The 71015-nt window shown below is 49.2% G+C and overlaps 3 protein-coding genes across 8 annotated transcripts in view; all 3 read right to left on the bottom strand.

The window, feature by feature from the left end:
• The window catches only part of PLPP2 (phospholipid phosphatase 2), a 7365-nt gene extending 4289 nt beyond the window's left edge, over window positions 1-3076 (bottom strand). Inside the window, exons 1-2 of one of the 2 annotated variants that reach the window (XM_090289070.1) lie at window positions 2947-3076; window positions 54-205 (exon numbers count right to left, since the gene is read on the bottom strand). In XM_090289070.1, the coding sequence (XP_090145196.1) occupies window positions 54-89 (36 nt within the window). In that variant the 5' untranslated portion in view covers window positions 90-205; window positions 2947-3076. Of the gene's footprint in view, window positions 1-53; window positions 206-2905 lie in introns of both variants that reach the window. The other variant, XM_090289071.1, reaches the window with a different exon arrangement.
• Window positions 3077-8619: 5543 nt separating this feature from the next.
• On the bottom strand, window positions 8620-43384 carry MIER2 (MIER family member 2). 5 transcript variants are annotated; one of them, XR_016513454.1, is made up of 16 exons: window positions 43329-43384; window positions 30672-30762; window positions 28955-29097; window positions 25271-25396; window positions 24531-24654; window positions 23959-24050; window positions 23457-23526; window positions 15073-15224; window positions 14110-14191; window positions 13931-14025; window positions 12998-13087; window positions 11901-12025; window positions 11653-11780; window positions 10042-10471; window positions 9482-9643; window positions 8620-9019 (listed from the first exon to the last, which is right to left on the bottom strand). XR_016513454.1 is itself a non-coding variant. In XM_090289074.1 (16 exons), exons 1-15 carry the CDS (start codon window positions 43335-43337, stop codon window positions 9870-9872), a joined length of 1761 nt encoding a protein of 586 aa, XP_090145200.1. In that variant the 5' UTR covers window positions 43338-43384; the 3' UTR covers window positions 8620-9643; window positions 9841-9869. The 5 variants fall into 5 exon arrangements, 4 of the variants coding, with proteins under 4 accessions (XP_090145200.1, XP_090145198.1, XP_090145199.1 ...); XM_090289074.1 differs by adding an exon at window positions 9841-9873 and having other exon boundaries at window positions 8620-9643; XM_090289072.1 differs by having other exon boundaries at window positions 8620-9643.
• Window positions 43385-44816: 1432 nt separating this feature from the next.
• Window positions 44817-57265, bottom strand: SPMAP2 (sperm microtubule associated protein 2). The gene is given in 9 exon segments (XM_090290172.1): window positions 44817-44896; window positions 44931-45077; window positions 48382-48541; window positions 51288-51405; window positions 54023-54092; window positions 54977-55038; window positions 55440-55511; window positions 55754-55870; window positions 56958-57265. Coding segments are annotated over 9 exon segments (1134 nt in total).
• Window positions 57266-71015: the final 13750 nt, after the last annotated feature.

Below are 71015 nucleotides of genomic sequence, written 5' to 3' on the forward strand. Positions count from 1 at the left end.
CAGGGCAGATACTTGAAGCCCCCACTCTACCCTACAGGCCCCTCCTGCCTTACAAGGATGATGGTGGCACTGATGGTGACCCCGGCCATGAGCCCATGAGTGATGCTGTCTGGACGGTAGGGGTACCGGATGGAGTCGTCACCACAGTAGAACCCTCGTTTGTACGGGGTGTTCACGAGCGTCAGGATGACGAAAGGCAGGGAGGCTGGGAGTCGGGGAGAGAAGCCAGGTAACCACATGTTTCTTCGTGGGTCACACAGACCAGTCTTCTTCTGGAGCTTGCACACCTGCTTCAGCCTCCCTCAATACCCACCATTAAAACTTTCTCGGGGTTCCCATCATCCTCAGGTGAACACCAAAGCCCTGGCCCCCCAGAGCCACTGTGTAACCCCCACCGCACATCCCTTACCCTCTCCTCTCACTCACTTTCCTCCATCCTCCTTTCTGCTCCTTGAACAAACCAAGAAAGCACCCACTCCAGGACCTTTGCAAAACATCTTTCACTTGCCTCCAGTCTCAGCTTTACCCACCCCTCCTAACTGCCCCCCGCCCAAGTAATCACTCTCCTAGAAGGAAATTTCAGTTCTTCCTGTCCCTTGTCCTTGTGTATAACTATGTAATCATTGACACTTGACTGACTCCCCACCTCCACCCATCTGTGAGCACCTAAGGAGGCTGTGGTGCTCCAGGCTGCATCCCAGGAGCTTAGGCAGGCATTTAATAAGCATCTGTTTTTCAAGCTGAGATGCCTGCATTCTCAATTGTCCCTGAGCTGGTCACATAGTGACCAAGACAGACCAGACCTGGGAGCTCAATGCAAAGACACATTCAGAAGCCACAGTCATGACCAATTATGAAAGATTAAGTAGCCCAGGCACTGAGGCCCTACTGAGCTCAAACCCCTCCCCACTTCCCACACTGGGCTCCCTACTCTATGGGGTAGATTCACAGAGACAAACTCCAGCAGATGTCCTTTGCCCCCAACAAGGCAGGTGACAAGTATAAAAGGGTGTGGCTCTTCTGGGGCCTGAATTCCTGAGGAGGGGGACAGCAGGGCCAACTGCTCCCAACAGGCCAAATTCAAGGGCCCCAGGGACCCTTTAGTGATGGTATTGAGCACCTTTGATGCTGAGTCTGAAGAAAGACTCAGCGAAGAAAACACAGAGGTTGGTTGGCCTCAGGCAGCCAAGAGGGGTTAGAAATAAAGAATAAAGACTGGAATGGGGAGGTGGCTGCAGTTCTCAATAGGAATTGCAGAGCAGGCCACAGAGGAGGTGGCTTGGAGATGAGGAAGTTCAGGGGAAATCTGGGGAAGAGTGCCAGGCACAGGGAACAGCCAGTGCAAAGGTCTGGAGGTGTGGCCATGCCTGGGGAGCTGGAGCACTGGGAAGAAGGGCTGTGCTGGGGGTTGGGGGATGGAGGACATAATAAGAATGGGTATCTTTCTGAGTGAGGCAGAAAGGCTTGAAGCAGAGGAGTGGAGCATGTTTTCACAGGCTCCCTCTGGCTGCTGTGAATGAGGACAAGGGTAGAGGCAGAGAAGCCAAAAAGGAGACTCCCAAGTTGTGTGTGTGTGTGTGAGTGGCGGGCAGGGCTAGAAGATGCTTAGAAGTCACACAGGACACCTGGAAGGGCAGGTCAGCCTCCCAGCTCCTGTCTCCTGCTCCTTCCACTGGAGACTCAGGCACCCCAATCAGAGCCAGAGCAGGACTTTGCTGGGATCTGGGAAGCAGAGCTCGATGCACCAAAATCAGGGCCTCCCTTCACTCAGCCTCCCTGACCTCACACCATCCCTCAGAGTCCTTGTTACTATTTAAGACTGAACTGTTTGTGTTGAATCTTCTAGAATGGGGAGCCCGATCTGCTTGAGCCCCCAACTCCTGGCACACAGCAGCAATACACAACTTAATCTCGGTTCCACCTCCGGTGTGACCTCTCCAACAGCTCGTCCCTCACAGGCTGTTTGGAGGAAAAGGTTCAACTATTTGCCTGTTGCTTAGCGCCTTGTATACAATCCGTGCCACACAAATGTTCAAATAAGTAATAACATAGGTGCTCAGAATATGGTGCCCAGGGGTCTTCCTGCTACCACCTAGCCCACCCCGAAAGGGGTCTCATCCTGGGGCATAGGAGGAGGGCCCGGCCTCTGCCATCCATCAGTACTAAACCCTCCATCCCTCGGTCTCTCTGTCCGCTCCCTGCTGGTCTGAAAGACAAAAACTAGGTTGGGGGGCAGGGGGGATTTTTGCCGGAGGGGCTGCTCCCCCCGCCGGGAGTAGAATTCCGAGGTCATTGCCCTCACAGCCCTAGAGCAAACACTCAGCCATTGTTCCTGGGACCCTGGGAGAGGAGGGGCCTCGGGCTACCCCCTCCGCCAGCCTGGCCCGAAAAGCCGCCCAACAGGTTAGGGCGGGCAGCCCCGAAGCCTGCGATTCACACGCAGCCTGGGGCCCAGCTTTCTCTCGGTGTTTACCCGTTTGTGCGGGTTCAAATCCCACCGACCAGCTGTACGTCCCGGGCCAGGTTTCAGCTCTCCTCCAGACCCCTGGGAGAGCCAATCCTGGACCCTGGGCGTAAAGGTCCTCCCAGCGGGAACCCGCACCGCACCACCACCCCACCTAACCCAGCCGGGGCCGCCGCCCGCGTGAATCATCGCCCTGGTAGGGCGCGGCGGGAAAGGGGGACGCGGCGGGAGTGGGGGCGTGTGCGGCCCCGGCGGCTACTTCCTGCTGACCTGGGAAGGGGTGCCAACCCCGGTGCCGTTTATGACCCACTCCTGAACCCGGAGCGAGTTAGGTAAACTGAAGCTGGAAGAGCCCACGCCAAGGAAGGTGCGCCGAGGGTCCTCCCCCGAGACACCTGAGAAGGGATCCCCCCCGCACTCCCGGGTTCCCGCGGCTCTTACCGACCAGCACGCACAGCACGTCGAGCAGCACGAAGACCCACCTCCGCTCCATGCCGCCACCGCCCCGGGCAGCGCCCGCGACCCCCGACGCCCGTCCCAGTGCGTCCGGTGGCGTCCAGGCCTGGCCGCAAAGTCACATGGCCACCGAGCCAGGCCCTGCAGGGGAGGGGAGGGGAGCGACGGGCGGGGCGGGGCAGCCACAGGGGAGGGGGCGGACTCTGCCCCTGCCCCGCCCGCGGTGCGCAGGAAGGAGCCGGGTAGGGAGTGCGTGCGCGCAGCGGCTGGGGACCCGGGGTTTGGAGGAAGAGGTGGGCTCTCTGAGTTGGTAGGGGTCATCAGCGCCCAGTCCCCTCACCAGCACCAAGCCAGGAGGCTAGAGCTCAGGGACAGCGAGTCCTGGGTCACCCAGAGCGTCCGTGCCCCGGCGAATGCCCTGGTCACACGGATCCGGCCGGTTGAGTTCGGGGGACGGGATAGGATGAAGTGACAGGAAAGAATGAGTGAGTGAGGGGTGAATGGGCAGCCCCAGCAGAACTGCGGAGTGTAGAGAAGCTCAGGCTGCCCAGGATACGTCCCCCAGGCCACACTCTCTGAACTTGAGTCTCCTCATTAGAGACTGGCATTCATGTCGTATACATCTCTATCCTGAATCAGTGCCTAAAACTTGACGGATGTTGAGGCTTAACTGCAAAGGTTTTTCTGAGATCCTGCCACCCCTGGAAGTTTAGAAGAATCAGATCCCTCAACACCCACCCTGGAGGCTGTGCCAGGAACTGTTGCTATGTATCACTTACTGTCCCCATTTGCCAGAGAAGCAGAGGTGCCAAGAGGTAGGAACTAGCTCAACACTTGGAAATGGTTAGATTTTGGTTCTGTGCCCTGCACCCAGCTCCCAGGAAGCCCTTAGCTGGAAGGCAGTTTCCCAAGCCTGAGAAACTGAGACCCGAGGGGCCCATTACGTCCACTCTCAGCGTCCACACACCCACATTGGATCCCTTTGACTGGAACCACCTGAGGCCTTGAGGAGTGTGACCACCTCCTGGAGAGAGCTGCTTGATCTGGCAGAACACTCTACAGGCAAGAGGTTCTGTCACCCTCAAGGTCACCCAGTGGGAAGGGGGCTGGAATTGGAACAAAGGTGGCCTGGCTCCAAGGTCCCGTGCCCTTAACCTCCAAACCATATTCACCACCCCATCACTCCAATGATTCTGCAGAGGATGTTCTCGGCCCTTTTTAGAGATGAAGGGAGCCAGGTTCAGAGGGGCAGCCTCTGGCCCAAAGTCAAGCAGTTGGGACGAACTCAGAGTCCCCTCGACTCTGCTTCCTGAAAGGATGAACAGACCTCTCTGCATCTTGATCACTGTCCAGACTGCGAGGTTGGGGGGCGGACTGTCTCTGGGTCAAGACCCCTGCGCATCAGATCAACTTTCCTTAAGCAGGCTGCCTGAGACACTCCTCCACCACCCCCACATACACTCAAAATAACTCAGCCCACCCCCAGGACATGACAAGGTCCTGCTTGGAAACTTCTCTACCAGATTTTCCGTCTGCGGTGTGGCAGACAGTGTGGGAGGCATCTCACCAGCAACCAACCCCCCCTTTCCAACCACACTGCCGAGAAGTTAAAGTCGCCCCCAGACTTCCTCTAAGGCGGCCGGGTTAAGATTTAATTGCCTGGAGGGTATTCCTAGCATCTGGGTAGGAGTGCTGTCACAAGGTACAGCCAGTTTCAGGTTCAGCTGGATCCAGCGCGCATTCCTCTCCTCCCGCGTGACCCCACCCCGCATATGCTCGGGCTCTGGCTCATTGGCTTGTCCTGCTGCCAATCACAGGGTGGGGTGGGCCCCAGGGAAAGGCCATCCCGGATTATTACTCCTAACTCCTTCGTGCAACACAAACCAAATTAGGGGTGTTGTGAGAATTACCTGATAAAATACTGAAGCCTGGCAAAAGTTACATAAATGTTAGATGGTATCATTATCATTGCAATTTTTTTTTTCCACTTTAACTTCGCTTCAGTGGGGTGACTACTGCTCTTGGTGTTGACAGACCATCAACACTTTTGGTTAATGTAGAGAAGATTCAACATTGTACTAGAATCAAGGGAATTCAGGGTTCTTTATTGAGTATCTACTGTGTAGTTCAAGGATGAGGGTAAGCTGTGAGGCACCTGCTTAAGTGGGGTACGCTGGTGGAGACAACCTGGGTGGGAGGTACAAGGTCAGACCCAGGAGGGTCTCCACAGGGAGGCTCCTGCAGGCAGAGGCCTTGAGTGGGAAGGTGCATGACCTGGTCCCTCATGAGCCAGGAGAGTGGCTGGAGCTGGTGTGGCTATTGGCTCCTCCCCACTGACCACAATCTCATCCTGTTCTTGAAATAGCCAGGCAGGGGCAGGATTAAAATACAGGGATTAGGATTAGTGTTAGGATTGGGGTCAAGACTTCCACACCTGCTAGCTAGGGTCTCCCACACTTCAAGAAGCTTTCACACCTGGTCCTTTACAAAGAAACTGAACCACTGAGGACTGTTCAGGTGACAGAGCCTGGGCTGGGAGCTAGGACTAGATGGCTTCTCCCTCACCTGCAGATGGCAAAGCTGGAAGATTGACAGTACCGGGACCTTACCTGTCTGCCTTAGAGATCCCACCAACTTTGTGGTGCCTGGTCACTGCCAAGCAGTGACATTTAGGGCTCAGAAGGTTATCAGTTCTTATTACCCTGTTGCCTCAGTGCAACCTGACAGACTCCAAGTTTCTGTTCCCAAAAGGAGTATCATGGAAGAAAAAAGTCTGGCATGGCAGGTTGGCAGGAAGTGCCTGGCACACAGTAGATGCCACCTGAGTGCAGCCATCACTCCTGCCTCTTTCTATACTTCCCTTGGGGCTTAGAAAGACCACACTGGAAGCTGTCTCCCAGACCAGGTGCTTTACCCTCTCCTGAGTGTCTTGCAGTAGAGACTACCTCTGGGTGGCTGTGAGGGGTATATTTGGGCAGGGGAGGCAAAGTGGGTGTATGGTCCTCAGTCCCATTAGGAAGAACTACTGGAGGGTTAATTGAATAGAACACAGTGAGGGTAGGTGCCTGGAGTCACCTGCGAGTCAGAATCCCAGAGCTGCATACAGCTGCAAGGACTTGGCTGTCCCTGAGTGCTGTATAATCTGAATCAGGGACAGTGCAATCTTTCCAGCTTCAACATTGACCGACTTAGCATCCTGAGAACCCAGTCCTGGATGAAGTCGCCAACTCACACAAATGACCCCTACTGCAGTGCCCTCCCTGCCCTACACCCACAAGCCTGCCACCTCCCCTAAGCCTGGCACTACGTCAGCCTCTGTGTATCAGCTTATGGTAGTCTCCTCCCCAGAGTCAGCTCCAGGAGGGCAGGGACTCCCACATAGCAGGCTCTTAGTCTAATGCTTGCTGAATGAAAAGTGGCCTAGTGAGTAATGAATGACTTAGTGCTGGGTCCTGAGGTCACTAGAGTGCTTGCTGCTCCAGGGGCTCAGTCTGGCTGGGGTTTCACAGGAACAAGATCATGAGCTGCTTAGCCCTTTTACAAGAGCTATCTTCAAGGCAAGTCCAGCCCAAGCCACACCAACCACCTTGCCTGATTACTGCTCAAGGTGGAGGGAGTGGTATTTTGGGGTATTTTACTCCAAACCTCCATTACTGGGCCCCAAGATCAGGAGAGGCTGAAGACTCCAGTCTAGTCCAGGGTGGGAGGGGCAGAAGCAGCCTCCGCTGGACAATGAGGCAAAGCCACAGCATGGCCCTGACCTCCAGACACTCATGGGGCACCCACAACCTCAAGGTGCTCCTTGCAGCAGCCCAGGAATAATGTTAACACAGGGTACTACAAAGAGGTTACAGAAGATAGAGGAAAAGGGTAAAAACATGGAGAATTTCAGCAGAGAAATGGAAAAAAAAAAAACCAGTGGAAATGGGACAGACTGTATGGCAGTCTGGAACTGTGAAAAAGAAGATCAGGGACCTCAAAGACCGGTCAATAGCAACTATGCAAACTGAAACTCGGAGAGAATAAAACACAAGATCTGTCAAACAAATACCCAATGCCCTCCTGTGTCATTGGAGGCCCAGAGAAGAAGCAGGCAGCAGATGTATCTGAAGACATAACAGCCAAGATGTGCAACACCAATGCAAGGCAGCACTCGGGCCCGAGCCGCTCCGTGTGGACACCTACACCTTGCACATCGCACTCAAACGCTGGTGTCCAGACAAAAAGGAAATCACACAGAAAAAAGATGGGTTTCATTTAGGAAAACACAAGAATGACCCATTTGTCATTAGAAACCAGGGGTCAATGGAACATCTTTAAAATGCTGATCCTGCCAAAAAAAGAAAAAAGTGTTTCAAAAATGAAGGAGGAATCCTTGAGGATCTTCTTGGCCAGTGAGAGAGTGTGAAGAACATTTGTGGGAAGAAATGGGGGTCCATCTCTAAAGGCTACACAGAACAATGAGATACCACCCCATGCCTATCAGAACAGCCGCAATCCGAACCGAGTGCAGCACACAGTGCTAGCAAGGCCCGGGAGCCGCAGGAACTCGCCTCTATCACTGGTGGGCATGCAAATGGTGTAGCCCCTTTGGAAGACAGTTTGGTTGTTCCTGACAAGACAAAACACACTCTCACTGTAAGATTCAGCTCCTGGGTATTTACCCAAATGAGTTGAGAACTTGTGTCCAAACAAAAGTCTGCGAAAGTGTTCACAGCAGCTTCATCCATAAGTGTCCAAACCTGAAAACAATGGAAAATTCCTGCAGCGGGTGAGTGGACAATGAACCGTGGTCCATGTGATGATGGAATGTTGCTCAGCAATAAAAGGAATGAGCTATGTAAGGAGCTGCAAGATGTGGAGGAACCTGAGGTACGAATCACCAAGTGAAAGCCAGTCTGAAAAGGCTACACATCAAACTGTTCAAAATCAGGGAGAAAAACCACTATACTGTACACCCAAAACTCATACAAAATAATATTGAATGTGAACTGTAACTACAAGTTTAAATTTTTAAAAAACAGGAGAAAGATACAAATTTTAGCAGTCAGAGTAAAAACACAAAGGATGATGACAGCTTTCCTAGAAACAGAGTATATCAGAATACAATAGGCCAACAGCTCTAAGAGTACTTCCAGGAAATAAAAACTGACAGAAAACTCTGGTGAAAATCAACCTCAAGTCCCCGGCATCCTCCACACCCCCAAGTGCCCCTGCTCCCAGTGCTGGCTGCTCCCAGCTCTGAAGGACTAAGCCCCAAATTCCAGAAGACACCTGACTTTCCTGTGCACCTGAGCACAGCCAGCCCGACCCTTGGCCTCCACTCCCTCGGTTCAGCCTGTCTGCACAACCACTAACAGAACTTCAAACACCACATCTTGACCCAGCTCCTGCTTACGTGCCGGGGGCTTCCGAACAAAACCTACCAGCTTGCCCACCTAGCCCCTCTGCTCCTCTCCCTCCTGCCCTCCACCTCCTTACTGGGACTCGGGACCCCTGCCTACCTCTGCGTTGGTGGTGACCCCAGCCTGACTCACACCGGCTCTCACCAAACAGGGCGATTCTCCTTCAGGTTCGAGATTGCATGCGCCCTCAATTTAACTGGCCACCTCCCTCATATCAGTGACTAAGTGACGAGGATGACCTGTGGTCTCCCAGCACCTCCTCACACCCTGCCCGATCCACCACGAGGCACCAAAGGGCTTAAAATCAAGTTTAATAAATAAAACAGCAAGGGGTTCAAGGCAGATATCACTTCACAGTGTGGTCCTTGGTGGGGTGACAGGGAAGGCTGAGTCCAACCCTGCAGATGGGCTCAGGCCAAAACTCTCCTGGTGACACCCAGGGGCTGGGGAGCGCTGCCCTGCCCCCCTGGAGGACCCCACTCCAATTTGTAAACAGAAACATAAATAAAACAAAAGAGGAGGGGGAAGAGAAGAATCAGGACCCCAAACCATCTTGCTGGGGAGCTTCAACAGAAATACACCTGCTGGGTCAGGAGAACAGGCTGGAACCCAGCCTCTCGGCATTGCAGGCAACAGGGGGGTGTCAGTCACCTGTCTCTTGGAACCCACGCCCGCACAAGGCTGCTGAAAGGCCCTGGGGCGGACAGAGAGAGGAGGCAGATGGGCGTAAAGTGCGGCTTTTCCTGAAGTGGACAGAGCGGGTGAGGTCAAGGGTGGGGCGGGGCCAACGTCGAGGTATATGGCTCTGTGCCCCGTGGGGTTTGGCACCGAGTAGCAGCTGCCCACCGACCCCTGGGCTGGGGCAGCCCATGGCCCTGCTAGGTGCGGGGAGACAGAGCCAAGCAGAGCGCTGGGGGCTCCCTGGGTGGAGACTGCTGGTGAGGGCGGGGAGGGCGTCATCCTGCCCTGTCTCCCCCTGACAGGCAGGGACGCCTCTCCTTGCTCTGCTGGCTAGAGGGGACCTGGCCCTCTGCACCCAGCTGCCCAACAGGTCCCACGGGGAGCGGCAGCCTGCAGCCAGGCGGTGGGGCGAGGCGCTGAGGGTGCCAGTCTGTGTGTGGGGAGGGGCAGGGCGAATAGCCCTGCTACCGCTCACCCCAGTCCTCGAAGTGTTCTGAAGCGGAGACGGCGTTACCCAAGGCCCACGAGGAAAAGGGTCGGGAAGACTGACAGAGGCAGGCCCCACAGTGGCCCCAAGTCCAGTCTAGGCCACACACGCCCGCCTGTGGCCAGGAATCAACAGGTCATCACGTTACAGCTGCAGTGAGGGGAGAGACCGAGAGAGAGACCAAAAGAGGGTCAGTCCAGTCGCACAAGCTGCACGGCTTGCGCACTGTGGGCCCGACACACGGCTCCCAACCTCGCCTCCCCCAGCAGACTGTTTTCACGTGTGCCTGCAGAGGACTGGTGGCTGGGGCAGGGGTGAGAGGAGATTAGCACTGGCCCCATCTGTACCTTTCTGGATTTTGAACCATATGAATGTATTACCTAGTCAAAAAAATAAATAAGCCGAATTAAAAGTAGAAAATAAAACTAAAGAAGCAAACAGAGCCTTCTCCACAGGGCCATGCCACCCTCAGGCCCACAGGGCAGACCCCTCCCGCCCTCCTCAGTGTAGCCTGAAGCTGGGGCCCCTAGGGTGGGGGCTGCACTCACTGTGACAAGGGCTCCGAGTGCAGCCCAGGGCCCGGGCACGCTGGGTGGGCAGCCAGGAAAGGATTCACATCCCCAATGCCAATGAGTCCAAACTCAGTGACCGACAAGGCCACCTGTGCAGGGGCCACAGCTTCCTCAGGCTCTCCGTCCATATCCACGTGGCTGGAGACCAGGGGCAGCTCCTCTGGGAGGGCCCCGGGCAGGGCCAAGTCCACAGCCAGTCTCGAGCTGGCACTGGGCTCTGGAGCAGCTGCAGCGGAGGGGCAGAAGGCCGGCTCGGACAGGGCTGGGGGCTGCTGCGGCAGGGGCACAGGTGGGGGAGCATCCAGCTGCTGGAACAGACAGGACCCTGGCTCCGAGGACGGGAGGCCATCAGAGCCCTCCTCAGGCTCACCAAGACTGCCAGCCATGCTGTCCACGCTCAGTGGCTCTGCAAGGGGAGAACACAGCTGAGGCCGGCCCCCAGCAGCACCGCACTCCCAGCCCTCCCAGGGTCCACAAGAATCCTGGCTATGGTGCACTCGCTTAAAATCACTTTGGCCTTGACACTGCAACCTACGCAGCCCCAGGCCAAACCTGTCAGGGACAGCAAAGTTTATAGACCCCTCTTCACCAATATACATAATACACACATGAACACAAAAGAAACCAATTACATTAAGTTGTGCAACCAGACTAAGGCCCTACCTCGGAAGACTGTTTCTCAAACAGAATATAATACAACAGGTTCAAAGCAAACAAACAAACAAAAACTGCCTAAGTGAACTGCAAAGTTGGGGTAAATGGGGAATTTGTAGAGCTCTGTACACAGGCGCATGAGAGGCAACTTAGGATGGGTAGATGCGGATGCCCTTCCAGAGAAACCACAAAACCAACCAGATTCTGGAACCAGGGGAAAATATAAACCCGAGTCCAACAGACCTAGAGAACAAAGGTCCTTGTCCTTCCCCATTATGGTCACCTTTAGAATCTGAAGTCATGAACCAGACCTTGTTTTGCTCTGGTGTGGCCCTGGGCCCAGGACACTGGGGAGGACTCAAGACACCCCCAGATCTCCCACATGGCAGCTGGGGCTCATTAATCACCACCTGGGCCCAGAAAGAAGCCCCCTAATCTGGGCCTGGGGAGAAGCCCCCCAACTTGGGGCCCAAAGAAGAATCCCCAACCTGGAGCCAGCAAAAGGGCCCACTCAACCTGGGACTCAGAGAGAAGCTCCCTGACCTGGGGCCGAAAAGGGGCCCCCCAAATACCCAGCACCCAGAAAGGAGCCCCCTCTCCTTCCAGGGCCCAAAAAGAAGCCCCCCAACCTGGGATCCAGAAAGGAGCCCCAGAACCCAGATCCCGGAGAGGAGCCTCCACCAACCACTTGGAGCCAAGAGGAGCCCCACCAACCACCCAGGGCTCAGAGAGGAGCCCCTACTTTGGACTGCATGGCACACATGGTTCCCCTCCATATGGGAAGTCAACGAGGCCCTATGACATCTCACATGTGTGACACCTCATGAGGTAGAATGACAATGGCTCCTGGACACCTGCTCCTTAGTGTCCACTGGCAAAGGTCAGTGATAGTTACAAGGGCGCCCCCAAGGGTAGCCCACCCCACATTCTTACCTATGTGCATCTGTGCCAAGGGGTCCTGCTCAGGGCCTAGGCCATCAGTGGCAGGGGGCAGGGGCGGTGAGGAGCGGGGACGGGTGAGGCCATCAGGGTCACTGCTATCTGGGTCCTGGTCTGCGTCCCTAAGGAAAGAGGGTGACATGGGGGGGTGCAGGGAGACAGCTGCCTCAGGTGGGAGGTGCTCCCCGAGACTCCCAGTGCTCCCCCAACACCAGGTCCTGCTGGAAGCCTGCTGCACATACGTAGCTCCTGATGGGCCGTACTTCCTCCGTCCCAGCCGTGTCTGCTGGGAGAAGTAGTCATAGCGCTCGGACTTCTTCCATAGGTAGTAGTACTCCACACACTCGCCCACAGACCTTGTACGCACCTGAGAGAGCACAGTGTCACCTGAGGCCCACATGCCCAGCCACCTCTGCTTCCCAGGACAGTGGAAACAGGTCACGGCAACCGTGGCTCTCAAAGACCCTGCCCATCCGCCCCATGTCCTCTGCGCCCACCTCCAGCCCCGATCTAAGGCTCCCAGGCCATCCTCATGTCTAGGGCTCATCCCTTTGCCCTAAACATGATGGCACACCAATCTCAGAGAGATCCAACACCTGCTGGCATGGGGCTCCATTCCTGTTCACTCTGGGTCCACGTGTCCTGTGTCCACTGCTCTCATCTCAGGCCTTGCCAAGCGCCCAAGGACTGCAGTGTCCACCTCAACCCCTGTTCATCGCAGGCCCCACAGAGGGGGAATGACTAGTGCAGACACCAGGGACAGAGTCCCCACCTGGCTGTGCTCACTTTTCCCACAAGCACAGAGTGTCACTAACACCTCAAAAGACAGCAGGGACAGAGTCCCCACCCAGAGAGGGCAGAGTGCTACCTGACCAAGCCTGCTTTTCCCATGGAACATCATTAACACCCTGAGGGAGAGCTGTCTATATGAGCACATGAGACGCTGTTAAAGGACACACTGGGGCTTCATGAACCCAAGACTCAGATCATATACACAAGCACCCTGGAAAGATAAGAGCAACACACTGTGAACACAGGTCAAGCATGGAGCTAGCTAGATGCCACGTGGCAAAACCTCTCGGGGCATCTTCACTTTGGAGAAGCCCCCAAAGCAAGGCCAAGGCTGAGCTGCAGGAAAAGGCCTTGGGTGGGAAGGAGTGTGGCTTGGTCCCTGATGGGCCAGGAGAGAGACAAGAGGGAGGGTATGAGGCTTCCCAGTGAACCCCTTCTGCATTAGGGGTCTGCATGGGAGTGAGTGTCCCAGCTCCCTGGGGCCAGAGTAGGCGTGTGGTAACCAGGGGGCGGGTACATAGAAGATAACACAGGAAGTTTTGCTCACAGAAGCAGCCTCGGCTGCAGTGGAAATGCAGTGAACAGCGTGCTGCGTCAGGCCACCAGGAGCTGATCCACCTAGAGGATCTAGTGCTGCCTGGAACAACACGGGGAAGGTCAGCTGAGCAGTCCTGTCCCTGCAGTGGCCCAGCACAGGCATCTCATTGACTCCAATCTCCCAAGAGAGGACAGAGGCCCCAAGCATGAGCTAGGTTTCCTCAGGCCCTGCTTTTCCACATGCTGGGTTGCCATGAATAGCAGGAAGGGGCCAGGGTTGTTTCCCTAGAAGGGCAGAAAAACCACTGGGAGAAGGGAAAGTTGCGGTGAGAAAGACAAAGGGAATATCAGGCTCTGAGACAGAGTCATGGGAGGTGTCCGGGGAGAGGGACCTCAGTCTATGAAAGACAGGGACTTGGGTACAGGAGAGGAAAGGGAAACTCAGGTCTAGGGGAGGACAGGGGGACTCAGGTCTAGGGGAGGAAACATGGACTCGGGTAGAGGCGAGGGCAGGGACTTAGCCTTCAGCAGCCCCTCCGGTCAGGAGCATTTGCCACAGTTGGCAGGAGAGACCTATTTTCTTGATTTGATTGAACTAGAAGACCCTCAATCCCCATGGCTAAGGCTGAGGGCAGATGGTGAATATAGGCACAACTACTAAAAGTCACCTTTAGGCCAATTATTTCCCATCCTCGGGCCTTCTTTGGGGGAAGGAAATGGCTTGGCAGAGGCAGCTAGAATAAGACAACAGGTATGCGAGAGAGAGAGGCAGAAACCAGGACTAGCCCTCAGCTCAGCTCAGGGAGCCTCAGAAGTCTGGTGAGGGAAGTTGTGACCTTGTGCTGTGTGGTGCAGGGTGCCATGTGCCCAGGCTCCCAAGACCTTCCCAGCCCCACTGAGCCACGGTGCAGAGCAGTGGGAGCAGAGCGGCCTGTGTCCTCACCTTGTTGGCCTGGATCAGGTGGAAGTTCTTCCCGTGCACACGGAAGCCATGCTCGAAGTTCCTGCACTCCTCCTCACTCCAAGCACAGAGCCCGTCTGCAACCGGGAGCAGGCAGTGGTGTCAGGAGCGCCCAGACCAGGGCAGCCAGCAAGGGTGGGACAGGCAGGCGGGAAGCTCACCTCGGATCACCTTCACGTTGAACCGCAGTCTCCGCAGAGCCTCCTCCACATTGAAACTGCATTTTACCAGCTCATACAGCGCCTGGGGGAGCGAAAGCCTCTTCCCACCTGCTCACCAGCAGCCACAGCAGGAGTATTTACTTCACCATTGGGGCAGGGAAATTGAGGGCATTTACCTCACCATCAGTGGGGGCAACATGGGAGGCACTTAACCCTACCATCAGGGTAGGGATATGGGGCCATTACACCACCACCAGGGCAAGGATACTGGCGGCGTTTACCCTATCATCTGTAAGGGTAGAAGGGGGGTGTCACACCACCACTGGGGTATGGATACAGGGGTGTTCACACCACCATCAGGGTGGGGATATCAGGGGCATTAACCCATTGAGGTGGAAATATTAGGGGCATTTATATCACCATCGGGGCAGTGTTATTTGGGGGTATTCACACTACCATCAGGGCAAGGATATTGGGGGCATTAACCCTACCATCAGAAAAGATAAGGGGTCAGGCATCACACCACCATTGGGGCAGTGATAGGGGCGTGTTTACACCACCATTGGGGTGGGGGTACTGGGGGCATTAACCCCATTAAGGCAGAAATGTTAGGGGAATTTACAAAACCATTGGGCCAGAGATATTGGGGGTATTCACACCATCATCAGGGCAGGGATATCGAGGGCATTTATACCACCATAGGGGTAGGGATATCAGGGGGCGTTTACCTCACCACTGAGGTGGGAATACAGGAGGCATGTACACCACCTTCAGGACAGGGATATGGGGGTGTTTATATCACCACTGGGGCACAGACATGAGGGTGTTCATACCACCATCAAGATAGGGGTATCAGGTTGTGGGGATGCTCATATCACTACTGGGGGAGAGGAATGAGGGGCATTTACACCACCATTAGGGTGGGGATTTGAGGGTATTCACACTACCCAGCACACTGCCTACCTGCTCACTATCTTTCACCGTTTCTCCCTCCGGGAGCTGAGACCCAACCATCTCATGCCATCTCCGCTTGACTGCCCGGTACAGGAACTCCTCCACCTCCCTCTCAGGGAGGATGTTGGGGTCCCACAGCAGCTGGTCTTCATTCTCATAGACTGTTTAGAAAGAGAGCCAGGGTCAGCTGTGGGCACACAGTCCACGCCCACACCTCAAAGAGTGCACACTCTCTCCCCACAAGCATCCACCAGGCTGGCCACCACAGCACCCCCAAAGAACAACTGCCTCCTAGAGGAGGCAGCGACTAGCCTGGTTGAGGGAAGGGGGACTTCTGAGCACGGCCTTTGGGGAAGGAGTTGTAGGTAACAGGTTCAGGGAGGATGAACCCGTTTGCAGTTTGCAAACCTTGAAAAAAAAGAGTACTGAGGAAGCAGAGCAAGCGCCTGGACCTGATGATGGCAGTGAGAGAGACCTGGGTCCCAGTGGTCTAGCTCAGGCCACAACCACTCTAACCACTGCACCACACGAGCTACACGAGAGTGTACTTTGTCCAGGGAAGGGGAGTCCTGTCCCTTGGCAACAGAGGATGGCAGCCTCCAGATGGGGAGAATGTGATGAGGAAGAGACAGAAGGGAGAGCTCAGGGCCAGGTCTGGGAAGCCCCCAGTGACAGCACCTCTTAATTACCCAGGGAAGAGTCGCAGGGACTGAAAATCAAACAACACAAACAAACAACCCAGTGCAGGGACCAGGAAGTGAAAAACGCACTCAGGAGAACAGCTCCTTCATTAAAATCTCTCTGGTTGGCCCTGGCTGGTGTGGCTTAGTGGATTGAGCACCAGCCTGCAAACCAAAGGGTCGCCAGTTCAATTCCTAGTCAAGGCACACGCCTGGGTTGCGGGCCAGGTCCCCAGTTGGGGGCATGTGACAGGCAACCACACATTAATGTTTCTCTCCCTTTCTCCCTCTTTTCCCCTCTCTAAAAATAAATAAATAAAATATTTTGGGGGGAACACACAACTCTTGGGTTGGTGCTGAAAACCACAGGGGCAGTGGCCTCTCCTGGTGCAAGAGCCCCTGTGCATCTGGAGCCACCTCCACCACCTCCATATTGACACAAGTCCCAGTCTGGACCAGGGTGGTTAGCCTAAGAGGACAAAAGGCCCCTCTCTGGGAAAAAAATAACATCATCCTATAACCTTAGCCCTCCATCTACCCAGCATGTGAATGTCAGAGAAAAACTGTGGAACAGAAGTAAATTCACAAATGGCTGTAAATCAGTTGGCAGCCAGGACTTTAAAGAATCACATGAATCTTCCAGGACTGGAAAACAGAACTGGTGAATTTATGAACCTACTGAACAGTTCTATAGCAGCCTGGACAAAGCAGAAGACATGATTAGTAAAATCAAAAAGAATTCAATAAAAACCAAAGAAAAGGAAGCAAACTAAGTTTAAAGAGAACATAGGGGATGAGGAAGATAGTCACATGTTTAACTGAGTGATAGAAGAAACGAACAAAGAATGGGGCAGAAGGAAATCTGAAGAGACAAAAGCCAAGAAGTCTCCAAACTGATGCATGGCACCAAACTATGCATCCAAGAAATTTGGGATAAACACAAAGAAAACCACATCTGGGCACATCTGGTCAAAATGCTAGAAGACAAAAGAAAAATCTAAACAGCCTGCAGAGAAACAGTGAACAAGGATTTTAACAGAAACAGTTAAGACAGACATCTGACTTTGTCACAGAACAACAAATGCCAAAGACAGTGGAATGAATCGTTCATGTGTGAGAAGAAAAAAGCTGGCAAATCTACAAATCTAGACCCATTAAAATACTCTTCAAAAGTGTAATCAAGGTTGACTTTCCAGACAAACAAAAGCTGAAAGAATTTACATCACAAGAAATATTAAAGAGCAAGTTCTTTAGCTGAAAGGAAATGATCCGAAATGGAAGCCGAGGGAGTGAACAGCACCATCCAAGCAGCTGTGAATGAACTTGAGGAACATCTGCCATGTAAACCACATTGTCACTGTGGCACTTGCAAGTCCCTGCAGGAGCAGCAGCACACAATGGACAGAAGAAGTGAGGAGGCCAGAATGCACCTACCTAAAGCAGCGATTTTCAGCCTTTTTCATCTCATGGCACACAAACTAATTACCAAAATTCTGCAGCACACACAACATATATTGTTTGCTGATCTGACCAAAAAAATAGGTATAATTTTGATTTATTCACACCAGATGGCTATTGTTGTATTGGCTGTCTTTTTTTTAATCCTAACCTGAGGATATATATTTAGTGATTTGAGAGAGAGAAGAATAGAGAGAGACAGAGATAAAGAAGTATTCATGTGAGAGAGAAACATAGATTGGTTGTCTCCCATATGCTCCCAGACCTGGGATCAAACACACAACATAGGTATAAGCCCAGAGCCAGGATCAAATCCACAACCTTTTGGTGCACTGGACGAGACTGCAATGAACTGAGGCAACCCAGCCAGGGCAAGTGTCATTTTTTCATTTGACAGTCTAAGGGAAAAGAGGTCAGTGTGCCTGATTAAATAGTCAGGCATTGCATGTTTTAAAACTTCTTGTGGCACACTGATTGACAATCACTGATCTAAATTAGGATAATCACTGAAGAGACAATATGAAAAGTAAAACTTATTATCTCAAAGAGGAGGAAAAAATAGAATAAAAAAAAGAAGACAACACCTGGCCAGTGTGGCTCAGTTGGTTGAAGCATCATTCATAAACTAAAAGGTCATGGCTTTGCTCCCTGTTTGGGGCACACATGAGACAACTGACCAATACTTCTCCCTCACATTAGTGTTTCCCTCTCTCTAAGATAAATAGGCATGTTGTCAACTGAAGGTAAATAAAAATTTTCATGTAAAAAAGAAAAACTAAATGAAAAAAGAACAGATGAAACAAGGAGAAAATAGGAAATTGTGACTTTTTCCAACTGTTTTCACAATTACATGAAAAATAGTTCAAAATGTAACTGGGCTAAATACCCTCTATTAAAAGGCAAACGAATATCATACTGGATAAAAAATTAGATCCAAAAATATGCCATTTACAGAAAATACAGTTGAAATATAAAAACACGGGAAGCAGCAGTTACAAAATACACTAAATACTGATCATAAAACAAGGCTCCTGCTGCTGTGGCTCAGTGGATTGAGCGTCGGCCTGGGAAACAAGTGTCGCTGGTTTGATCCCCAGTCAGGGCACATGACTAGGTTGCACGCCAGGTCCCCAGTTGGGGGCGCGTGAGAGGCAACTGTACATTGATATTTCTCTTCCTCTCTTTCTCCTTTCCCCTCTCTCTAAAAACAGATAAATTAAATAAATAAATAAATAAAAATAAAATAAAATAAAGTAACCTCGTTTAAAAAAAAGAAAGAAAAAAAAGGCTAACTAATTTCAAAGGACTAAAATCACAGAGTATGTTCTCTGGAATTCAACCAGAAATCAGTTAACAGAAAGATAACTAGGAATTCACCAATATTTGGAAATTAAACAGAACACTTCTAAGTCAGGAAGTTATCACACGTGAACGAAAGAATGACAAACCAAAATTAAACTAGGAGGAAAGAAATAAAGATAAAGTAAAAATCAATTAAATCGCAATCAGACAACAGAGAAAAATTAACAACCAACGAGCCAAAAGTCAGTTCCTTGTGAAGAGTAATAAAAGTAACAAACTTTTAACAGACTGAAGAAGAGGAAATAAGAAGGAGAAAACTCAAAATATCAAATGCAAAATGTCAGGACTCAAAAAGGGAACATCGAGACTTCCAGCCAAGATGGAGGCCTAGACTGACATGCTCCATCTCTCTCCACAACTAAGAAGGACTACAACTACCGCAAAACCAGAAATAACCAGAGGTTCCAGAAAATAAATGGACGTCCAACATATGAAGTTACAAAGAAGTGGTGCTTGTCCAGACGGGTAGGAGGGGCAAAGCCAGGGCGGAGAGGTCAAGCTGTGCTGGTGGCGGCAACGGCAGGACGGTGGTGGGACAGCAGTGGGACGGTAGTGGGACGGCAGTAAGCACAGACACCGTATTTAAGGGGAAGTGAGAAGCACCTGAGGAGCACCTCCGGCTGCAGACCAGACCTGTCAGCTCACGATTCCAACGCAGGGGAAGGCAGACCCCCATTGCCTTGGACTGTAAGGCCCAGAGGGGGTGGGGACGGAGGAGGAGGCTCCCGGTCTCTCAGCGGAGAGTGAACAACAGGAATCCATCTTGGACCCCCACCCCCACACAAAATGCCACAGCGTGGTGAGAATGGTCACCTGGTTGTGACAAGTGCACAGGGCTCCGCCCCCTATAGCATAGGAGGTGTGACAGCCCTGCCCTGGAAACAAAGGTAAACACAAAACCATCAGGATGGCACAGATCATGATCGAGATCCCGGTGACCTAGCTGACCAGCCAGCAAATATCTAATCTAACGAAGCAGCAGATAGGAAATCTTTCTGAGGTACAGTTCAAAGCTTTGGTTATAAAAATGCTTACAGACCTAACAGCAGATCTTAAACAAGACAGGGAAGGAATGAAGGCTAGTCCTGCTGAAATGAACAAAAACACATACGAAACTAGTGGTGAGGGCAAGAAAACCAGGGATCAAATCAACAAATCAGAACATAGGGAAGAAACAAACAGTCAACCAGTGCAGAAAGAGGAAACGAGAAGTGAGGAAAATGAAGAGAGGCTCAGAAACCTATTGGACAGCTATAAGTGGGCCAACATCCGAATCATAGGGTTGCCAGAAAGTGAAGAAGAACTACTAGAAACTGAAAAATTGTGTGAAAAAATAACAAAGTAGAACTTCCCTACTTGGGGGAAGGAAATAGACTTACAGGTCCAGGAAGCACAGACAGTTCCAAAAAAACTGGACCCAGGGAGAACCACACCAAGACACATTATAATCAAAATGTCAAAAATTAAGGATAAAGAGAGAATCTTAAAAGCAGCAAGAGAGAAGAAGAGAATTATGTACAAAAGGGTCCCAATAAGACTATCAGCTGATTTCTCAAAAGAAACTCTGCCAGCAAGAAGGGACTGGCAAGAAATATTCAAAGTAATGGAAAACAAAAACCTACAACCACAACCACGGATACTCACAAATACTCTATCCAGTGAAGCTGTCATTCAGAATAGAAGGACAGAGAAAGTGCTTCCAGGACAAAGTAAAACTGAAGGAGTTCATCAGATCCAAACCATTGTTATATGAAATGTTAAAGGGATTTGTTTAGGAGAAAGAGGATCAGAACTATAAACATTAAAATGAAAACTGTATCACAACAACCAACAACAGAAGCTAGGGAACCGAAACAAAGGCAAACTAAGTAGGCAACAAGAGTGGGAAAAGAATGATAGTTATAGGGAACATTATGGGGAGAGGTCAGCAGGGAGGGGGAAGGGGGGAGAGGAGGAAGATAGTACAAGAATTAAGAGGAGGGAGTGGAGTAGACAGGAAGATGTTGAGAAGAACTATATGCACAACCAATGGGCATGGACTAAGTGGGGGACAACTGGAGGGGGGGGTCACTGGGTGGAGGGGAACAAAGGGAAAAGAAATTGGGACAACTAACAGCATTATCAATAAAGCATAATAAAAAAGGGGGGGGGGGTGTTGCCTGGCTGCTGTGGCTCAGTGGACTGAGCATCAGCCTGCGAACCAAGTGTCGCTGGTTCAATTCCCAGTCAGGGCACATGATTAGGTTGCACGTCAGGTCCCCAGTTGGAGGGGGAAGTGAGAGGCAACCACACAGTGATGTTTCTCTCCCTCTCTTTCTCCTTTCCCCTCTCTCTAAAAATAAATAAAAAACAAACAAATAAATTATTATTTTTAAAATTTAAAAAATTTTTTAAATTTACATTAAAAAAAAGGGGGGAACATCACTATAGATCCTACAGATATTAAGAAGATAAAAGGATATTATGATCTTTTTCACAATTAACAACTTACTAATATGATAAACTCCTCAAAAATGCAACTTATCAAAACAAACTGAAACTTTAGATAGAATAATATTATTAAATATACTGAATTTTATAATTAAAAATCTTCCACAAACATGAAACAAAAGTAAACCCCAGGCCCATATAGCTTCACTGAGGAATTCTTCCAAACATGTAAAAAAGAAATATCTCATACAAATTCTCCCAGAGGTTAGTAAAAGGCACATGTCAGCATACTTGGCGACAGCAGCATACATGACCCAAAGCCTGGCAAGTACAAACACAAAGTAAAATGACAGGCGGTGTCACACCAACAGACAAGTGAATTTACAAACTTACATGGATATGCAACAATACTTTGAGGCTGGAGGATCTGCACCACCCCAGACAGAGTGGAAGCAGACGCCAAGAAACAATTCACGCACCACTGACAAACAGTTGGTTTTCAACACAGGCACCACTGTGATTCAGTGGAGGAAAAGTGACCTTTTCAGTATGTGGTGCCAGAGCAGCTGAATACTCACATGGGGAAAAAAATGGACCCAGACCCCAACTTCCAACCATGAAACAAAAATCAAATTAGGTCACATCACAGTCTTAAATATAACAGGGAAAATAAAGGACAATATCTTCCAGACCTGCAGGGACTCCTTCAACAGCCTACACAGCTGGTTAAAGTAGACTGATAAGCTGGACTTTGGGAGAAAACGTGCAGTACACAGTGCCCACACAGGACTTGTATCCAGAACACAGGCGGAACCCCACAAGTAAGAAAGAGAAAGAGAACCCAATTTAAAAATGGGGAGCCCTGACTGGGTGGCTCAGTTGGTTGGAGCCAAAAGTTGTGGGTTCAATTCCCCATCGGGGCACATACCTAGACTGTGGATTTGATCCCCGCTAAGGGTATCTACAGGAGGTAACTGATCGATGTTTCTTTCTCACATTAATGTCTGTCTGTCTTTGTCTCTCTCTCTCTCTAAAAGCAATTAAAAAACGTCCTTGGGTGAGGATTAAAAAGAAAATGGAGTGGGCCTTGAGCAAGCACTTCACAAGAGATATCCAAATGGCCAGTAGACATATATTATTCATCAGAGAAATGCAAATGAAAGCACCATGAGACATCACTCAACCCACCTGGAGGGCTAAAATCAACAAGACAGACAGTATCAAGTGTTGATGAGGATATGGAGCACTGGAATCCTGCATGCTGCTGGTAGGACCCCCTAAGCAGTATCCACAGAACTAACATAGGCCACCATATGTCTCCCAGCCATCTATCCAGGAACAAGTGTGTGTGTTCACTAAGACACCTGAGGGCGTTCATAACCACAGCTGCAGACGACTGCAGTATCGACCAACAGAAGGGATGACCAATGTAGTATATGTATACAGAGAACATGATACAACAGTATGCAAGATGTACACGCCACATGCATGGATATAATCTCACAGTGTTAACATGAGTGAGAGGCCAACTCCCACCACCCCTAGGACCAAAGACCTGCTGCTCCATCCAGGGAAGGCTTGGGGGAGAAGACAAGGGCAGAAGAGACTCCACGGCTGGTCTCCAGACCAGGAATGGCACAGGTTCCAGCTCCTCAGGGTGTAGCTAAGGTGTGTGCACAGGTGCCTTTTTCTGGAGGGGGTTCTAGGAGTGTCTCTTGTGACCCAGCTTAGCTTCACTTTACTGTCTCCCACCCTTTGCCCAAACTGCTTACAACAGAGCAAGCACATCCCATCATACCCATGTCCCAGCCTCTGGCCCCAGGAAGCCTTGCTCTTTACTGAGGGTCCCTGTCTTCCTTGTCTGTCCTATCCCTCTCCCAATCCCAGCTGCCGAATCATCTGGAAAAAACCTCCTGAGCCAAGAGTGCCAGCCCAGGGCCTGCAGAGGCTTTGGGGCAAGAAAAACAAGACTTAATAGATAACTTCACATCCTGTTTTCTTCACCTGTAAATGGAGGAAACAATTCCTACCTCAAAGAAGAGAGGTCACTGCACATTGTAGTGGGATCAACAGACAAACATCAAGTCTAGGCTGGGAAGTACCCTGAAGGACAGAGCAGGGCAGAGGGACAACTGACTTCTGGAAGATTCTGGCACGCGACACAGACAAGGTAAGGGAGAGGCCTGTGACCTAAGTGGGGCAGAACATGAACGCCCAGAGGACAAGTGCAAAGCCCTGGGCAGGAGGCAAGTCTCCCTGCTTCCTCCCACCCATAGAGCACTCTGCAAACCTACTGCCCATAGCTGGTGCAGAGCAGACACCTGACCCAAGCTGGGTCCCTCAGATTCCTTCTGAGGGTTTGGGAACTGCTCTGGCTGGATGTGCAGCAAGTTCCTTCTTGACTGAAGTGGAGTTTTCATATCTTCTTCCCCCTGTCCCCACCATGATCCAGGCCCCACTTACTCTTCTCACTATGGCGGTTCAAGTGCAAGTTGCTGAGGTCAGCCTGGAACTGAGGCCCAACCATGATCTCCTGCAAAGGCAAAGGCCCAGGAAAGTCAGGGCAGATGGGAGGCCCAGCCACTGCCCAGAGCCCAGGGCTGTGTTAATCTGTGCAATCTTCCCACAGGTGCCAAGGCCTGTGGTCTCAGAATGCGAGGCAGAGACCTGGGTATGTGTGGGTACGTGAGCAACCATGTGTCTCCATTTACTTGTCCATCTATTCAGGACAGCCAGTCATAAGGCAAGGGAGTGAGACCTGAGGACCCTGGTGTCCTGATGCCCAGCCCAGAGCACCCAGGACAGGACCTTGGGGCCACATCCCTGGGCCAGCTGATGCTGCAGCAGCACGGGCTCGAGGTCCCAACACCACAGTCAAGTCCCAGTGCAGCCCACCTCTCAGAAGCTGTGTGTTTGTCTCTGCAGAGGCCCATGCTCTAGGTACTGCAGGGTTACCACCACGCACCTTCTTACATTTGTTGGCAGGAAGAGGGTCCTCCTCAGTGTCAGACGAGGTGGAAGAGCCCAGCTCTTTGTCTGTGCCAGTCAGGAAGCAGGCTTTGGAAAAAGGGGAGTAGGTTAGACACATCTGTAGCACTGGGCAGCCCCCCAGGCGAGGGGATCCCAGGGTCTTCACTGCTGCACCCCCCACCCCACTCCCATCCACCTGACCCTACACCATACCACCCCTGACAAGAGCATGTCCCAGGCCCTGGCCAGATGATGGAATGGGAACTTGCTAAGCACTGGCCATGAGCCCCCTGCACCTCATGCTGCCAGGACACTTCCCCCATATCTGATGGGCTTTTGGCTACAGGAACCAACACATTCCTCCTCATGTAAACCAAAGCCACTCAGTCTCAGCTCACAGGCCAGGGAGACGAGAACCCCAAAGAGGCTCAGATCAAGAACAGGGGACCCCAGAGGCACCAAACACCTGTGCCAAGTTCTTTGCCCCTAGTAGCCCAGGGCTCCTCCATCGGCATCACTACAACCTTGTTTGACCCAGCCCAAGTGAAGAACAGGAAGGCCACTTACATCCACTCTGGCTAGGGAAAAGGTCAGAGGTCTCATGGGAGGTCACAGACGGGGTGAGGTCATCAGCTGAGGACTGTGTCTCTTCCTCTTCTTCCCCTGAAAGCAAATCCTTCGCTATTTGTTCCTTTTAACAAAAAGTAAAGAACATTTTTGCAGTTTGTTTTAACAAGCTTAAGATAACACTAATAACAACAGTGACACTAACTTGATAGACTTCCCTCTGGGAAAGGCGAGGGCTCAGGTGGGGAGTTCTTCCCACTTTGCAGATGAGGAGACCAAGCACCAGGGCAGGACAGCCAAGGCGCCAGCATGGATACGTGTAGTCCCTAAACCCACCTCTGGCTGGGGACAGTAGAGCCCCTAGTCACTGCTCTCTCTTCTTGGGCATTTGGTTTCCAACTTTGGCAATAAAGCCCTCCTCCTGGCCCCACCCCTGACCCATTCAGGACCCAGAGGGTCAGGACCTCACTGGTTCTCCTCCTTCCCAGGCCAGTCTCTACTCTGCCCCTCCTTCGGCCAGTCGTCAGGGTCTCTCCATCTCAGCCCCCTCCCTGTGGCCACTCTAACCCTGGGTGGGCAGCCACAGCTGGCTGCCTCAGCTATGACTCTGGGGAACAGGAGAGTAGGGCTCTATAAGAATTCATCCAGGCTTCACACTTACTGACAGCACTTCTGCTTTTCCAAGGCCTTCATGCCTGCCCTCCCTAAATCCTCCCACCATTTCCAGGAAGAGGGCTCACCTTGTCCAGAGTCATGTCCGGGAGGTTGGCTGTGGCATCACTGCCCTCACTCTCCCGCTCCGAGATGGGGTCTGATGCCTCATAGCCATAGAGGGCAAGCAGCTCGTCAAGGGGCATGTCGCTGCTCTGAGAGGGGACAGGGCTCTGTCAGGAGGGACTGCTTTACAGGTTCTGCTCCCTTTCCTTCTGTCTGAGCCCCATCGGCCACCACAACCAGGGCCAGTTTGTCACATTCACAGAAACTCACCCTAGCCTGATCCCAAGCCTAGTACTTCACCCAAGGACTCCCTTGTGAGCCCCAGGAGAGGCACAGATGAGACATCAGAGACCAGGGAAGTCAGGTATGTGCCCGAGGTCACCAGCCTTGAGGGGAGGAGCCAGGACTGGCCTCTCAGTCCACATTTCACTGCCCAGTAAAGCTTCCCTGCTCAAACCAGTGCAGGCTTGATTCCAGGAAAGCAAGGATGGCACACTATCTGGAAATCTATCACAACTCTTGACATCAATAAATCAGGAGAACAAAGACCTATGACTAGAGAAAGCCCTCACTCAGTACACTAAGTAAAGAGATGGATGCCCCGTCATTGTTAACAGAAACGCTGTCAGCCCCGGCTGGTCAACAGTGCACAGGCAGAGCAACCCCACACCACTCAAAACAGAAAGGGAGGACTGGGAACATGAGAGCTACTCACACTGTTTTGACACTTCAAGCCCATCCAATAGGACAAGAAATGGAAATAAGACATTTAATTACTAGGAAGGAAGAGACAAAAACTATCACTACCTTCTTCTCCAATACTGTTTTCAAATCACTGCGTTCTCGCCCTTCTGTAAGTAAACCTCCACTCCTCTGAGGCCAGTGCCTGCTGGTCACAATCTGTCCTGACCCCAGGGGTCACTGTCAGCCTCAGGCCTCTTAAGCATTCCCTCTCATTTTCTCAGGAGTCAGCACCTGCCACCTCTCCCCCGAACTCCTGTACTCATGCTGGGACTTCCATGATGTAGAAGACCACCCAGCCTCCTCCCCACCCTTCCTCTCAGGGGACATTCCTTCCCCGCTAGCCCACACCAGGTTCTCACAGGACACAGGATGGAAAACATTCATTTTGCCCATCAGTTTCTAATCATGCATTTGTTGGAGGGGTTCACACAGTGGCCCAAAGATGCCTGGGTTCCCTGGGACCTTCACAAAGCTACGATGCCATTACTTCACTGGCACATGCACTGACAGAGCAAAGTCAATGGGCTGTGGACAGCACCCTCTCTTGGGGGCAGGAACACAAAGTGCATGAGTTCCCAATGCACATTCCTTACCTCCATGCTCAATTTTAAATATTCCAGTTTCACTTAAGAATATCCTGTATAAGATTACAGAGTTCATTAAGTTTCATCCTGAGCAGATGTCACTTCACTCTTCTGTGTGAGGAAATGGGAAGCACGTAGGACGTGCCTGCCATATCCCAAAGTGAGATGGTGACTGTTAAGAAACGTATTTTGTAAGAGGGAAGTTGTGAGGTGAGCCAGCTGCCTTCGTCACACAGCATCACCTTTACTTAAAACCAAATGGAGGACAGCCCTGGCCAGGTGGCTCAGCTGCTCAGAGCATCGTCCCCATGTGCCAGGGTTGCAGGTTCAATCTCCAGTGAGGATATGTGCCAGAAGCAACCAAGGAATGCATAACTAAAAGGAACAACAAAAATCAACATTTCTCTCTCTCCTCTGTTTCTCTCTCTAAAATCAATCAATAAATAAAAATTTTTTAATGGTAGGCAGAAAACTAGTCTGTTGGCTGGTAACCAGGCAGACATCATCTCAAACACAAAGTAAATGGGTAGTTACCTACAAAGAAATGATTGACTGTGGTTGCTGTGAGAATAAAATGAGCTTTAAGCAAAAAAAATCCTAATTTTGGAAAACATGAATCTGACAATGTGAACTTGTTAAGATTCCCACAGCCTCTGATAAGGTAATACCAAATGGAAGGATTTCTGCTTTTATATGTGGTATTATAGTCTTTTTTTTTTTCTTAGTTTTTAAGAAAATTCAGATCTAGGTATTTAGCTAACAATTCACTGATTTAGTTTTGAGAGTTTCAAGAAGTTATAAGTTCATGTTGAGCACCTTTACACTGTGTTTTCTTTCTTGAAGGAAAAACATTTGTTTTAGTTATAAGACCAAATTGGCACCAGGTAACCCATGACACCAAGCTAAACAAATGCCCTGTGGTTAGTCCCTAAGAAAATAAAAAGCAAAAAAATAAATCCCAATACTTAAAAGACATCTGATAAGATCAGTGTTGATACTCTCTGTTATAGACTAAATGTTTACATCCCTCCCCCACCCCCAAAAAATTCACATTAGGTCCCTAATCCCCAACCTGACTGCCTGTATTTGGAAATGGACCTTTATGGAAATGGGTCATGATGGTAGGGCCCTGATCGCTGATTTGATAAGGGAGCTCTCTCCCATTCATGTGAAGACACCATAAAAATGTAGCATCTGCACATGAGGAAGGGACCTCCCCACAAACAGTCCTGTAAGACCTTGATCTGGGACTTCTGGCCTCCAGAACTAGGACAAAATAAACGCTGGTGTGTAAGCACCCCCTCTCTAGTCTATGACATTGATAAATGTGTGTTTTTAAATTTCATATTGTGAACTCTGTCAACATGTGGAAGATCTACATGTCAGGGAACCAGGGTTTTGCAAACATGTCAGCAGTGCAGAGGTGACAAGACCACATCTGGGTTAAGATCCACATCAAGTTCAAGACCATTGAATTGCAATGTAAGCAAGTACAAGAAGTTCACTGGATCCACTCTACAGTCACCCTTTACAAAATGACTAGTTGCTGAATTTTGGTCCAGCATGAAAGAATAACTGCAACTATCTGAAAAGGTGGTTGAATACTCCACCATTTTTTTAAGAACAGATCTGTATGAGGCCAGATTCACACTTCAACCAAGAGAGCACATCACAACAGTCTCATGTCTGCCTAAGACAACAGCTGGATTCTCTTAGCTGTTCCTGTATTCAGAGATTTTAAAAAATGTAAAACTATTCCACTCTTTCCCTCACCAGTGTGGCCCAGTTGGTTGGGCACTGTCCCTCAAAGCGAAAGGTTGCTAGTTTGAGTCCCAGTCAGGGCACAGGCAACCGATCAATGTTTCTCTCACACATCAATGTTTCTCTCCCTTTCTTCCTCCCTTCCCCTCTAATTAAAAATACTTAAGTAAATAAACAACTATTCCGCTCTTCCCTAATTTTTTTTTTGTTTTGGAAACAGTCATTTTTTTCATTTTCATAAAAATCTGTTATTTCCATTAACAATGGGCTTACTGTATATACACTGCACCAACAAAGCTGCTTGAGAGCCTCAATAACTTTTAAGAGGATAACGGGACTCTGAGACCAGAAAGTTTGAGAATGGTATATTTAATGTGTAGCTACCTCTCTAGAGAGTCTATAGCCCCAGAGCCCCTTGAAGGCAAGTTCAGGTCTGGCGTGTCCACTATGACCTCAGCTCCTAGCACAGGGCCTAGAGCTTCACAAACAGATGTGCAAGCAGAACTTACTGTAGAATCTGAGCAGCTTGCAGACCAATTTAGCCAAAAGAAGAAACTGTGGATCTTGCCCAGCAGGGCTCCACCTACATGGGGCAAAGGGCTCAGCTCAGCCAAGTACCTGGGAGATGAAGTCCTTGTCCAGCTCCTCCTCAGGCTGCTCTGGATGTCTTGCGGCCCCTTCACACTCCTCCCGGATGCCGTAGTTCTGTGACAGGATCTCTGCAAGGTTGAACTGCTGGTCTGCAGAGCCCATGGACACACCTACAGAAGGAACACCACCTGCGTGAGCTCCTCACACCACCCATCCCCATCACTGCACTGCAACTGAAGACAGCTAGGGTAGAGAAAGCAATAGTGGCTCAACTGCCACCAGGGACAAAGTCCATAGAATGTGGCCATGTGTACATGCAGCCGTGAGGCTATATGTGTGTCATGCATGTAGGCAGCCACATACAGCTGCATGTATGCATGTTGCATGGCTGTGTGTGCACATCTGTGTGCATGTGTGTGTGTGTGCATGTGTCCATGCAGCTGTGTAAGTTTGTATAATGTGTGCCAGAATACACATGTTCACCTAAATTTCGTGGGCAGCTGTGTGTGCACTTTATGAGTCTGTGTGCATATGTGTGGCTGTGTGTTTGTACATGCTGGTGGTCAGCAATGTCAGTCTACCTTGTGCAAACTCCCAGTAGGACTCCTAACACCTGACTAACAGCACATGGATTCTGGGCATTTTAGGGATGTGTTTCCTAGGGGACTGTTTGGTCTCCCTGATCACAGATGCCTGCAAGGAAGGGTCTGGAGAGACAGCAAGTGGACAAGGAAGAGATGAGCCCCAGGTGAGTCAGTGTGAACACAGAACAGGCACTCTCAACAGAACTGGCTCCACACCTGGTCCCTGGTGCCTGCATAGCTTGAGCAAGGCCCTCAGCTCCAGAAACACAGGGGTGACACTGTACACCCACGTACGTGAGTCATGGCAAGCACAGTGCAGGGAGAATGCTAACGAACGGCACGCAGTAGGCCCCAAAAATGCCAGTCCCTTCTTCTCCACCAGCAGGGCCACAGCAGTGTCCCATGCACAGGCCAATAGGTAGTAGATGTTACCAGATTATGGGTTTTTCCAAAAGAGTAAGAATGTGTTCACTGTTCTGTCTCCATGACAGGTCTTCGGTAAGCTTAATTTTATGTTTACAGATTTTAGTTATTTTTAGAGAGAAGGAAAGGGAGGAAGAGAGGGAGAAAAACATCAATGTAAGAAACAATTGCTTCTCATACGCTCCCCAACTGGGCACCAGGCCCACAACCCAGGCATGTGCCACAACCAGGAATCGAACTGGCAACAACCGTTCGGTTTTGCAGAATGACACCCAACCAAATAAGCCACACCAGCCAGGGCAGTAAGCCGAATTTTAAAAGAAACAAACAAACAAAAAAGCTAGGTCTCAATCAACCTAAGCCAGGAAGCCATGAAGGCCAAAGCTGGTCCTACACATGGGTCCAAAGCACAGAGCAGCAGTAGGAGTTGCAGGGGCCAAGCGGCCAGCTCAGGGAAGGTGCAGGGCACATAGGAATGGTGCCCACCCAATATCCATTCCATTCCCACAGTCACCATTTTTCCTTCACCCCTAGCACACGCACCAGCAGGAACCCCACCCTCACCCACAGACAAGGTGCTCTGGTCCTCTCCTGGAATGAGAAACAGAGTCCTGGCCACTTTGTCTGCACCCCTGTCCCTGGACTCTGGGGGCCAGCACACCATCTCTGTCTCTCCAGGCAGAGCAAGGTTCTATCTCTTACAACTGGGCAGAAGGAGGATAGAGCAAGAGAGGCACCTGCTGTTGTCGGCAATCCAGGCTCCCCGGTGCACAGGCTGTGAGTGAGGCAGGAGACCACTTGAGGGCTCTGCCTCTCCAGAGAGGAGGCCTGCAAAGAAAGAGAAGCACGTTAGCTCAGCCAGCGCAGGACCCACCGAGAGTAAGCACAGGCCAGAGCCTGGCTCCCCAGGTGGCCTCAGGAAGTGGTCTCATCTGGACTTTGGGGGTAATGCATGCAAGCTGCCTCCAAGGTTTGAGGATGGAGCACCATGTGTGCAGCTACCAGAAAAGCTACTCCTCTGCTCCTAAGTCATGCACCCAGAGGATGCACAGATGCAGGCTTACACAGCAGCTCCAAGGACCATAGAACCTCGATGTCCTCACATCCAAGCGTAAAAACAGCACTCACGGGGACTGTGATGAGCCTGGAACAACAGTTATCATCCACCCAGGAAACAGGGACCAGGTAACCAAGGCCCACACACAGCCCTATGGCACACACCCAACAGGTACTCACTGACAGCCATGCCTGACTTAACAGCCCATTTCGCAAGGGTACCAGCCTTCAAAAAGCAAAATAGCCACTTTGGCAAAATCTGGCAATTTCTCCAAAAGTAAACATAGAGTTATCATATAACCCAGCACTTAATCCTACTCCTAGGTACATACCCAAGAGAACTGAAAATATACATCCATACTAAACACACATGTTCACAGTTGCAGGATTCACAAAGGTCAAAAGGTAAAACAACCCAAGAGTCCTTCAGCAGCTGAATGGATAAATAAGAGGCTGTCCATCCACACACTGGAGTATTACTCAGCCATGAAAAGTGAACACTGACACATGGATAAACCCTGAACACCATGTCAGTTCAACAAAGCAAAAGCACTGGAGGTTCTAGTCAGGGTTAGAAAATGAAATAAAAGGAATTGAAAATGGAAAGGAAGAAGTGAAGCTATTTCTTCGTGCAGATGAAAGAATACTGCACACAAGATGGAAGCATAAGCAGACACGCTGTGTCTCCCTCCACAACTAAGAAGAAATACAACTAGCTCAAAACAACCAGAAGTTTCAGAAAATCAAGCTGCATGGAAGTCCAACAAACAAAGATATAAAGAAGAAATACTCATCTGGACAGGTAGGAGGGGCTTAGAGGACATGGTGTGGTGGTGGCAGTACGATAGCAGCTGTGGCAAGCTGGTGGCAAGTGCAGTCAGACATTATAAAAGCCAGATGGACACCTGGGGAGCGCTCCCAGAACCAGACCAGACCACAGTTCCAGCGCCAGGGAAAATAAAGCCTCATTGCTTCTGACTGTGAAAACTGGTGGGGGTTGGGGCATGGTAAGAAACTGATGGTCTGTCACCAGAGTCTGCTTGCTTAGAGGCCCCCACAGGTCTAGAACATCTGCAGATCCACCCACTCTGGGAACCACAAGCAGGGCAACAGCTAAAGAGGCGCCAAGTCCCATAAAGAGTGTGGGAAAAGTGCCTGGAAAAGGGGCGAGTGCCAAGCAAACAGCAATGTTCCCTCCCAGACCCCTTCCCCATATACAGCGCCACAATGTGGTAAAACGGGTTGCCCTGTACTGACAAATACCTAAGGTTCTGTCCCTTACAATGTAACCAGTGCAACAGCTCTACCTAAGACACAAAGGCAAACTAAGCAGGCTATCAAGTTGAGGAGACAGAGAGGTATGGCCCAACAGGGGGAACAGATCAAGGTTCCAGTGGGAGAACTAAGTGACGAGGAGATAGCTAACCTAACAAACGAGGAGAGAGCCAACCTAACAGATGAAGAGTTCAAAACACTGGTGATAAAGATGCTCACAGACTTGACAGATATGCTTGCGCATGACAAACACAGAAGTGAAGAAGTGGAGGCTATGCTAAGTGAAACAAAGGAAAAGCCACACAAAGCCAATGGTGAAGGGAATGAAATTGGGATTCAAATCAATGATTTGGAACATAAGGAAGAAATAAACAGTCAACCAGTATAGAATGAAGAAACAAGAACTGAAAAAAACGAGGAGAGGCTTAGGAACCTCTAGGACAACTTTAAAGGTGCCAACATCAGAATCATGGGGCTGCCAGAAGGAGAAAAGGAAGAGCAAGAAATTGAAAACTTATGTGAAAAAATCATGAAAGAAAACTTTGCTAATCTGGCAAAGGAAATAGACATACAAGTCCAGAAAGCACAGAGTCCCAAACAAGCTAGACCCAAAGAGGACCACACTAAGACACATCATAATTAAAATGCCAAAGGTTCAAGATAAAGAGAGAATCTTAAAAGCAGCAAGAGAAAATAAAAGAGTTACCTACAAAGGGGTGCCTATAAGACTATTGCTGATTTCTCAAAAGAAACTTTGCAGGCAAGAAGGGACTGGCAAGAAGTATTCAATGTGATGAAAAGCAAGGACCTACAACCAAGATGACTATCCAGCAAAGCTATCATTTAGAACGGAAGGGCAGATAAAGTGCTTCCCAGACAAGGTAAGGCTAAAGGAGTTCATCATCACCAAGCCCTTAGTATATGAAATATTAAAGGGACTTATTTAAGAAAAAGAAGATCAAAATTATGAACATTAAAATGACAACAACTCAATTCCCAGTCAGGGCACATGCCTGAGTTGCAGGCCAGGTCCTCAGTTGGGGGTCCAGGAGAGGAAACCACACATTGACATTTCTCTCCTTCTTTCTACCTCCCTTCCCCTCTCTCTAAAAATAAATTAAATAAATCTTTAAAATCAAAAATAAAGAAATAAAATGACAACAAACTCACAACTATCAACAACAGAACCTTAAAAAAATGAAAACAAACTAAGCAAGCAACCAGAACAGGAACAGAATCACAGGTTTGGTGATCATCTGGAGGGTTGTCAGCTGGGAAGGGGAAGGGGGAGAAATGGGGAAATGGTTCAGGGATTAAGAAGCATAATTGGTTGGTACAAAATAGGGAGAAGTTAAGAATAATATAGGAGAGAGTGAAGCCAAAGAACTTACATGCATGACCCATGAACATGAACTCAACGGGGTGGGATTGCTGGAGAGAAAGGGGGTACGGGATGGAGGGGAGCAAAGGGAAAAGAAATTGGGATAACTGTAACAGCATAATCAATAAAATATGCTTAAAAAAGAAGAAATAATATTGCACAGAAGATACTAAAAAATTCACTTAAAAAATATCTGAAGTAGCCCTGGCCAGTGTGGCTCAGTTGGTTGGAGCGTTGGCCCATAACTGAAAAGGTTGCAGGTTTGATACCAAGTCAGGGCATATAACTGCGGGTTCAATCTCCAGTCCGGTTGCGTGTGATCCCTGGTATGGGCACATACAATCCCCCAGTCTGCATGCGTGTACAATAGGCAACCAATCAATTTTTCTCTCTCACATCAATGTTTCTCTCTTCCTTCCTCTCTCTCTAAAAAGTAATGAAGAAAAAATGTTCTTGGGTGAGGAAAAAAACACACACACACACACACACACACACACACATATATTTATATATACCTATCTGAACTAATGAGTTCAGCAAAGCAGCAAATTATAAGATCAACATATAAAAATATTCCTATATACTAGCCATTAACAACCCAAAAAGGAAATTAAGAAAACAATTCTAGGGGAATGAAGATGGAGGCATAGGTAAACACACCTTGCTTCCTTGCAAACTATAGCAAAAATTACAACTAGACTACAAAACAAATGTCACCCAGAACTGTCAGAAAATCGAGCTGTACGAAAGTCCAACAACCAAAGATTCAAGCCACATTCAGCCAGATGGGTAGGAGGGGCAGAGATGCAGAGAGGGGCGGTGAGGCGCTGAGACGCAGAACAGGTGGTCCCACATCCACGTGTGGTAGATAAAAATCGAGAGGGATACCTCAGGACCAGACCACCCAGCCAAGGGTTCCACCACCAGGAAGATAAGTCCCCATAACTTCTGGCTGTAAAAAAACCAGTGAGGGCTGTAGCAGAATAAATTGCTGGATTCTCAAGAGACTCCTCTTAAAGGGCCCGCAACAAACTTAGGACTCATACACACCCACCCCTCTCTGGGATTCAGCACCAGGGCAACAGCGGCATAGAGAGAGAGAGTGAAGTGACTGGCAACAGGGCAAGTGCTGGGAGACAGCTTCCTCCCAGGCAAATTTCCAGAGGCCAGGCAGTGGCACTGTGCCCTCTCCAAGCCCTTCCCCAAACAGAGCAACAGAATGGTGACATGGGTTGCCCTGCCCTGGTGATTACCTAAGGCTCTGCCCCAGACAACTTACAAGTGTGCTTTTTCTACAATAGGCCACGCTGCTAGGACAGGGAGTCAAAGCAGCTCTACCTAATAAACAGAAACAAACACAGGGAGGCTGCCAAAATGAGGAGACAAAGAAATATGGCCCAAATGAAAGAACAAGACAAACTCCAGGAAAGGAACTAAATGAAATGGAGATAAACAACCTATTAGAAGCAGAGTTCAAAACACTGCTTATCAGGATGCTCCAGGAACTCACTGGGTACTTCAACAGCATAAAAAAAGACTCAGGCAGAAATGAAGATTAAGTGAAATGAAGAAAAACCCACAGGGAGGGAATGAAGGCAAGAATCAAATCAACGATTTGGAACAGAGAAAGGAAAAAAACATTCGATTAGAACAACAACATGAAAAAAGAATTCAAAAACACAAGGATAGGCTAAGGAGCCTCTGGGACAACTTTAAACATACCAACATCCAAATCATAGGGGTGCCATAAGGAGAAGAGGATGAGCAAGAAATGAAAACTTATTTGAAAAAAATAATGAAAGAAAACTTCCCTAATTTGGCAAAGGAAACAGACACACAAGTCCAGGAAGCACAAAAAGTTCCAAACAAGATGGACCCAAAATGTCAAAGGTTAAAGATAAAGAGAGAATTTTAAAAGCAGCAAGAGAAAAGCAGAGAGTTACCTACAAAGACGTTCCCATAAGACTGTCAGCTGATTTCTCAAATAAAACTTTGCAGGCAAGAAGGGACTGGCAAGAAGTATTCAATGTGATGAAAAGCAAGGACGTACAACCAAGATTACTCTAGCCAGCAAAGCTATCATTTAGAATGGAAAGGCAGAGAAAGTGCTTCCCAGGCAAGGTAAAGCTAAAGGAGTTCATAATCACCAAGCCATTATTATATGAAATGCTAAAGGGAATTATATAAGAAAAAGATCAAAATGATAAACATTAAAATGGCAACAAATTTACAACTATCAATAACTGAATCCAAATAACAAACTAAGCAAACAACCAGACAGAAACAGAATCATAGATATGGAGATCATTTGGAAGGTTATCTGCTGAGAGGGGGGAAAGGGGAAGAACGAGGGAAAGGTGCAGGGATTAAGAAGTACAAATTGGTTAAGTACAAAATAGACAGGGGGATATTAAGAACAGTATAGGAAGTGGAGTAGCCAAAGAACTTATATGCATGACCCATGGACATAAACTAAGGAAGGGACTGCTGGAGGGAATGGAAGGAAGAGGCAGAGGGGAGCAAAGTAGGAAAATTGGGACAACTGTAATAGCATAATCAATAAAATATTTTTTTAAAGAAAACAATTCCACTTATAATAGCATCAAAAAGAATACTTAAAAATAAATTTAGCAAAAGGAGTTCAAAACTCATACTCTAAAAAGTGCAAAACAGGATAAAAATAATTAATTAAAAAATAACATGCAAAACGTGTTGAAAGAAATTACAGATCTAAATAAGTGGAAAGACATCCTATATTCATGGCTAAGAAGATTTAATACTCTTAAGATGTCAATACTCCTCAGCTGACCTACAGATTCAATGCAGTGCCTATCAGAATTTCAGCTGGCTTCTATGCACACACTGACAGATTCCAAAAATATTAATAGAATAACTCAAAGTGCCCAGGATAGCCAAAATAATCCTGAATGAGAACTCTTTCTGGTTTCACAATTACTACAAACTTACAGTAATCAAAACGGTGGTACTGGCAGAAGGCTAGGAATTTAAATCAAAGAAACCGAATTGAGAATCCAAAAATAAATCCACACATTTACAATCAACTGAATTTTGACAAAGGTGATAAAACAATTCAATGGGGATGAACAGTCTTTTCAACAATGATGCTAGGACAAAACTGGATATCCACACGCAAAAGAACAAAGCTGAACACCTACCTCATACCATACACAAAATTAACTTAAAATAGGTCAAAGACCTTAAATATAAGAGCTAAAGCTATAAAACTCTTAGAAATAGCATAGGGATAAATCTTTGTTACACTGGACTAGGCAGTGGTTTCTGAGATAAGACACCAAAAACACAGCAACAAAAGAAAAAAAAGATAAACTGGACTTCATTAAATAAAAAACTTTAATGCTTCAAAGGACATTATCAAGAAAGTAAAAAGACAATTCACAGGCTGGGAAAAAGTATTTGCAAATCATATAGCTGAAAAAGGACTTGCATACTGAAAATACAAAGAATCCTTACAATGCATTAATAACAAGATAACCCAATTTTAAAATAGGCAAAGGGTCTGAATAGGCATTTCTCCAGAGATGCACAAATGGTCAGCCAATAAGCACATGAAAAAATGCTCAGCATCAAGGGAAATCAAATCAAAAATACAGTAAGACAGCACTTCGTAAACACAGAATGACTATGACAAAAAAGACAAAAGCGTCAGGGAGAACACAGATGATCCAGGTGGGAATATAAGATGGAGCAGCCACTTTGAGAAACAGCAGTTCCTCCAAAGGTTAGCACGGCATTACCATGTCACCTGGTAATTTCACTCCTAGGTATACACTGAAGGGGTTCAGAGTATGCCACCCCAAAATACACCACTCTGACATAAAGATTATTTCAAGCTGAAGGTAACTAAGAAAACCCAACACAGGATGAGCTCTCTGCCCCTGTCTGCCTGAAAGCAAAGCATAAACTCCTGTGAGTGCCCCCAAACCGGGAAGGAAGCCCCCTTAGCACCGAAGACAAGACGGCACTGAGGATCTGTACAAAGAGACCCTACTAATTCTCCCATGTTTACCTTCCCACAACTTGATGCCCTTAGAAACTCAGTCCTCTTCCTTTGTCGTCACTCCTCTAAGATTTATTGTTCTTTTGTTCAGATGCTACTGAAGGCCAAATCCTCACCACCCCAGTTACTGGTCACCTGGCGATCCCATGTGATGTGCTCTGCTTGTTTCACTCGTTAGTGAGCCTGCCTTTTGTCAGTCCAAATCGCAGGCCCCAGCAGAGAAGGTAGGAGAGGAGAGGAAAAGTTAGGCTCCCCCTCCTCTGTGATATCCAAAAGAAAATAAAATGTACATCTACACTGAAGCTTACACATGAACGTTCACAGCAGGATTCTTCACAACAGCCAAAAGTGGAAAGAACCCTAATGCCTATCTGCTGATGAACAGACAAACCAAAACAAAATATTACTTAGCGATAAAAAGGAACAAGGCACTGACACATGCTACAACATGGATGGACCTTGAACACGTACGTGATCGTCAGTGAGAGAAGCCAGACACACAAGGCCACAAAGTGTGTCATTCCATTTATGTGAGATGTCCAGGGCAGGCACATCCACAGAGACAGAGGGCAGGTTCATGGGTGCCGGGGTATGGGGGAGTGACGACCAAGGAGTACAAGGTGTCTTTATGGGTAATGAAAACATTCTAAAATCAACTCGTGACACCTGCACTACTCTGTGAATATAAGTGTATTAAAAGCCACCGGATGGTACACATTAAAACAAGTGAATCATATACAGTAGTCCCTCTCTATATCATGGTTCACTTATTGCGGCCTCACTGTATCGTGGGATTTTTTAAAATATTATATTTAATTATTTACCGTGGATTTTTCACTATATCGTGGGATTTTGCAGTACTGTATACGTATGTAGTTAAAGTTACATAGGTTTAAGAATGTAGAATATGTTTAAGAACATAAGTAGTGTTTATAAAAGTGTGGAAAAGGTTAATAAGGGAGTGGGAAAGGTTAATAAGGGACTGGGAACGGTGTATAAGTGCGTGGGAAGGGTTTATAAAGCCTTGAAATATATATAAATACTAAAATAAATGTAAGGTTCCTACTTCACAGATTTTCACGTATCACAGGGGGGTCTAGAACGTAATACCTGTGATTAAGTGAGGAAATACTGTACCAGTAAAGCAGTTTGCAAAAAAAAAAAAAAAAAAACAAGAAACTAAAACATTCACTAGAATGAAGTTTTAAAATTTAGGGAAAAAGGTTTAGCAAGAACGTCCATGCTAATTTCCTCACTGGGTCCTCAAGAAAACCTCAAGAGGTTGTGTAATCACTCTCTCCATAAGAGAAAGAAGGGAATCAAAGCTCAGAGAAGTCAAGTCACTTATTCAAGCTCACACAGCAAGTGGTACAACTAGAAACTCACACTCGGGCTCTGTGACTCAAAAACCCTTTACAGATCCGCAGATGCAGGGCATCTCACCTGGTGCTCTGGGTTGAGTCTGTGGTCTACCAGAAGCAGCCTCACCTCCTTCCAGGAAAAAGGTGGCCATCAGCCTGTAGGCCGCCCTGCAGCGCCACACACAGCGCACTGCCATGGAGCCAGCACCCTAAGTATCCTCTGAAACAAACTTGGCCCTCCCCAGGGTCCTCCTGACTGCTCAGGTACACCAGCCTCTCTGGGCTCCCCTCTCACCTGGGCCAGGACTGGCTTTCTGTGTCCTGCCACCAAGAACCCTGACTGAGGGGGAAACCAGAAGAGGACAGAGTATGGATGGCTCTTTTCCCAGAAACAGGAAGAACAGCTCTGCTCCAATGCTGCCTCCACCTCAAGTGCATGGCCCCCAGGAAGGGACTGGGAACTTGGCCCACATCCAACCTGCCATCTGACAGGAGTGATAAGGCGGAGGAGCAGAGTGAGCAGCTGGAGTGACAGAGGAGCACCAGGGAGGCAGCCTCTCCCAGGAGGTTCTGAGCAGCATGCTCCCATAAGGCTTTGGTGGCCTCAGATCCCCAAGTTCATTGCCAAGTGACTCCCAAGTTCCTCAGAACTTACCAAGGAATACAGACTTTATGGATTTTTTTCCCTCTCCCTGCCCTGATTTCCAGTGCAAGCCCACCCTCAATGGTGGGATTCCCACAGGCTGCATCCCCTGATTCACAACAGTCAGAAGTGCCAGCAGTCACTGCTCCAGGACCTGGTGTCCAGACCAGGTCTTTTATGCATGGAGGAGGTACAAGCTCATCAGCAGGAAGACTGCCCCGTTCAGTCTTGCAGGGAGGAGGATCTTGACTCCCCAGGGGCAGAATAGCCCTTCCTCCGGGGCTGCATCTAACTGCTATTTTACCCCACTCCAGGGACCTGTGGCAGATCCAATTCTCCATGATGGTGCATCCATATGCTCTTCTCCATGTGACACTGATATGCCTGCCTCCTTCAAGAGGTGGGGTTCTGCAACCCCTCCCTGCCCATCTGGCTAGGCCTATGACTTTGGTGGGAGAGAGTCTACGTGACTTCTAGGCTAGGTCATAAGATGCAACTCAGATTCCACCTGGTATCTTCTGAGACAGTCACTGTTGGACCCAGCTGCCATGTTGTAAGGAAGTCCAAGCCACACATAGGTGTCCCAGCCAGCAGTCAGCACCAACAGCCACACATGAGCAAGGAAGCTTTCCTCCAGCCCCAGCCACCACTCAACTGCAACTGCATGACCGACTCCAAGCAAGAACTGCCTGGCTGAGCTCAGTGAACCCTCAGAACTATGAAAGATAATTAAATAATTGTTATTTTGAAAAACTGAGTTTCCAGGTGATTTGTTTCACAGCAATAGTTAACTGGAACACCCTTCACCCACACCAGCGGAGTTGATCGGTCTCACTGGGCTGCTCCAGCACTGCACTACCCCATCTGACCAGCACTTACTGAGCGCTGCCTCTAGGCCAGAAACGGCAATAGGCGCTGGGTGCATAGCAGTCCGTCCAGAAACAGGTTCCACCCATCTCCACCCACATGAGTTACCAGTCTAGTTGGTGACACAGATAACAAACAAGTGGGTATGTACAGGACTGAGGGAGAAAACAGGGTAGGGGCCTGCACAACTGGGGTCAGGTAAAACCTCTAAGGGCACCTCTAGACAGGGCCTGTAGAGCACTGGAACAGCATGGTGGCACCCGAGTCTCTCCAGGGTACAAAGTACACAAGAAAAAGGAAGGAGGCCAGGGGGTTGGCATGGGTGACAGGGAAGATCTATGGGGAACCACACCACCAGGTGGAGATCACAGGGAGAAGATGCACTGCGTACATCCAAAGGACAATGAAAGCCATTGGGGGTTTTAAGCACAAGACAAAGACCATGTATTTAGGTACCTATGAGGAAAACAGTACAAAGCACCCCGATCTACTCTCAAGCACCCCCTCTCCTCTCACAGTGCTGATCTGATGCTGATGGCTATTTTGGTGATGACAAAAAGCAGGCAGCTAATTCTGATCAAATACTTACTGCTAGGTGACAAACCACCACTTTCTTTTTTAGATAGCTGGTTATCAGTGATTTTAAAGGGTCAGCTTCTCTCTGCAAGCCCCTGAACCCAGATCTCATGAGACCTCCTGCTCCCATCTCTTCCCATTTCAGAGATGAGGAAACCGTGGCTCTGAGATGTTCAGCAACCTGCCCAAACTCACACATTTAAGGCTCCAGAGCCACAAGTCTCCTGGGCAGAGGCTGGCCATAGCTCATCATATCTGACATTGGCACACTTGTTGGTCCTTTAATGACCTACAGCCTCTGAGGCCCTTTAGGACAATCACTGTTGGGTTTCTACTCACAGACCCTCAGGGCCTCCCATGGAGGCAGGCACATAGGGGACTTCACACGTAGGCTTTCTCAAGGAAACCAACTCAAGTTGACTCAAAAGAACACCACCACAAACTGTCAACAGTGGTAAGAGAAGCACCCAGGGCACCTGGCTGCTGTGCAGGTTCCAGAGGCTCAGCATTGGGCCAGACAAAGTCAACAGCCAAACCCAGCAGCAATCAAGGGAGGCTGGCCAGGGAGTCTGGCCCTTCCTTCCATGACACACAGCTACCTTCCAGGCCAATAATGCTGCCCAAATGATACCTGGTGCCATTTGGTGCCCAGAAAGAATGCCACACATGCCCCTGATCCAAGAGCATGCATGAGTACACGCGTGCACTCTCAGACACACACACACTCACTCAACCACCTCAACCCTGCTGGGTCATCAGGAGACCTGGCTTCTGCCTCCAACCTATGAGGCCAGTCACTGCCCCCATGACACTTCAGTTTCCCTAAATGCCTTGTAAAAAATAAAGAGGATTAATTCTCTAAGAACCTTTTGGATCCAGGCACCTAGCAAAAGGCCCAAACTGGCTGGTGAAGTCTAGTCTTGCACCCAGATGCCCATACCCTCTTTGGCACAAATGCAGAGCCTGTTGCTGCCCCTGAGAAAGCCACTAGTGGGAGAGAAGGGCCAGTCCCGGCCCCTGCTACGCCTATCCATGTTCTGCTAAGACACTCAATGTGATGCCATGACCAGACCCAATATCCCACGAACCTGCTGCGCCTCACTGGATGAGTACGTTCTGCTCTGCGGGCCTCAGTGACACCACACACCCATTTGAGGAGGACCACTTGCAGAGTCTGTGGACCTGTTTGGCGGTGGCCTTATCTTCTGCATCCCCAGACTGAATCCTCATGCATTAAGAGTCAGATTCACTGAGCCCCTAGCAGATTCATTACCTCATTTCTCCCTCACTAGAGCCCTAGAAGGTGAGGGCAGGTCCCAACCAATATTCCAAAGTCGAGAAACCCCAAAACTGAAAGTTTTTCATCCCTGGTTTGACCTGACAAGAAGCTATTAAGTGCCTTACTTTATTCCTGATGGTCCTAGGTGAGTGTGATCAAGCATCACAGTTCCAAATCCCACAGATTCTCCAATCGGAAAAACTTTGAATTCCAAAATATATTAGGCCTCAAGGATATTGGATAAGGGGTCTTGGGCCTGCTTTACCGACAGAATGAAGAGGTTCCAAGAAGTAACTTCGAGCCCCCGGTAAAGGCTGGTCTAACTCTGCCTGCCTTGAGGAAACCCCAACGCGCCCCACACCTCGTGTGGAGTTCGAATCCCGCCCGGCATCTGGCGGGAGGACGAATCCCCGGTGCCCAAACGGCACCTGGGGGCTAGAGAGCTGGATGCAGCGCTGGGTCCCACGCTGGATCTGGGCGGCTTGAGCCCGCGGCGCTGCGACCGGGTAACCAGAGAGAGCTCTGCAAAGTTGGTCAAGGATGGGGAGGGGCGTGCGGCACGCGCACAGCCGGGCCGGAAACCCGCAAGGAACCAACAGCTTGCCCCCAACCCTTGCGTCTGCCCGCCCCCCGACCCCTCCCCACTCCGCGGCCCCCGCCGGCGCTACCGCCCCCGCACATGCGCACTGCAGCCCGCGATGTGGCAGTCGGGGAACGGGGGGAGCCAGGGCCGGGGGCGGCTGCCGACAGAGCCCCGCGCCCCTCGAGTACCGAGGGGCGCGGCATTTCGGGCACGGTCGCGCATCCTCGGGGCGGGGGAGCCTCCGCTCCTGGAGGCCCGACGTGGCCGAGGTCCGGCGGCGGGGGACGCCGGTGCGCAGGGGTGGGGGGCCAGCTCCCCCAGCCCACTCACTCACCTCCGCCATGGCCGTGTGTGTGCGCGCGGGAGGCAGTGGCCGCGCCGGAATCCCCGGATGCGGGGCCGCGGGCTCATTGGCTGCGGAGTACTGAAAGGCGTGGCCTGTGGAGGGCGTGGCCTTTTAGGGCGGGGCGCGGGCGGGGCGTAGTAGGTGCGCGGTCTGGGATGCGCCGGGTGAGTGAGGGGGCGGGGCGGGCTCGGGAAGCATGGGTTCGAGGGCCTTGGCAGGACCCTAGCCTTGGCCTTGGCCTGGGATGTGAGGGATGCTATTAATAAAAATACTGATTCTTGATAACCACACCTGCATAGGGAGCTTTTGTCCTATTTCCTCCTTCCAATAGGTTGGCTAAATATTATTAGTACCCCAGTATTACAGGTGAGGAAACTGAGGCCTAGAATGACGGGCCCACCCAATGCATAAGTGGTAGAGACAGGACTTAAGTTTGATCAGCGTGGTTCTTGAACTTCAGTTTTGCAGTGATGATCCATCCAGTGTGCCGAAGAACCAACTGGGGTGCTTGCGAGATGCAGCTTACTGGCGAGCTTTGAGGCAGCATGGCGACCCTATACCAAGGAGGCAGAGTGCTGACTGGGCCACTGGAAAGGTGGGTTCAAACCCCTGGCGTTTGACTCTGAATTCATTGAATATTTATGGACCGCTTGCACATTGTAAACCTGTAGTAGGCGCTGAGAGTTTGAACAGGACAGTCCTAACAGGGGGTCGCTACATTTTAAATTTCAGACTGACAAATGTAAGCTTCAGGGAGAAGGTTTATAGGGAGCAAGAAAGGAAGCTGGGAGGCAGTGAGTAGGCAGAGATGTCCAGCAAGACTCAAGTGGTAGCCAGGAGTAGAGAAGTAAAGAAAGCTGGGAAAGTACAACCTAAAAAATCCCTGATGGAGTGAAGTGGGAGAGGGAGTTAAGGGGGAGAGGGTGTGAAGGTCAGCTCCTAGATTTCTGACTTGCACAAATGAGTGGATGGTCACTCCTACTGAGACCAGGAAGAATGGAACTGGGGAGGTGGATGACTCAAGAACACCATTCCTTTCCCAGCTGTGAACCAGCAGAATACTGCTGGGTCATGGTGCCAAGGTGTTCCTCTTAGACCAGCAGAGAGAGAGGAGGCCATGGTCGGGGCAGGAGGGCAGCACTGGTTTTATTATGATCACCCTGAGTCTGAGGTACTTATGGACACTCTGCATGTAGTTGGTTAAGGAAGTCCAGACATAAGATATTCAGGGGGAAAATTGTGAAGTTGTGGGAGTCTGAAGTGTGACTTTGGAGGAATTCAAGACAGTAGGGGAAAGTGATTTGGGAAATAAAGGTCTATACAAATCACAGGTGGATATAAACATAAATATTATTATTTTCCTCTTATCATCCTTTTGGTCTTCCAGCTTATCCTCCCTCCTCCAGGCCAAAATTCTTAGAGCCAGCCACACATACAAGGTTAGGATGCACTTGGGTGTTTACTGGGAATGGGGCCTCAGAGGCCAGGCCTGGGTTACTCACACTTTTTTGGTGATGCTTTTGGGGGTGGCAAGCTCATACAGGCGAGGAGATGCCCGAGCCACCAGGGAAGCTGGGGAAATGTAGTAGGGGTTGTAGCCCTCGTTGAGATCCTTGCGCACTTTGGGCTTGGCCAGGGAGGTGATCCGAGGACTGGCTACCACTTTCTTGGTGACATCCAGCACCTCCCAGCGCGGATTTCGGTCAGGAACACACTTCTCTGACTGGACCTTGGGCACTAGAGAGGGCAGGAGAGAGTGACAGCATCAGGCATAGGCACCAGAGCCTTGGATATGCAGCCACTCCTCCTACAGAGATCAACCTGCTAGGTCTAAGTTCCCAAGTTCAATGGCCTCTAGTGACAAAGGAATGAAAAAACACATGACACACACTGGAATATTACTCAGCTGTGAAAAGGAGTGAAGCACTGACAAAAGCTACAATATGACTGAACCTTGAAAACATGATGCTCAGTAAGAGAAGCCAGACACAAAACCACACAGTGTGTGATTCCATTTCTGTGAAACACCCAGAACAGGCAAATCCATAGACACATAAAGTGAATTAGCGGGTGCCAGGGGCTGGTGACAGGATGGAGAGTTACTGCTAATAGTCAAGGGGTTTCTCTTCGGGGTGATGAAAATGTTCTAAAATTCATTGTGGAGATGGGTACACAACTCTGTTAGTGTACTAAAGTACTAAAAAGCATTGAAGTGTACGCTTTATTTTTTATGGAGTATAATGAATTGTACACTTAAAAAGAATGAATCATAAAGAAAAAAAATATTTCAAATGCCCACAAACCAGAGAAGGAGTACCAGAGGGGCTGGCTGAAAGTATCCTGGTGGCCAGTGTTAGGTGGGGGCTCATTGGACCCTTTCACACTCTCTCCTCCCTCCACTGATGTTATGGTGGGAAGAAGCAATGAACAACAGCTGTGGGAAGCATCTCCCCTCGGCTGGTCCTGCAGACCTGCTGGGTGGACCCAGGAACAGCTCCCTGGGTGCACAGGTCCTTTCAGGATTCAGCTTCCACCTCATTCTGGGCTCCTGCCCTCACTACCCAATATGACTGCAGCCTCAGCCAGGCCTTCTCAGAAGTGCTAGCAACATGGCTTCTACCAGGCACACATGGGAGCGCCTGGTATGGGCTGGAGTTTTCTTCTATTTAATTTTAATGAAATCAGTTCACTTATTTAGATCAACTGATTGACTGATTTTAATTACATTGAAGTAGCTGTACGTGGCCAGTGGCTGGTATCATGGACAGACAGATCTCAGAAGCAGAGACCTGTGGCTCAGCCAGACTTCCTTCCTTACCACTGCTCTGCCACCCCTTCTTTACAGTGAGCTTCAGTGCATGGCCTGCTTAGGGACTGGAAGGGAGGTAGGTGATCACCACTGGTCACTGCCTTAGCCTTCATTGTCTGGGAGCTTCAGGATCCTCAGCTTGGAGGGGTGCTACAGCCTCCTTTATAAATCCCTTTGTTTAGAGCCTCTGTGTAAATGGAAAAAGGCCACCCCTCCCCCCCTTCTCAGCAGACAAAGCCTGGCTCAGTGGAAGGGCCCTTGATGAAAGAGAGTGGGGTTCCTTCCACCAGACAGGCACAAGCCCACACCGGCCTACAGCTGGACAAAGCCATAGATGCTGTACCAGAGTTTTGCCAGGCAGATGATGATTCCTCCAAAGGAAAAGGGACCTCGGTGATCCCCTGCAGGGCTGGGAAGACCATGCCCAGAACCCAGCCTTCTCTGACCACCTCTGTGAGAATTGTAGAGCATTTCCACTGCTGTCATATCTGGGCTTTTAAACTCTGTTGACTGAGTCCACCACCACAGCACACATGTGGACACAGAGAAACATGGAGTCACACCTACCCACATAGTTCATGCTCTTCATTTTTTGTCATTTCACTCTTTAAAATATTGGTCACACCCATTAGTGGGTAGAAGTTTGCTGCTTGAAAAGCACAATCTGACATCATTCTTATATACAGACATGAAAGTGTATTTACAGGTATATCTTAAACATGGATGAATATATACACAAGTGTATATGTACAAATATGTATATAATTGTATACCAGGTACATCGGAGAGAGAGAGAAACAGAATGATCTAATGCAGCAGTGCATATGTACACATATGTTTTCATTCATTTAACCAATCATTTAATAAGTAGTAAGGAAACTGGTAAATGAATAAATTAAACAAAAGATCCTGTAAGCAAAGTTAAACAAAAAGCGATGGACTGGGGAGAAGTTATTTTGCAATGTTCTCAACAAAGGATTAGTGATCATCTTATATTTAAAAAAATACTCCAAATCAATAACCAAAAACACAGGAAATAGGAAACTGGGAAAATGTTAGAGCAGAGTAAACCAGAATGGCCAATTACTTCCTCTGGTGATTATGTGCCAGGAGCACTCCAAAGCCTCTGACATCACAGGCCTGGCACAAAAATATATAGTAAATATATGTTAGAATGTGACAGGTGCTACAGAAAAAGAGCACAGAGGGCAGCCCAGGTGCATACAGGTGTCCAGAAGTGGGCACAGCTTGTGGGTTAAGCAGGGAGCTCACTGAGAGGACAGATTGGAGCTCCACCCTATGGGAGGAAGAGGAGTGAATTGAGTAGGTGTCTGCGGTCAGTGTTCCAGGCAGCAGGAGTGGAACCAGGCGGGGGGGCCAAAGGGATAGAGGGGAACAAATCCCAAGAGCCTGTGGGCCACACAGAGTGAGACAGGAGCCCTGGGAGGGTCCTGAGCAGGGAAGGGTGGAATCCAACTTAAATTCAGCAAGACCTCTGTGGCTGCCACATGGGAAATGGCAAGGGTGGTACCAGGGACAAAGGTGGAGGTGACTGCTCTGGTCCAAGGGTGGGTTTCTGATGTGCTCAGAAGGTCAAGTGCACAGGAGTTCTCAGTGCATTGAACATGGGCTGTGACGAGGGGACTAGCAGGGAGAGCACTTGGTAGGTGCACGCTCATAGCACACACACAGCTGCATGCATTTTTGGCTCTGCATGTAACCCCATGTTATACCCAGAATGAAACACACCAAACTGCATTATCTTTGGGTGGGATTCCTTTCTCCTTAGGCTCTCCTGCATTTTCTTATTTCTCTACAGTTAGTACACATTACTGTTGTCATGAGGGGACCAGGTATTTCATTTGTTTTAAAGGACAGAAGAGAATCAGGCCAACACCATTTCAAAGCTGCCCTTCACCTCAGCTTGGCTCTCTTGTCCCTGGCCCTATCCCCACAACTTTCTTTTCTGCACCCACTTGTCCTTCTACTAGGTCCACTCAGACAGCACTCAGCGTCAGGACCATGGTCTTCTCTAACTTCTGCCTCTTTTCCCCAGGGAGCCTGCACAGTATGACTTGTCCACAGTGATCTGACCACTTGTCTGCAGCTAAGCGGGGAGATTAAGGAAGAGGGAAGCACAAATCTGGCAGAAGCAGGCCTAAAGTCAATGTCTTCTGAATGTTCCCCACCCCTGCCTGTGTGCAGTGGGGATGAACACAAGGACCTACTTACTGGCCAAGTGAAGAAGCCGGTTATAGTCTGACACATGTGGCTTGGGTTTTGGCACAGGGTCCCATTCTTCCAGCAGGGTGGCTGGAGTCCTGGGCTTTGCCAACTGGAGAATCCTCGAACTGGGGATGGCCATCTGAGCTGCCCTGGACACCTGGGACACCTGGAAACAGAATGAGAGGAGAAAGAGTAAAACAGTCCATAATTCCTCAAAGGCCCCTGGACCAAAAAGACCTCATAAGCAATATCAAGAGACAGATGACTGACTGGAAAGAAGTTAGTTTACAATGTGTTCAGCAAAAGCCTTAGTAGCTATCATATGTAAAGAGCACCTCTAAATCAATAACCAAAAAAATCCATAGGCTAATCATACAGAATAGTAAACCTAAATGATCAATAATCCTCTCTGTTGACCAGGCAAATGTAAATTAAAACCACAAAATATCACTGCATGCAAACAAATGTGGCAAAAATTTAAAAAGTCTGACATTGTCAAGCCCTGGCAAGAATGTGGGGGTAGAGACATCCCAGTGCATGGCTGGTGGCAGAGTAAATTAGTACAAGCACTTTGCAGAGCAGTTTGTCCATCTCAGGTGAAGCGCAACATGCACAGTTGATGACCGCCATATAGAGAAATGCCTGGGGGAGGGGGCACAAGGATTTGAGAGTAGTGGTATTCACTGCAGCTGGAAACAACCGAGTTGTCCATCAATAGGGGACTGAGTAAACTAACTGTGGTGTATTCATAGGATAGAATGTGACCCAGCAGTTAAAATGTTCCTTCTATATAAATCAACATAAAATGTTCTAGAAGACAAATATTGAGGGAAAAACCAAGAATTAAGATGCCACGTATGGTCCTGGCTGGTGTGGCTCAGTGGATTGAGTGCCAGCCTGTGAACCAAAAGGTTGCTGGTTAGATTCCCAGTCAGGGTACGTGCTGGGTTTGCAGGCCAGGTCCCCAGTTTGGGGATATGCAAGAGGCAACCAATCGATGTTTCTCTCGCACATTGATATTTCTCTCCCTTGCTTTCTTCTTCCTTCCCCTCTCTCTAAAAGTAAATAAAATCGGACTTCCAGTCAAGATGGAGGCCTAGACAGACACATTGCATCTCCCTCCACAAGTAAGAATGAGTGCAAGTACCTCAAAACTAGAGACAACCAGAAGTTCCAGAAAAATCAAGCGGCATGGAAGTCCAACAAACAAAGATATAAAGAAGAAATACTCATCCAGACAGACCCCTCTCCCACATACAGTGTCACAACGTGGTAAAATGAGTTGCCTGTGCTGACAAATACCTAAGGCTCTGCCCCTAACAATGTAACACGTGCAACAGCTCTACCTAAGAAACAGAGGCAAACAAACACAGGAGCCTGTCAAGATGAGTAGACAGATATGGCCCAAAAGAGGGAATGGATCAAGTTTCCCCTGGGAAAACTAAGCGATGAGGAGATAGCTAACCTAACAAACAAGGAGAGAGCCAACCTAACAGACACAGAGTTCAAAACAGGGGTGATAAAGATGCTCACAGACTTGACAGATATGCTTGAGTACAGCAAATGCATAAGGGAAGAAGTGAAGGCTATACTAAATGAAACAAAGGAAAAGCCACACAAAATAAATGGTAAAGGGAAGGAAACTGGGGTTCAAATCAATGATTTGGAACATAAGGAAGAAATAAACAGTCAACCAGTACAGAATGAGGAAACAAGAATTGAAAAAAATGAAGAGAGGCTTAGGAACCTGTGGGACAACTTTAAACATACCAACATCTGAATAATAGGGGTGCCAGAAGGAGAAGAGGAAGAGCAAGAAATTAAAAGCTTATGCAAAAAAATAAGGAAGAAAAACTTCCCAAATTTGGCAAAGGAAATAGACATACAAGTCCAGGAAGCACAGAGAGTCCCAAACAAGCTAGACGCAAGGAGGACCACACTAAGACACATCATAGTGAAAATGCCAAAGGTTCAAGATAAAGAGAGAATCTTAAAAGCAGCAAAAGCAGAGAGTTACCTACAAAAGGATGCCTATAAGACTGTCAGCTGATTTCTCAAAAGAAACTTTGCAGGCAAGAAGGGAATGGCAAGAAGTATTCAAGGTGATGAAAAGCAAGGATCTACAACCAAGATTACTCTAACCAGCAAAGCTATCATTTAGAATGGAAGGGCAGATGAAATGCTTCCCAGACAAGGTAAAGCTAAAGGAGTTCATCATCGCCAAGCCATTATTATATGAAACGTTAAACAGACTTACTTAAGAAAAAGAAGATCAGAATTATGAACATTAAATGACAACAAACTCACAACTATCAACAACTGAATCTAAAATATAAAGACAAAATCAAACTAAGCAAATCAGAATAGGAACAGAATCATAGATATGGGGATCATTTGGAGGATTATCAGCTGGGAGTGGGGAGGGGAAGGGGGGTGGAAATGGGGAAATGACACAGGGATTAAGAAGCATAATTGGTTGGTAAAAAATAGGGAGAAGTTAAGAATAATATAGGAGAAGGTGAAGCCAAAGAATTCATATGCACAACCCATGGACATGAACTAATGGAGATGGGATTGCTGGAGGGAAGGGGGATACTGAGTGGAGGGAAGCAAAAGGAAAAATATTAGGACTACTGTAACAACGTAATCAATAAAATATACATTAAAAAAGGAAATAAAACTTTTTTTTAAAGATGCCACATATGTATGTTAAAAATAGAATGATTATGGTTTATGGGTCTGTGTATGTAATAAAGTATAAAATGAAAATAACACAGCTGGCAAAAGTCACATGCCTATTACTCTGAAGTCTATTCCTGCTCATCTTTCTAGGCCCCTGACCCCAGCCCACTGAGTGGGGCCAGCACCCTGGCCATTGAGGTGAGAGGGTCCCAGGAGTGTGAGGTACCTACCTCAGACATGTTTATGCTCCAAATATTATTCCGGACCCTCGGGGTGGCCAGTTCCCTCAGGCGACTGGGTGCTTGATAGTCCAAGGTAGGCCGAGGAATGGGCAATATGGGGGTAGTCCTAGGAGACATCTACATTTGAGACACTAGTTCAACCAAGAAGGAACACATCTGTACATTTCTGTGTGTGTGTGCGTCATCTCTTTCTCAGCTCCTCTCTGATCCTTGGGATAAGGGAGAACCTTGGAAAGTGGAAGTTTTGGGAAAGACCTCCAAGAAGGGACTCATAAAAGAATCCCTAATAGGAGCCTTGTGGGTCTCAAGGCTGGAGCTACGCTGTCCCGAGGTCATCCCCAGGGCTTTTTCCCCACACCCCCATCATCAGGGCATGAATTCAGCTTTGAATATGAGGGATAATAGTTTATGTCCGGCAGTTGTCAGAGAAAGCTGGGAAAGTGAACTTCCACCAGGTTTGCTGAGCCCTCGCCTCCTAAAAGCAGGTCTCAACTATGCCTCTGCTCCAGAAATAAAGCTGTGTTTCATCGGTCTAAGGCAAACTTCTCATATTATCATGTCTCTGAGGTCGGGATGCAGCTTATAAATGCTGCCAGCCGGACGTCAGGAGCTCCACGGTTATCCTCAGCTGTGCGTGGATGTAGCTGTTCTCACTGAAATAACCTCAGTCGAGTTATGTGCGTTCTTGGCTTTACAGATGTTAAATCTAATTGCAGTTTAAATTACCTTGAGATTACACTATGATTCAACATTAAAATGAAAAGTTATTTTCACAAAAACAGGTTTAAAAACTGTATATGGAACATGTCAGTCTCTCTGAATCAAAAAATGATTCATGCTTCCGGCCAAGGTGGCGGCATAGGTGAAAGTGGTGCCCGCCTCCTCCCACAACCACATCAAAATTACAACTAAATTACAGAACAACCATCATTCAGAACCACCTGAAATCTGCTGAATGAAAGTCCTACAACTAGGGAATGAAAGAAGGCGCCACATCGAGACTAGTAGGAGAGGCAGAGACATGGAACAGGTTGGTCCCACACCCACTTGTGGTGGATAAAAATTGGGAAGGACATCTTGGCTGCAGAGATCCCTCCTGAGTAGTACCAGGTCCCAGCCCCACTCCAGTCCCCCAAGCCAAGGGTTCCAATGCCAGGAGGAAAAATCCCTATAACTTCAGACTATAAACCAGTGGGGATTGAGGCTGAGAGAGATGGAGAGTTTCTAGAGTCCCAGACAGTTCCTCTTAAAGGGCCCATGCATAGACTTACTGAGACTCACTCTCTCTGAGCTCCTGCTCTGGGGAAGCAGCTTGAAAGGCACCAGAGACATATGGGGAGGAACTGCATTGTCTGGCATCAGGGTGAGAAGGTGGGGACAGCTTTCTCCCAGACAGAAGTGCAGAGGCCATTGTTCCTTTGATGAGCCCTCCTCCCACAGAACCAGCAGGCAGGGCCATATCTGAGATTCTATCAACCTGGCTCACACTGTTTGCCCCACCCTGGTGATTCCTTGAGGCCCAACCCAAGCTGCTTCTGGTGGCTTTTTCATACAAATGGCCTATCTTGGCTTATGCTTCAGATTTTCCTAAAATCTCTCAAACAAGGAGCATCTGGTCTCAGCAAGCCCCATACCTCTCGCTAAGTAGCCCCAGGCTTGGCACTAGCAGCAGCCAACCTTGGTTCACAGCTTGGCCTCACCTAGGCACCTTCAAGCCCAGCACAAGTAGCAGTCATCTGCAGAACACAGGTGGTGGCTGACCTTGGCCCAGTGCACCCAGCGGACAGTTTCAGACCACAATGAAGCACCACCACCCAACATCATTCACAACAGTAGTATATCCTCCAGGGTGACCAGAGACTGATTGGCCTGGGGGTAAATCCCACCCATTGATGTGCCAACAGCAATCAAGCCTCAACAACAAGAAGAGGGTGTACACAGCCCGTACGGGGCAGGGGGCTCACCTCAAGTGCCCAGCTTAGGTGACCAGGGAGGATGTGCCACTGGACCCTCCAGGCCACCTACTACTGTAGGCCATGCATTAAGATGGTATTTAAAACTATGTCTAAATAACTCTAAAGATCATTTTTTCCTTTTTATTGAATTTATTGGAGTGACACTGGTCAACAAAACTCTACAGGTTTCAGATGCAGTTCTACAACACATCATCTGTACACTGTACTGTGTGTTCACCACCCCAAGTCAAGTCTCCCACCATCACCATTTATCGCCCCATTCCCTCCCCCACACCTCCCAGCAATCACCACACTGTTGTCTGCGTCCATGAATTTTTTTCCCTTTTTTTCTTTTTTGCTCAAACCCTCCACACTCCAACCAACCCCCACTTTTGACAAGCATGAAAGTTCTAAGTGATAACAAAGAATTGTTTCATTAGTTGTACATAAAATAATAATGTCTTACAATTGCTAGCTTTCAGAGCCAACAAAATCAATGATGGTGATAAGTAACATTACTCAGCACTTACTCTGGCAGGCACTGAGCTAAGTGCCTTTTGTGTGTGACCCCCACACTGCCATCTGTTCTGTAAATGGAGAGCCAAGATCCCAAGGATCAAGTGCCTGTCTGCGAGCACCCAGTTTGGACTCGGGTTATCTAGTGCCAGGACCTGAATCGTCCCAGTGCTATATACCCTTTCAAGAGAAAGGAAAGGTTTTCTGCCAAACTCTGCCCTCAGAGTGCTCCTCCAACCCTCCACCACTTACCTATTGTTGTTGTAATACTGCGAGTAGGACCTCTTAGGGCGAGCCAGTTCTTCCACTCGGCGGGACACTGCTAAACAAATAGGAAACAGCCCCAACTCGAAACATGTCCACTCCCAGGGGTTTTCTTCCTACTGAATTCAGCTTTCCATGGGCTAGAGCAGGAGGCATGATGTGAGGAACTGTGGGCCCAGACAGCTCAGCATCAGACTCCTTGCAGCAGAGTGACTTTTGCTGTCTCCATTCTGGGAACAACAGGCTCACAGGCCTGAAGTCTCTTACTCAAGCACAGAGGATGGGACTGTCTGGGCCCATCAGTTCCTTGACAGGACCCATGTGGCTCCAACAACTCTCTGGTTGGGAAAGTGGATTTTGGTCTGAAGTTTGTACAGGCCTAAGGTTTCCAGGGGTTTAGTGTTCACTGGGCCTTTTACTTCTCTACAATAATGAAGTTTCTTGAAGTGTTTTATTTGAAGAAATCCATTGCTCTCAAAAAGGGTAGAAACAATTGTGGGAGGGAAGAAAAAAGACTTTTTGTTAAGTTAATACTAACCCTCATTTTGGCTGTGGTGCAAACTGAGATTTCCCCTGGAGAATTTGCCCCACACCCCTCACCCATAGGTCCAGCCTCCAGCTGGTTCTGGCTCCTCAGAGGGTAGAGACCAGAGATGAACTCCCTGAACATGGTGGGGGCAGACACTCCTAGGAGATAGAGGAAGAGGAGGAGCCACAAAGACTCCCAGGTCCATTAGGGATAGGGGAGTCCCTAAGGTCTCCTCAGTCGGAGCATGGCACAGGTTGGGGTGAGATGGGGACGACCCAACACCAGGAGGCCAGGAGCAGCATGTCAGACAGACTGGCCAGGAACCATGGCTGGAACAAGGGCCACCTCTGGCCAACCCCTGAGCTAAGCACCCACTAATGGAGAAGAGGAGGTGGAAGGTGAGCTCAACCTACCAGGCATCGTGACAGTAAGAGTGGTGTCTTCCAGAAACCTCTCTGTCCAGTACACAGATGGCCTGGAATGCACCCAGGCATGGCTCAGGGTGAGAGAAGCTGAGGCAGAGGCTCTCTGCACCCTGCTCTGAAACAGAACTCAGGACACCCCATAAACACAGACGCATGCACAGACAGGAAGACAGTGAAGCAGAGGCAGAGAGCTGGAGGAAGACAGGGTGGAGTGACCAGTGGGAAGGGAGGAGGGAACGTAGAATCACAAGATAGAGACAGATCAGAGAGGGGCATAGGGAGGAAAATCTTAGAGTCATGGGGAAATGTAGATTATTTTGAGTGAAGCTGATGTTCAGAGAAATGGGGAGCTGGGGGAAAAAGGCATAACTAAGGAAAGGGCCCTGGGGCCTGGCTGTTCCCCCCTGGAACATGGGCAGGAGATGGATAAAGGAGACACCCTGGGACTTACCAATAGACACAGAACTGCAAGGTCCTCATGCATGGGGAGATCCAGGCATAGCCCTTACAGCAGCACCTCATCCTGCGATGAGACAGCCCAGCCCCTGCCTTGTTCTGCAGCTCCCACTTGCTCAAATGCCTCTCTCTCCTGGGCTGGCACCCAGAGGCTACCATTGGGCACCACGTCCCCCAAGTCCTCACTGTTGGCACCCCGATTTTTCACCCCAAGTTTACCATGTGGGTGACAGATGGGACCCCCAAGGGCTGTTCTCCTCCTTGTGGACCCCAACCTCTACCTCCAGCAAGACAGCCCACACCCCTCACCTGTCTTTCAAGGCTTGCCAGTTGGTCTTTGGTTTTGCCAACTCAAAAAGTCTCCTCTTCTTCTTCCTCCCTCTTACCGCAGAGGTGCCAGGGAACCTCTGGGTGATGGACAGCCGGCTTTGGGAGAGTTGGGTGGTGAGGCTGGAGTTGTTGGCTTTCCAGCCCCTCTGAATCTCCTCGCCCTAACAAAGGGGCCTCTCTGGGGCCAAATTCTGGCATCAAAAGATGTGGACTGAAATCTTCGCTCCATCGGCAGCCAGATGTGTGACCCTGGCCAGGTGGCCCCGTTCCCTCCTCTGCAAAATGGAATAGAGACCTGCCCCGACCTCACAAGATAGTCATAGTAATTACATAAGACGTTTTCTCATCTCATGTGTATCCAGGCCCCCGAGGGGGACTAAGCTACAGAGAGGCCCGAGGCAGCCCTCAGAATATGGGAGCAACAGGGCCTTCTCCTCACTTCCTGCAGCTGTGGACTCAAATGTCCACCCTGGGCCCCTGTCACTGCCCTGCACCACTTCTTCCACAACACCGCCTGACACATCACAGTTCACGTCAGCAAACGTCCATCCACAGTGTGGGAGACGGCACCCACGAAGAGGGCAGCTGAAGCGGGGAAGGCAGTGGCCAGCTCCTGCTGGCTCACTGGGCTCCTTCCTGCCTGGACTCTCACAGTTCAGAAGAGCCCAGAACGTGGCCCAGTGGAGGGAGAGAGGGATGCACAAACTAAATCTGTTAAAGGACACCTGGCTCTTTCTAGGATACCAATTGCCAAAAATCACTCCCACAAATGCTCAATTCACTGACTTTCAGTTCACCCAGAACATGTCCTCCTAGCCAGCCATCTTAAACGTTTCTGGCAATTGGTAGTGGTTGGAATGCTTGCAGCTTCTGATTTCGGAGATTTTCCCCATTTCTTTTTCTGTCTAAGGGAGGATCACCTCTCTTGACCTCTCAGCTTTGGCATCTGAACTTTTTCCAGCTCCAAAATTGGCACTTTTGTATGGTTTTATATGATAACCCACCTGCAACCTGGACAAGTATTGTGTTTGCTGAGTTTGCCTCAGAGGCCAGTGAGGGTGCTGTCCACCCTGTCTGACACCCTCACAGAGGCCCCAGGGCATGGGGTGGGCATGGGGATACTACTCTCTCTCCAGTGCCTGAGCCCCACCCCAGCCTATGTAGGCCCCACCCCCATGCTTACTTCATTTCAGGCACACCCTCCTCCTCCTCTTTCTGCAGAACCCTCTCCAGCTCTGGGAGGACCTCTCCTGGGTCCTGGGCATCCAGGAATTCTTCCTCTGCCACCTCCTCAGGGGCAATTTCCTCTTCTTGATCTTCGAGCCCCAGCTCCCCATTACTGAAGTCCTGATCTTCGGGGTCCTTGGGCCCTAGGCTCTCATACGCAGTGCTCTGGAAGCCCAGAGCATCATCATATTGCCCCCTTTCTGACCTGTCCTCAACCTCCAAGGTATAGTGGTTGTTAAGCAAACTTTGCCGATGGTCCCCCATGAGTGGGTTCCTCCCCAAGCCCTTCAGCCTTGTTCCCAAAACATCCAATGAGTCTGTGGTCACCGGGCAACAGGAGAATGGCCTGCCAACATTCTCAGCATCCACATTCCATCCTACAGGTGCCTACTGCTGAAGCTCTTTTCATGACCCTTCTACGAGGTCCTGTGGGGCTGGCTCACTCCTCCAACCACAGCCCCTCATTTGCCTTCTCCTGTCACTGCCTTCCTGCTCCATAAACATGCCAGGCGCGTCCCGCTCGTCAGGGTCTTTGCACTTGTTGGTCCCTCTGCCTGCAACCCTCTGCCCACACATGTCCCAGGCCAGCTCCCACTCAGGAAGCCAGCCGCAATCCTGGTCTCTCTGCATCCCAACATCTTGTTTGATTTTTCCATGGCATTTGGTATCACCTAAAATTATGTCATTGTCCTTTACAAGATTACAAAGGGTCCTAATATTTGAGAGGGGGGGATAGTTAATTTTTATGAACCAGGGGTATGGACTTGGGGGGGATTGCTGGGGGAGGGGGGTGCTGGGTGGAGGGGAACAAGGGGGAGAAAATTGGAACTGTTGTAACAATATAATCAATAAAAAACATTAAAAAAAATAAAATTATGTCACTGACTTATTTGTTTTCTACTCTGCTTTATAGAAAGTCACCTCTCCAGACCAGGGCCTGAGAGTGTCCCATTTTGCATGTCCTGGTACCTAGCACGGCAACCACCCACAGAAGGCTCTCAGGAAGAACTGTTGAATGAATGGTTAAATTAGAAGCAAAGCTCAGTGCTGGAGCAGACCCAACTTCATCTTACATTTCTTCTTAGGAGGAGACCCCATCTGTGCTCAGATCGAGGAGGCAATGCTGGTGGTCATAGCTCACCAGGGATTCTGTCCCCTTCCCAGGGCTGATTTAAGAATGAGACCTGAGGGGGAAATGGCAAGGACACAAAAGGAAGAAACCTGTCTCTTCTTTCTGGTTATTTTTGAGACTGTCTGTCATGTCTTGAGCTCAGGCAGCTACACTGTGACCGTGAGACCTGCTAGTCTGAGGATGATGAGCTGAGGATGGGTCTCTGTTGGCGTTGCTGAGCCTATGAACTTGGCAACCCTAGAGACCTCTCTGTGTGGTGGCTTCCCAGACAATGAGGGAAGAGGCCACCATCAGCATTCCAGCCTCAACACACACCACATGGAACAAGAGCTAACCTGCTGAGCCCAGCCCAGGATGTAGGATCATAGGAAGTACTGCATCTTCATGATTTTAAACCACTAATTTGGGGCTGTCTGTTATGCAGCAATCCTGTCCTGAAATGAGTTTGTCAAAGCATCCTGGCAGTCCTGCAGGGTCCTTGACAGGCTCCTGACTCTGGTATCAGACCACCTGACATCTGCTACACCGGTCTCCTGTTAGCTTGTTCAGATCCCATGTCCCCACCAGTCTCATCTCTCATCACCTTGCATTGAACACAGCCCTCGATTTTCATGTGGCCAAGTCCTCCAAGATTCACCTTAAATATCACCTCCTCCAAAAACCCTTCCCTGACCACTCACTTAAAGTAAGGTAAGCGTTTTCTTACCTAAATCTGTGGGGACTTTTGGGTGCTGTTTCACAGCATGTATCGTAACCTTACTCTATATTGTATTTGTAACTGTCTTTTTACAGCATTCGAGAACCGTGCTCGTCTTGCTCCTGGCCGGCATCCCTGCATCCAGAACAGGCCCGTCCCTTGCAGGGTTCCCATAAACGCCTTGAATGATTTTATCTTCGGCCGGCACCAGGGAAGAACAGCAGTACCGCAGGGCAGCCAAAAGAGGTCGCCCCTCTCAAGGGCATGTAGGCCTGTTTGCTGGTGCTTCGCGACGTCTCCTTGAAGCCTCCCCACAGGCCCTCCTTCGAGATGTATTTCAGTATTGCAATCCCCATGTCGCCCAGAGAGGCCAAGTCATCGCCCAAGATCGCACAGTATGGAGCGTCAAGCTACCTCTGGCGGGGCCCCCGGTATTTGTGAATTTCAATATTTACAAAATTCAGTAATGATGGGAAAGGCCCTTGACCAACGGGCATTTTTGTGTGTGTGACAAAGGCTGAGGAATCCAGTGCCCTTCTTGCCTCTGGGGGAGAGATTTTTCAGTGGAGGCAGAAACGAGGACTCAGTACCAAACCCTTCAGGGCTTAATTTCAAGCACAGTCCAGTTCCTATGGAGATGCAAAGAGTGAAAACCATAGTGTAAAGTTTCCCTGATCAGCTCTCCACTCTCTACCTGAGACCAAATTCTCCCAAAATGCAAGGTGTGCCCTAGCCTTTGTGATTCAGTTGGTTGGAGCCTCATCTCACAGCCGAAAGGCTGATGTTTGATTCCTGGTCAGCTCAATCCCAAGTCCAGGAGTGAACGATCCCTGGTAGGGTCACGAGCCATGCCGGTCCCAGTGCCTTCAATCCCTGGTCTGGGTGCATGTGGGAGGCAACCAATAGATGCTTCTCTCTTGCAACATGTTTCTCTCTCTCCTTTCCTCTCTCCCTCTAAAAGCAATGAAAAAAATGTCCTCGGGTGAGGGGACAAATGCAAGGGGTAAGAGAACTGGGAATGAGTCCACATGGGGGTCCTGGGAAAGGGGCCTGGGGACCCATCACCTCCCCCGACTCAAGTAGTGAAGACACAGAAGGTCCCAGCAAGGCCTGTGGGGCCTGAGATGGGGGTGGATGGTGCCTTGCTTCTCAGAAGAGCCCTGGAGGCGGCGTGGGGCCTCTCCATCTGCTACATGTTCTTTAATGTATAGCAGGGTTTCTCCATATAGGTTCTGTGGACAGTTGGATGGTTCTCAGTGGAGGGCCATACTGGGCACTATGGAGGGTCCAGCAACATCCCTGGCCCCACTCATTCAATGATAGGAGCAGTCCTAGTCGTGACAACCACAGATGTCCCTGACATCGCCCAGTGTCCCTGAGTGAGAAACAACTCACATAGGTAAGACCTAGTGTGGTATGTCCAATTAGTAACAGTAGGATGACATGCACACCATCTGCTCTTGTCTAAAATAACAAAACATCTCTTACTCATGTTTTAAAAACTTCAATTCTGAAAAGGGCACTATGCTCGCAATCAATTTCCCCAACCATGATGAGGAAAGTCTATTTTTCTCTCACAGAGGCAAGCGGTGTCATGGCTGCAGCAAAGACCCAGAAGAACTTCTTCCTCACAAAAGTCTGGGTACCTGCAGTCTATGCCTGCCCAGCCTGAGACAGAAGGGAAGAGAGGCTTGGCCCTGTCCTCTTGGAACTTTTTCCTTTTCGGTGTCCAATACCATGTATCCTAAGTGTAGGACTTTCCACAGTGAACCATAGCTATGTAACAGCCCAAAAGCTCACAGACTACTCCGTCTACCCTTCCCAATTCCCACAAGAATAACCACTACCTTGAGTTCTCACAGCATTGATTTATTTTAGCTGACTTTGACTTCATATAAACAGAATTTTTTGGTATTTATGTGCTTTTTTGTCTGGTTTCTTAAATTCAAAACTGTATCTGTGAGCTTCATCCATGTTCATTGTCACTGTTGGGCAGCATTTCACTGAGTACATACACCACAATTTTTTTTTATATCCATTCCACTGTTCATAAGAATTTGGGTATTTGCCAGGTTTTGTGCACTTTTTACTTTTGAAAGCACAGCCACTCTTGCTCACATCCTGTTGGCTGGAACTTGATCACAGGGCCATGCTTGGTTGCAAAGGCAGCTGGGGAAGGTAGCCTTTTCTCTCACACACACACACACACACACACACACACACACACACACAGATGAAGACCGGGGTTCTATTTCCAGGCCATCTAAAGGGCAGCCAGCATTCTGCTCTGTAGATGCATTGGACAGTAGGCAACCAAAAATCCTGCCTCTGATGGGCTTAAGCAGAGAGGCAATGTGTTATATCCTCCAAAAAGAGGCTCTTGGACTGCACTCTGCAGCTCTGTGATTATTTTGGCTCTGCCTATTTTTGCATTGTGTTCATCCTCAGATGAACACCAATATGGCTGCAGTTGCTCCAGATGTCTCATCACAAAGCTGCAATGGCCACAGTCCCTTTTCCTGGGCCTTCTTCTTAGGAACAAGGAAACCTTCTGTGGCCAGCAGAGTAACAACCCCTAAAGAGATCCAGATCTATATCCCCAGAACCTGTGAATATTTTCTATTGTATGTCAAGGAGGAATCAAGGTTCCAGATGAAATTAAGGTTGCTAATCAGCTGCCTTTGAGATGGGAGATGAACCTGGATTATCTACATGGTCTCAATGTAACATGAGGGCCTTTATAAGTGGAAGCAGGAGGCAGAAGAGAGAGAACAAGAGATGACAGCATGAGGAATGAGTCCATGTTGTTGAATGGGTCATGAGCCACAGAATGCAGTGGCTCTAGAAGCTTCCCTCATGACTCTCCCTCACATCTCATTGGCCAGAAAGGGGTCATATGTCCACATATAAACCAATCTCCAGCAAAGGGGTGGGACACCAATGAGGATTTTCAGCAGCATCCAGGTAGGATGGGGTCTCCCAAGTCACACAAGGTAGGGAGTGGATACCCAAACAGTATCCAGACTCTGTACACAAGCAAAAAGGAGGCTGGTGGGCAGACAATGACCCTGGAAGCACAAGGGATGGAGCAAAGGGAGGCGTCATCATGTGCAGGAACAGTCATGGACATGGACCAATTATAACCACAGAAAATATGCCCACTGCCTTACCCAGTAGTGATGTGGCTAATATCTAAACCCTATGGCCCCAGGCATTTAGACTGCTTGGACTTGTTTGAATTGTGTCTCCTCAAAAAGACATGTTTTAAATTTTAATCCCCCCACCCCTCATTGATCTAAGAGGATCAGGAGGAACTTCACTGTCTGGGGCTCCCAAGGCCATATTAACCCTGACCTCCACCAACTTGGTGGGGGGTACCCTCCCCTTCCCCGCTGGGCCCCCTCCTCTGAGCTGTTGCCTGCTGATCTGGCTCCCAGAATCTGTTGTCATGGCAACCTGTTCAGGGTATTAAGGTCCTCCTAGTCACTGGGTCAAAAATGAGTACTGTCTCAATGTGAAATGTCCTAATCTTGAAAACTGCATCAGATTAAAAAAGAAAATCTTTTTTTAGAAAGTATGTGGTGCTGTGTTTATAGGTGAAGGGACATTGAACCTCCAACATCATCTTACATAGTTCAGGAAATGCATATCAATATATGTACATGCACACAGCTAACAGACGGATGGAGATCCAGGCATAGGTAGATGTAGATGTAGAACATGACAAAGCAAACGAGGAAGAATGCAGCCAACTGGAGAATCTGGCCAGAGTTGACAGGAGTTTCTAGTACTTATCTTGAAATTTTCTGAGTTTGGAATTATATCAAAATTTTGAATCGTGCAAAAAAATCCAAGACCCCCGGAGACTTGACTCCACAGGTCTAAATATGTCTAAGATGCAGTTTAACCAGAGGCTGAGGACAAGCAGGGTGTTGTGGGTTGAATTGTGTCCCCCAGACAGGTATGTTCAAGTCCCTATTCTCAGCACCTGTGACTGTAACATTATTTGAAAACAAGGAGTTTGCAAATGTAATTAAATCAAGACGAGGTTGTACTGGAGTATGGTGGCCCCTAAATGCAATGACTGGTGTCCTTATATGAAGAGGGAAATATGGACACTGAGGCATGGAGGAGAAGGTCATGGAAGACAGAGGTGGAGATTGGAGACAAGGGACACCAGAAGCCAGAAAAGGGGCCTGGAACAGATTGCCGCCGCCCTCCTCACCCCCCACCCCCAATCCCCAAAAGGAACAGCCCTGCAGACACCTTGATCTTGGACTTCTGGCCTCCAGAGCTGTAAGAGAGCAAGCTTCTGTTGTTTAAGCTACCCAGTGTGCAGTCATTTGATACAGCCACCCAGGAGCTGCGTACACAGGGCATCTTGGGCAGGGAGACAGTGGTGGGGCTCCCTTAGCCCCTGGGTCCCATTCAGCCCACTGGAGAGCACTGGCCAGGAAGAGCTCACCATGGACCTGGACAGTCATTCATTCACGTACACTTAAAGTATATATTGGGTACCTATCCTGTGCACACTGGCAGAGGGTAAACCCAGAATTGAACAAAATCAATAAAAATTTCTGTGGTAGAGCTGATTTTTTAGCGGGGAGATGACCACATACTCAAGGGAAGCAGGTCAGGAGAGGAGAAAGGCCACAGAGATGCAAGGTAGCATGGGTGCAATTTAAATAAGGCGAATCATAGGGGCCTTATGAAAGGAACTTTGCACAAAGACGGGAGGGAGGAAGCCCTGGGATCTGGGGGACGACACCGATGGGGGGCACACACAGAGTAAAGGCCCAGAGGTGAGGGTTATTGGAGCCCAGAGGGACCTCATGAAAACACTGAGGCCAGAGTAGAGTGAGGAGGTGGGGTGGAGGACATAGGAGACCTCATTACATTGGTGTTGTGACTATACAGGACCTGTACCAGGTAGATGACTGTACCAGGCACACACTTGCACAGGAAGGCTTCTCCAGCCTGCAGAGAGGGGTATGTGAGTGTTATGAAATGTAAGGGGTCCATGGCTTGGGATGTTCTATTCAATAATGAGACAGGGACCCCGGCTGGGTGACTCTATTGGAGTGTCATCCCATGCACCAAAGGGTTGCATGTTCAATTCCCAGTCAGGACACGTGCTTAGGTTGCGGGTTTGATCCCCAGTTGGGGCACGTACTGAAGGCAACCAATTTATGTTTCTCTGTCACATCAATGTTTTCTTCTCTCTCTCCTTCTTCCCCTCTTGTTAAAATCAATAAAGCATATCATCAGATGAGGATTTAAGGGAAAAAAAATGAGCCATGGTTACTGTAGTTTCACTTACTCTCACCAAGTAAAAGAGACAGCATACATATTAAAACCTCTCTCCTATTCTGGACCCAAGGGTAGGTAGGACGACGACCATGTCCAGCTTGAAGCAGCTAGAGGAGCTTGAGACCTTCGCCCATTGTCCTTTACAAGATTACAAAGGGTCCTAATATTTGAGGGGGGGGGGGATAGTTAATTTTTACGAACCAGGGGTATGGACTTGGGGGGGATTGCTGGGGGAGGGGTGTGCTGGGTGGAGGGGAACAAGGGGGAGAAAATTGGAACTGTTGTAACAATATAATCAATAAAAAACATTTAAAAAATAAATAAATAAAACCTCTCTCCTAAAAGGAAATCTTAGCCAGTTCCTTATATATACTATTTGGTCAATTACATGTTTTCTTCTTTGTAGTTGGCTACTTTCAGCCCAGTGAGTTCCTGTCAGCTCATCCTGTTTACAGCTGGTCTGCAAAATACTGTAGTACATTTTAACATTTAGTAACGACATTTAGAGCTGTCCTGACCTTGAGGACCCTTGTCCTGTCTAACAGGAGGGTAGACATGTGTAGGACCATCTGCGCTGAGCAGGCACCCACAGGTCTGCTTGTGCTGGTTGGCTCTCCCATCAGCTCACCCTTATTATTGTGCAGTTAAAACACTCAGGTGAAAGATAGAAAAAAATAGCCCTTCCCAACCAGCCAGAGAGCCTGGGAGTGGAAGTGGAGGATCTGCAACTGTCTCTGGAGGTGGGAGGAGGCCTGACTTCTGCCACCCTTCCCATCCCTTGCCAACTTCTCAGGAAAATGCAAGACCTTAGCTTCTTAATCACCATTCATAGTGTGGTTCTTTCAGCAAATATTTGTCAAGCATCTACTATGTGCCAAGCACTGTTCTAGATCTGGAAAGATGGGAGGGAGGTGGCTCACCTGGATTTCTAGAAAGAAAATAAAGAAGGGTTGGAAGAAATGGGGTGGGCGGGGCATTTTGGATGGATGCCAGGGAAGGCCTTCCTGTGGTGAGGGTACTGTGGAAATCTGGGAAAAGGGAACACCAGGAGGAGAATACAGCCCGTGGAAAGGCCATGAGGCTGGACAGTGCCTGACATGTTGGGGGAACAGCGAAAAGGACCGTGCGGCTGGAATGGAATGAGTGAGGAGGAGAGAGGGAGGAGGTGAGGGCAAGGAGGTGACAGGGTAAAACGTGCAGAGTCCTGTGGGCTCGGGAAGACTTGAGCTTTTACACCAAGGGACATGGGAGCCATGAAGGATGGTGGGCAAAACAAGACCGTGCCCACTCAGTGCTCACTGTATCTTGTATCTACTGCTGGAGGACAGGCTGTGGAGTCCAACAGCCAAACCTGACTCAGGTGCTCACAGGCGCCCTCTGGTGGCTCTAAAGGAGAGCAACCTGTCGGCAGAGCCAGGACAACCAGGGTTGAGGAGACTGCGCTGGTCCAGAAGGGATGGTGGGAGCAGATAGTTGGGCCCAATCACAACAGGAACATAAAAGTGGGGTAGGAGGGCAGGTGAGAAATTTTTTATATCCTTTTTATGGAAATATAGTTTATAGTAAAGTGTACAAATCATAAGTGTATCAAGCACAGTGAATTTTTTAAAAATTTTAAGTCACATAAGATTAAACATTTTAAAGTGAGTGATTCAGTGTCATTAACTACATTCACAATGTGCAATCAGCACCACTACCTAATTCCAAGATATTCTCATCATCCCAAAAAGAAGCCCAGTCTTCATCAGTAGTCATTCCCCTTCCCCCTTCCCACTCCTGACAACCACTAACCCACTTCTTGTCTCTGGATTTACCTGCTCTGAACATTTCACATAAATGGAATCACACACTGTGTGGTCTTTTGCGTCTGGCTTTTCTCGCTGAGCATCATGTGTTCAAAGTTCATACATGTTGTAGAGAGTGTCAGTGCTTCACTCCTTTTAATGGCCGAGTAATATTCCAGTGCATGAATGTACCATTTATCCATTTATCCATTCATCCATTGGTGGACATTTGGGCTATTTCCACCTTTTGGCTATTGTGAACAATGCTGTTATGAATATTAATGTACAAGTTTTTCTTTGAGAAACAGTTTTTAATTCTTTTGGGAATCCTAGGTATAGAATTGCTGGATCATGTAGTAATTCCATGTGGAACTTTTTGAGGAAGTACCAGTCTATTTTCCAAAGCAGCTGCACCATTTTACATTCCCACCAGCAGTATGTAAGCTTCTACTTTTTTCACATCTTCACCAACTCTTGTTATTTTTCTGTTTTTTTTTTATCACAGCCATCCTATTGGTGTGAGGTGCTATCTTCTCACGATTTGCATTTCCTTGATGACTAATGACATTGAGTATCTTTTCATGACCTTGTTTGGCCATTTCTCTTTGGAGACGTGTCTATTCAGGTCCTTTGCCCATATTTTAGTTGGGCTTTTTTTGTCATTGTTCTTACTGAGTTGTAAGAACTTTTAAAAAATATTACTTGACCCTTATGAGCTCAGTGAACATTTACAAGAACCACCACCCAGATGAAAAGATTGACAATGACAGCTTCTCAGAGGCCATCCTCATCCCCCTCTGGTCACTCACTACTCCCTAGGTGACCATCTGACTTCCATCCTCATAGATTCATGTTGCCTGTTCTTGAACTTCTTATAAATGGAATTGCATAACGTGTTCTTTGTGTCCAGCTTCCTCACTCAACATCACTGCTGAGGTTTGTCCAGCCTATTGTGTGTAATAGCTTGCTCTTTGCAAGGACATCGTCGTCGTCGGCAGCCGTCCGTCTCGAGAGACGATGGCGTAGCTTCCCGAGAGTCTATCTGCACCGCCGAGAATGGCTGTGCAGTCCGATTCGGGAGTGACAATCCCTGCCGCACTTGTCACAGGTGAAGGCAGATGGCTGTTGTTGCTGCTGTTGACGCTGCTTCCGCCTCGATCTTTTCTGGACCGCCTCCTCGTTGCGCGCAGCCTCTGCGCGTGACGTACCTTGCCTGACCGCGAGCCTCCAGGCTAGGCGGTCGTCTGCTTGAACTTCCCATGTGTTGAGATTGATGGAGCATTGTGTCATGTCCTTTTTGCAGATGTCTTTGAACCGCAGTTTTGGGCGCCCTGTCATCCTCTTGCCTTCTGCTAGCTCGCCGTAGAGGAGGTCTTTGGGGATACGGCCTGCATCCATTCTTTTGACATGGCCGAGCCACCTGAGGCGTCTCTCGCTAAGAACTGCATGCAGACTGCTCATATTGGCTCGCTTCAGCACCTCGGTGTTGGGGACCTTATCCTGCCAGGCGACATGCAGGACGCGTCGCAGGCACCTCATGTGGAAGCTGTTGAGTTTCCTTTCGTGCCTTGCGTAGGTGGTCCACGTCTCGCTGCCATAGAGGAGAGTGCTGAGTACGCAGGCTTGGTAGATGCGCAGTCTGGTTTTCTCAGTGAGGCTGGAATTGTTCCACGCTCGCCGGTTCAGTCTGGCCATAACTGTGGCTGCCCTGGCGATTCTCCGGTTGACCTCCAAGTCGACTGACAGAGAGCTCGAGATGGTGGACCCGAGGTAAGTGAAGTCGTTGACAACCTCCAGGGTGTATCCGTCGATGGTGATGCATGGGGGAGTCCCCGTGCCTTGAGCCATAACGTTCGTCTTCGTCAGGCTGATGGCTAGTCCGAACTCCTTGCATGCGTGGGAAAGGCAAGTGACTAGCTGCTGGAGTCCCTCTTCGGAGTGTGATGTCAAAGCTGTGTCGTCGGCGAAGAGCATCTCACGGATGAGCACCTCTTTGACTTTGGTCTTGGCTCGTAGACGGGCCAGGTTATAGAGCTTGCCATTGGATCTGGTGTGAATGAAGACACCCTCGCTGCAGTCCTTAAAGGCGTATTGGAGGAGCATGGAGAAGAAGATTCCGAACAGCGTAGGCGCGAGGACGCAGCCCTGCTTTACTCCGCTGCTGACTGGGAAGGCCTCAGAGGTTGCGCCGTTGTAGGACACCGTGCTGTGCATGTTGTCGTGAAAGGACAAGACCACAGCAAGCAGATGTGGTGGACAGCCAATCTTCCGTAGCAAGCTGAAGAGTCCGCTTCGACTGACCAGATCAAACGCCTTCGTGAGGTCGATAAAGGCGAGGTAGAGTGGTTTATGCTGCTCGTGACACTTCTCCTGCAGCTGACGTAGGGAGAAGATCATGTCCACTGTTGATCGGCCAGCTCTGAAGCCACACTGGGACTCTGGGTAGATGCGGGAAGCAAGGGTCTGCAGGCGGGCAAGAGCGACCCGGGCGAATACTTTGCCGACGACGCTGAGGAGAGAGATGCCCCGGTAGTTGTTGCAGTCACTGCGGTCTCCTTTGTTCTTGTACATGGTGATAATGTTGGCGTCTCTCATATCCTGGGGGATGTAACCCTCCTTCCAGCAGCGACAGAGTAGATGGTGGAGCGGCTGTAGCAGGACTGGTTTCCCGCTCTTTAGGATTTCTGGAGGGATTCCGTCGCTTCCTGGTGCTTTCCCGCAAGCGAGGCGGTCGATGGCTTTGCCGAGCTCTGCCGCAGTAGGTGGGGTGTCTAGCTCCTCCATGACTGGTAGGTCTGGGATGGCGTTAAGAGCAGTGTCTGTTACGGTGTTCTTCGTTGCGTACAGCTCGAGGTAGTGCTCGGTCCACCGCCGCATTTGCTGTTCCTGGTCAGTGATGACCTCACCTGTCTTGGACTTAAGGGGGGCGATCTTGGAGGGGATTGGGCCTGTTGCCTTCTTGATACCCTCATACATTCCTCGTGCGTTGCCTATATCGGCAGCTTCCTGAATGCTTCTGCACAGGTTTAGCCAATAGGTGTTGGCACAGTGGCGGGCGGTCTTCTGGACTTTGTTCCTGGCAGCCCGTAGAGCTTGAAGTGTACTGGGAGTGGGCGTGACCTTGTAAGCCAGTAGGGCCTTCCTCTTAGCCTCGATCACGGGTTCCATTTCTTCCCAGTGAGCCTCGTACCAGTCAGCGTTCTTCCGCTCTTTCTTCCCGTAAGCAATAATGGCGGAGTTGTATATGGCGTCGCGGAGACGTGGCCAATTGGATTCGATAATGTCATCTGCCGCCACTCCCTCGCCGAGTGCATCTTCCATCTTGTTGATGAATTGCTGGGTCTTAACTGGGTTGCTGGCACAACTGGTGTTGATGCGTGGGCGACCCTTCATCTTGGAGTGGTGCAACCTCTTCGGCATTATGCGCACCTTGCTTACCACGAGGGCATGGTCCGTGTCGCAGTCTGCACTGTGGTAGCTGCGGGTGAGGAGGGTGCTGCCAATATCCGTTCTTCTGGTGATGACGAGGTCAAGCTGGTGCCAATGGCGGGAGCGGGGGTGCCTCCATGACACCTGGTGGATCTCTTTGCACTTGAAGAATGTGTTTGTCACGCACAGGCCGTGGTGACACAATAGCTCAAGCAGTCGCTGACCATTCTCATTGATCTTTCCTCTCCCAAAGTTTCCAAGGCAGGTGGGCCAGGCCATGTGGTCGGCTCCTACTCTTGCGTTGAAGTCTCCAAGGAGATAGAGAGCGTTACTTCTGGGAATCTTGGATAACGCTTCGTCCAGTGCATGGTAGAACTGTTCTTTCTCTTCGATGGTGGCGCAGAGGGTTGGGGCATACGCGCTAAGAATGCTGACTGGGCCGAAAGTTGTTGACAATCGGAGGGTAAGTAATCTCTCTGTGCCTCCTGTGGGTGGCTCTATGGAGTTAACAAGCGTGTTCTTCACAGCGAACCCAACACCGTGCTGTCTTGGTTGGTCCGGAGACTTCCCTTGCCAGTAGAAGGTGTAGTTGGTTTCTCTGATAGTTCCGTTGTCGGCCAACCGGGTCTCCTGTAGAGCCGCAATGTCGATGTTTAGTCGTGCCAGTTCCCTATCGATGACAGCGGTTTTCCTGGCACCCTTGATCCACGGAAGGTCTGCAGTAAGTCCGGGGCACATGGTCCTGATGTTCCAGCTAGCGAGGCGAAGAGCCGGAGGCTTCTTTCTTGTTGTTTGTTTGGAATTAACTGGTGCGGGTGTTTTGTGGCCCACTTTTCGAGAGGTGCCTCTCTGATCCCCACGCACCCAGTGGGGCAGGCGAGCCATGGTGAGATGGTAGCTGTCCAGTGAGGTGCGATGACCTCTCCCACCGTCAGAGGAGACCCCTGGCGCTCGTTTCCTTTGCCAATCGGATGAGCTTATAACCGGTATCTGTCTCCTCCCGTGTTGAGTCGACATCTTGCGATGACGCTGGAGTGTCCTCTCAAGTGAAACTGAAGCTACAGAGCCTGGGCAGGGTGATATGGAGGGTCTGCTGTTGCCCATGCAGCAGACCCCCCCTCTCTTCGCAGCTGAAGGGTCCAAGGGAAAGACAAAGTCAATACAGCTTGGCTTCAGGTGCGCCGCAGGAGTTGCCGGTGTTGACTACAACGTCAAACCGCCTTAGGGACTCCGGCTCCGGATTTTCTGTCGGGGTTTACTCCCTTAGCCTTTCCCCTGAAGAGGTATGCCGCAAGGCAGCGGAGGTTTTTTGGAGTCAGAGTTTTCCTTCTCTGATTTTAGAGATGTCCTTCCTCTTTCCTCCTTTACAGTCTTGAGGGCAGCATTTACAGGCTAAAATAGAAAACTGGCAGTGTAACCTTCTAAGCAGATACTACAATACCCTGCTTCGGTATACTCACCCAACAATAAATATCTCTTAAATGTCCTCCAAGTGCCATGCCTCGAATTAGTAAATGGCAGTGCAATGGCAGCCAAACATTTGGATCAGTTTCACTAAGTAAACCACCAACACAAGTAGGTTTTTAAAACAATAGAATAGCGTCTCATTTTATTAAAAGTAATAACTAAAAATAGTTATTACTTTGCAAGGACAATTCGGTG

The sequence above is a fragment of the Furipterus horrens genome, unplaced genomic scaffold (genome assembly GCF_987537825.1).
Source record: "Furipterus horrens unplaced genomic scaffold, mFurHor1.1.pri manual_scaffold_10, whole genome shotgun sequence".
NCBI lineage: Eukaryota > Metazoa > Chordata > Mammalia > Chiroptera > Furipteridae > Furipterus > Furipterus horrens.

Bases quoted from the DNA above. Each gene is read 5' to 3' on its own strand.
- MIER2 (XM_090289072.1), bottom strand. The intron at 14,192-15,072 runs GTAGGCAGTGTG...TCGCTCCCCCAG, and splicing joins CGGTGAAAGATAGTGAGCAG to GCGCTGTATGAGCTGGTAAA. The intron at 9,644-10,041 runs GTGAGTGCAGCC...CCCTCACTGCAG, and splicing joins CACTCGGAGCCCTTGTCACA to CTGTAACGTGATGACCTGTT.